Source organism: Schistocerca nitens, chromosome 7 (genome assembly GCF_023898315.1).
Source record: "Schistocerca nitens isolate TAMUIC-IGC-003100 chromosome 7, iqSchNite1.1, whole genome shotgun sequence".
Taxonomy (NCBI): Eukaryota; Metazoa; Arthropoda; class Insecta; order Orthoptera; family Acrididae; genus Schistocerca; species Schistocerca nitens.
Genome location: NC_064620.1, coordinates 43,164,747 through 43,236,835, shown reverse-complemented (window position 1 = coordinate 43,236,835; position 72,089 = coordinate 43,164,747).

The following is a 72,089-nucleotide window of genomic DNA, read 5'->3' as shown; positions in this document are numbered from 1 at the left end:
GACTTTTTGAATGAATACAAAGCAATCTTAAACTTTCACGATGCTGAAATAAGTTTAGAGAAAGAAGGTAAGTCAATTGGTTTGAAATTTGAAGATTGGCTCTCAAACCATGACGAGGAAATTAATCGGCTTTACCTTCTGCTAGACAACAGTTCGGAATTTTCGACGAAACTTGACACTAACAATCACTCTGCAAGTACTGACAGGGATGATATCGACGGCGTATTTGATACTGATGAGTTAATTCAGAATAAAATTCAAACAATTGAGAACTGTAATGAAATTGATAGGCAGGACCTTTTTGAGATTTTACAAGCACATTCCACAGTTTTTACTCACAAAACAGGAACAATCAAGGGATTTCAATACCAATTTCGTGTTCGTGAGCATACTAAATTTTGTGTTAGACCATATGTAATTCCAGCACATTATAGGGACCATGTTAGAACAAAAATGGTTCAAATGGCTCTGAGCACTATGGGACTTAACATCTGTGGTCATCAGTCCCCTAGAACTTAGAACTACTTAAACTTAACTAACCTAAGGACATACACACAACCATGCCCGAGGCAGGATTCGAACCTGCGATCGTAGCGGCCACGCGGTTCCAGACTGAAGCGCCTAGAACCGCACGGCCACATCGGCCGGCCATGTTAGAACAGAAATAGAATCTATGCTTGACGAAGGCATTATTGAGCCTGCTGTAAGCTCATACAACAATCCATTACATGTTGTTGAGAAGAAAAATGGATCGATCAGACTTGCCTTAGATTCGAGACAACTCAATACTATCATCATTCCTGAAACAGACAGGCCGCAAACTTCTTCAAAATTTTAATGGCGTAAAAGTGTTGTCTTCTATTGATCTCAGATCCAGCTTTTATCAGATTGAACTTCATCCAGAATGTAGAAAATACACAGCTTTCCTTTGTTTTGGCGTTTGTTATCAGTTTCGGAAACTTCCTTTTGGTTTGAACATTTCTTCGGCAGCGTTCATTCGCGGGCTGAATTCCAAATTACCTGAGTTCTTAAAACGTCACATCACCTTATATGTGGACGATATTCTGATAGCAGAAGCCTCATGGGAACAACATAATCGCATCCTCAACAGCGTGTTACATATTTTTGCAGAATCTGGAATTACAGTTAACTTGGAAAAATCTTAGTTCGGTAGGACAAAGGTGAAGTTTTTGGGACATATTATTTCTTCTGAAGGCATTCAGCCGGATCCTGAAAAGTTAGAAGCAATCAGAGCCATTCCAGTTCCATCCACAAAAAAACAAGTCCGCAGTTTTCTGGGTCTCGTAATTTTTTACCATCGTTTTCTGAATATGCAAATTCTTGTTACACCAAAACTTTGTTCTCTCACTGGAAAAAATACTATTTGGAACTGGGACGAACAAGCACAGTTGGAATTCAATTCTTTGAAAGAATCGCTACTTAACGCGCCAATACTAGCTCATCCAGATCTGTCACAAGATTTCTGCCTTAGTACGGATTCTTCTAAAGTCGGTCTTGGTGCCCATTTATTTCAAGAAGCCATAGAAAATGACACTACTGTTCAGAAAACCATTGCTTTTGCTAGCCGAGTGCTAACAAAATCTGAAAAAAATTATTCCGTTACTGAATTAGTAGCTTTAGCTATCGTTTGGGCATTTAACAAATTCCGTTCCTTTCTTGCTGGTAAGCACGTAAAAGTATACAGTAATCATCGTGCATTACAATTTCTTATGTCTTCAAAATTAAATCATGACAGGTTAAAACGTTGGGCATTGTTTCTGCAAGAATACCGCTTCACAATAGTCTACATTCCCGGCAAGGAGAACATTGTTGCGGACGCACTGTCACGCGCACCAGCTGGGCGTGAGAAAAGTAACACAGAAGGCAACCTCGAGAAAAATTTCAGTATTATTTACATTCAGAAAGTCGCCTTTGAAAACTTCATCACCACATCTTTAAAGGACATTGCTCATGAACAAGATAAAGATCCGATTTGGAAAGACATCAAAATTAAATGGCATGAAAAGCCGCACACTCAGATTCGGCATTATTATCTGGTTACGAACAACATACTCTTCAAACGCTGCACTGTTGATAACAAGCTATGGGTACTTTGCATTCCAGACGATTTTGTTAATAAGCTCATTTGGTACATTCATTTCAGCTCCGCACATTTTGGTCCACGAAAATGTTATCATATCCTTCGAACGACTTGTTATTTTAACAATATTGAAAAGAGAATTCGAAGAGTCTTGTCTACTTATAAACTTTGTCAAAAGGCGAAACCATCTACTATCTCACATCGTGCTCCGTTGTTTCCTATTATTCCTTCTAAATTAAAAGAATTTGCTGCTGTTGATCTCTTGGGACCGCTTGTCAGAACATCTAATGGATTTTCGTACGTTCTAGTCGCTGTTGAACTTACTTCAAAATTTGTTTCTTTCACACCGTTACGTAAAGCCACTGGACGGTCTGTATCCAACGCCTTTGTTAAAAATTTCTTACGTCAAGTTGGACACGTTAGTAGTCATTTCAGATAACGGACCGCAATTCAGATCTGCTGTTTGGTCACGCATGCTTCGGAATCATAAAATCAAACCTGTTTTTATTTCATTGTACTCACCACTTGTAACCCGTCTGAACAGATTATGAGAGAAATCAATAAGCTTTGCAGACTTTATTGTCACAGAAAGCATCAGCATTGGGACAGATATTTACACTTATTTCAAAATGTGCTGAATGAAATGCCTCATGATTCCACTGCTTTACCACCTACTCTTGTACTGAAGAATGAAGAACCACCTAACAGAATCAGAGAGCTTGTACCTTTCCCGAATACACGTAAACTTCGACACAAAGACAGAATTGATTTGGCTCTTAAAAATATAAAATATGCAGCAGACAAAAGGAGAAAACTACACGGTAAAGCAAATGCAAAGAAATTATATATTGGTCAGAAAGTTCTCATTAAAGCTCATTCATTGTCACATAAGAAGAAACACTTGAGTCACAAATTCTTTCTAGTTTACAATGGACCTTACAGAATCCGACGTATACCACATCATAATTGCGTTGAAGTTGAAACTCTGCGTACTAGGAAGAGTACACCACATTTCACATGTAAAACCGTTTATTGAAAGATAATCTACTTTTTAACTTTGTCTTTGCCATAGAACTTTTCACTTCACATTTCTACTATGCATTGTCAGACTTAGAAACTGTTACCATGCAACAATGTTTGAAGTTAAATATCCAATCAAGAACCAAGAGAACTTATTTAAACAGAAATTAAGAATGCATTGTTATAGTGAACAGACGTCACAGTGTTATTGTGTGTGTACATTCTTGCTTGTTAGTTGCACGATTACGTAACGACTATAAGGCTTACATACTTAGAACATATACTGGTACTGCTAATGAGATTTTAATGCAACATTTTGGTTTACTTGAAAATACTTTCTGGATTTGAAGTACTTTCTGTCAGATACCAGATGACACAGTGGTTAGTTTATGTGACAGCTACACGATTTTATCACGACGCTTCTAATGAGTGACAATTTACAGTGCTGAGTGCTGCCTTTGCGGTGTTTCTGTTTTATATATGCACAGTTTTTCTGTATTATTCTGGAAAGTAAAACATGTTTTAGTAGTAACTTTTGTGGTATAGCTACAATGAGACAGCCTTTTTCGTAGCACAACAATACGTTACATTATAGTACTTTCTTGATCACGGTAAGGTACGTAATAACTACGATATCTATACGCAAAGCATTTCACTTTAGTTTATGATGAGGTAAGTACATTGAGTTCAGCAGAACTTTGCTTACAGAGGACGATAACTATGACAGTTACACAGAATTATCTTACAGCAAGACGCACATTTAGTGCTACAGGACACGCATTTGAGTGATTAATTTTGTACTTAAACCATTTATTTTTCAAGATTTTTGAATTACAAAGAAAGTTTTCCGAGATACATTTCATTCCATTGCTGTAATCTGTAACACCTGAGGGTATAATTATATCCTCAGGGGGGTACACGCTTACTTTGTGTACCATGTGTTTGAAAAGCACAAGGAGCCCTAGCTAATATGGTATTTGCTTATACAACTTTACACATCGGTACCATATTCCTCTAACACAGAGTTACACAGCTATCTGATTATTTAACAGAGAAACAAACATTTTTTTTTTTTTTTACTATGGCAGTGACAGATAGCTACGTAATTACACAGTTGGATAACTTCACACTTATGAAATTGTATTTTGTCTGTACTTTGTGAACTGTTCATATTTTTTCGGAACCATTGTGATGCTATGAGAGCTTTGAATGATGTATTTGGTATGGGATCATGATTTTTAAAGTACGTTTGAGGTAAATGACACTATTGAAATGAGCAGAGAATTTTTTTTTGGGTTTGAAATTGTTGCAGAAAGCTACGACGTCTTTGAGATTTGACTGAGGTGTTATGAGGTTATTTTTACGACGACGATGTGTATTATGCTGTTGAGGTATGTTTATGTTCAATAAACTGATGCTATATGAGAAATTTGATTATGCTACGTATTTATTATGATGAAACATTGAAGAAGTGTCGACGAATATGTATATGTGTAATAAGGTAAGGAATAATGGGTAGTGGTTAGGGACTCTGACTTGTGAAAAAGGATGTTGGAAACCAAGAATCGTACTTTAAGAGTTATGAAATGTGTGTAAATGCGTGAATGTATCACAATGCCGGCGAAAATTTTTTGGACACTGTCATATTTATAAGATTTTGTTTCCACACATTCGTAACGCAAATTCACGACCTCTGAAATTTTTTTTTATATGAGACTGTCACTATAGTGCAAACTGCTGTCGTAAATATTTTGGTAAGAAAGTTGAGTGACCTGCACGTAATGTGTCGTGGCCGCCCAGCTGTGCCACCTGCCTGGAGAAAAAGCCATTAGTGTGTGCCTTTCAGAGGCACAGGTGGAGAAAAAAAGGAGGCCATTATCCTCGGTATTGACATTCCTTTGTAGAAAGCATCGCAAATACGACCCGCTCATTACTTGGAAAGATACTTACATCTGCACACCTGATTATGACAAGCGTCCTTCTACAAGAGTTGAGAGAATTTCTAATAACTTATGAAATGTCACATGACTATTGAATGATATTTTTATGCTTTGGTTTACATAATTGCTTATTTCATTTGATATCTGGTTTCCAGCTATGTTGCAGCATTGGTTTTATAAAATAAAATTAAATGCATTTGCTAATGTGAACACTTTCTGTCAACAGATCTATTAAATAATTATTTTATGACCCACATTCTTCGAAAAAGGAGCTCTTGGAATGGAAAGAACAATAAGAAGGGACTAATTACAGTAACTGCATATATAATTTTCTTTTCACATACTTGGTAATTTCTTTTGTAGAAATAGTTGTGGTGCACCACTTTAATTACATAGACATTAAGATGTGATTATACATTTCCTTTATCTGCATTGTTGTCTTTAGTGTACTATTTTTTCTGCTTGAGCTTTGTCATGCTTAGGTATAAGTTATAGCATTTACTGCTGCTTTTTGCCAGGCATAGTGCTACTAAATTTCACTTTGTATTACTCTGTTAAGCCAGTTTTACTACGGATTTATTTTTCTTGTTTGCTGCGCATTGCCTTATATTAGTTGTAATATTGCATTTGCTTTGCTAATTTATGCTGCTTGCTTTGCCTTTTGTATTTTTTATCATTGCTGTTTGTGTTAATTGTTTTGTGCTGCTGCATTGCCTCGTTCCTTAGTATATATATCTGAGCTCAGTCGATTTAAGTTAGCTTAAAATGGGGTAGGCTATGTAAGAGAACGAGTTGTGATGAATTGGAAGAAATGCATTGAGAAGCTATAACAATATGGTGTGGCCAAAAAAAGTATTTTGAAAGAGGATATGAACAAAAAAGTAGGATTTAGAGACAACAAGTTTAGGTAGGATTTTCTTGGAAATGAATGATGTAAGATAATGGAAAATAAATAATGAGGTAAGAAATATGTGAACATATAAATACAGAAAGCATGCTTGGATAGGATGTTTTGGTGAAAACAAATGTTGAAATAAGACGAAAGATCTATGGAATGAAGTTTTGGGTTGGACTGCAGTACCAAATGTTACACTGAAAACGAACCCTGTCCTTTCCATTGTGTTATCCCCTATGTGTTTGTGTACTCTTGTATATTTGCGTTTTTCCTGTCTTTATGTGTTTAGCTAATAAGAGTTATGTTGTAGAATTTCTCTAATAATATGTTATTTACCTTGTAAAGATGTTTAGACATTATTTATTCTGTTTTGTTTTAATGCTCATGTGTGAAGTTGATGTTTCAAAAGTTATTCTGATCTTTTATGTATGTACTCATGTCATAATTCCTGTATCACTGATGTATATGTTATTTCGATTCTTTTGTAAAGCCTGTACTACAAATGTTATCTGTATTGTTATGTTCTTTAATGATGTATTTTGTACCTTTGTAATTGTATACTTTTGTTATAAAATTGTAATTGACACCAGTTCATCATATTATTAACTTGTAAGTTCCATTTCACTGCACACGTTTCTGTTGGTCATAGTATATGGACAATATGTGAGAAGTGGGGACTGTTAGTGTTTGCACGTGTGTTAATAATTCAGCAAGGGACTGGATAACAGCATTGCTGGTTCTGAGGACAATTCCAAAAACTTTGTGAGTGCACAAGTGGTGGTTATGGACTTGCTATATTGTCCACAAGACTCTTCGTTGGTGATTGTGCACCTACACAGTCGCAGCAGATGGCTGCTGGCCATCACTACAAGGACTACAGTGGGTCTACACCTTTGGTGATCCACCAATACCATTATTTCTACAAGGACTGCAGTGGTTCTGCACCTCTGGTGGCCCACCAATACCGTAATTTCTACCAGGACTACAGTGGGTCTACTCTGTGATGACCTACCTACCAATATTCTTCAAAACTTCGACTGACTCTGTGGTGGGTTTGCTTTGTTGTGGCCCATTACCTGTCTGCATGTCAAGAGTCAGCACTGTCTTTCCGTTGGAAGGACAACACTACTTCTTCAAGACTGCATGGAAATCCACTACTTCCGTGTGCATTGTCTTTTACTGCTCAGCCTTTGAGAAAAGAAACGGCAGTTTTACTGTGATGAATGATCAGGACTGTCTTTATGGACTGTGAGAAAATTTTAGCTTTTGACCAACATTGTATCAACAAGTGTGTGCATTTGATTTCTTTGTTATTGGAATTATGAAAAATTTTTTCAAATCTGTATTGGCCAGTGCCCAAAACAATTTGTAAAATTTTTTGTGGGGAGCATGGGGGCTATATAAGTAGGTTTTCTTATTGGTAACGTTACGTAGCGCTCTGTATGAAAATCACTGGCTGTGCTGTGTGCAGTCTGTGGCTAGTTTGCGTTGTTGTCTGCCATTGTAGTGTTGGGCAGCCGGATGCGAACAGCGCGTAGCGTTGCGCAGTTGGAGGTGAGCCGCCAGCAGTGGTGGATGTGGGGAGAGAGATGGCGGAGTTTTGAAATTTGTAAGACTGGATGTCATGAACTGCTATATATATTATGACTATTAAGGTAAATACATTGTTTGTTCTCTATTAAAATCTTTCATTTGCTAACTATGCCTATCAGTAGTTAGTGCCTTCCGTAGTTTGAATCTTTTATTTAGCTGACAGCAGTAGCGCTGGCTGTATTGCAGTAGTTCGAGTAACGAAGATTTTTGTGAGGTAAGTGATTTGTGAAACGTATAGGTTAATGTTAGTCAGGGCCATTCTTTTGTAGGGATTTTTGAAAGTCAGATTGCGTTGCGCTAAAAAATATTGTGTGTCAGTTTAAGCACAGTCATGTATAATTTTTCAAAGGGGATGTTTCATAGTAACAGCGGTTCCCGTCAGATCACCGAAGTTAAGCGCTGTCGGGTTGGGCTAAGACTTGGATGGGTGACCATCCGGTTGCCGAGCGCTGTTGGCAAGCGGGGTCCACTCAGCGCTTGTAAGGCAAACCGAGGAGCTACTTGACTGAGAAGTAGCGGCTCACGTCTCGTTAACTGACATACGGCCTCGAGAAAGGCGGGGCGGAACACATGCAGCTCCATATCCGTATCCAGCGACGGCTGTGGGCTGAGGATGACACGGCTGCCGGACGGTACCGTTGGGCCTTCGAAGGCCTGTTCGGACGAAGTTTAGTTTTAAAAACTTACATCTTGTGTAACTCATTTTGAAATTCGTTTTGATCGTCTGATAACTTTACGAGACAGTAAATGACAGCATCATCTGCAAACAGTCTAAGAGGGCTGCTTAGTTTGTCTTCCCAATCTCTTATCTAGATGAGGAACAGCAGAAGGTCTATAACACTTCCTTGGGGAACGCCAGATATTACTTCTGTTTTAGTCGATGACTTTGCGTCAGTTACTACGAACTATGGCCTTTCTGACAGGAAATCACGATCCAGTCCCCACAACTGAGACGATACTTTGTAGGGACGCAATGTGGAAGTCGCTTGTGAGGTGCGTGTCAAAAACCTTCTGGATATCTAGAAATATGGAATAAATTTGAGATCCACTGTCGATAGCCCTCATTACTTCTTAAGACAAAAGAGCTACTTGTGTTTTACAAGAACAATATTTTCTGTATCCATGTTGGCTATTTGTCAATAAATAGTTTTTTTAGAGGTAATTCATAATCTCTGAACACAGAACATCTTCCGCAAGCCTATTGGAAATTGCCGTTAGTGATTTGGGTCTGTAATTCAGCGGATTACACCTATTTCCTCTCTTGGGTATTGGTGTGACCTGTACAGCTTTTCAGTCTTTAGGTATGGATCTTTAGATGAGAGAGCTGCTGTATAAGATTGCTATGTACGGAGCTCTTGTTTCAGCATTCTCTGAACGGAAGACAAATGGTATAGAATATGGAGCGGAGGCTTTGCCTTTGTTGATTTAAGCTGCTTCGCTACAGCGTGGATACCAACTTCTAAGTTAGTCACGTGTCTAGTTGTTCTTGATTCGTGTTTTGTAACATTTAATTCGTATTCTTCGTTGAGGAATACTGGCGTGGAAGAAGTTTTCGCAGCCGGTATTTGGCCGCCAAGAAGGACAGGTGGTGGTCTAAAGTTCGTAAACACCAAGGTCGGTGACATTCACCTGGATTAAACCCCAGACCACTTCACAGTGTCTCGTGCAGTGAGGGAATGTGGCGCTGCTGACGTCACATAGGGCACTGTGCAGGCGCAGGGTTTCACCGTCTTCCCTATCTCAAAATCGTACTAGACTTACGCGACACCACACTATACTCACATGTATTTCAGCCACGTACACTCAACAGACACAGACGTATGACGCAACCTTCATACATCACCAAGAAAGAGGCCACTACGCGTGGTATGGGGAACAGTCCGATTAGAGAACCAAACAAAACCCTCATGACCGAGCACTAAACACTGCCGTAAGACTGCTATTCTTTAAACTGGTGAAAGATGTTGTTGTTGTTGCGGTCTTCAGTCCCGAGACTGGTTTGATGGAGCTCTCCATGCTACTCTATCCTGTGCAAGCTTCTTTATCTCCCAGTACCTACTGCAACCTACATCCTTCTGAATCTGTTTAGTGTATTCATCTCTTGGTCTCCCTCTACGATTTTTACCCTCCACGCTGCCCTCCAATACTAAATTTGTGATCCCTTGATGCCTCAGAACATATCCTACCAACCGGTCCCTTCTTCTAGTCAAGTTGTGCCACAAATTTCTCTTCTCCCCAATTCTCTTCAATACCTCCTCATTAGTTATGTGATCTACCCATCTAGTCATCAGCATAATTCTGTAGCATCACATTTCGAAAGCTTCTATTCTCTTTTTGTCTAAACTTCCATACATGGCTACACTCCATACAAATACCTTCAGAAAATACTTCCTGACACCTAAATCAATACTCGATGTTAACAAATTTCTCTTCTTCAGAAACGCCTTCCTTGCCATTGCCAGTCTGCATTTTATATCCTCTCTACTTCGACCATCATCAGTTATTTTGCTCCCCAAATAGCAAAACTCATTTACCACTTTAAGGGTCTCATTTCCTAATCTATTACCCTCAGCATCACCCAATTTAATTCGACTACATTTCATTATCCTCGTTTCGCTTTTGTTGATGTTCATCTTATATCCTCCTTTGAAGACACTGCGGTGAAAGATAAGGAATTTTAAAACTCATGTCAACACCTGCATACATCTGCATCTTCATCACACTCCGAAAGCCACCTAACAGAGTGTGGCGGGAGTGGTTCCACTAACTGGTCCTCCCTTTCCCGTTCCAAACGCGGATGGTGCGCGGGAAGGATAATTGTCCATAAGCCTCTGTATTGCCTCTAATTTCTCGAATTTTCTCGTAGTGGTCATTTCACGATATGTATGTGGGAGGATGTAATATGTTGCCTGACTCTACCCCGAAAGTGCCCTCTTCAAATTTCAAGAGTAAGGCTATCCACGACGCATAACACCTCTCTTGTAACGTCTGCGACTGGAATTCGTTGAGCATCTCTGCAACGCCGTCACCGAGCGAGGTGGCACAGTTGATACCACACTAGACTCGCATTCGGGAGGATGGCAGTTCAAACTCGCGTCCGGCCGTCCAGGTTTAGGTTTTCCTTGATTTCCCTAAATCGTTCCAGGCAAATGCTGGAATGATTTCTTTGAAAGAGCAGGCCGATTTCCTTCCCCATGCTTCACACAATCCGAGCACTTTTTTTTTAACGCTCTCTCACCGACTGAACGATTCTGTGACGTAATCCGCCGCTCTTCTTTGGACCTTCTCTGTCGCTTCTATTAGAGCTACCCGGTAAGGTGGTTCGACCTATACTTAAGTATTGCTCATCAGTGTGGGATCCGTACCAGGTCGGGTTGACAGAGGAAATAGAGAAGATCCAAAGAAGAGCGGCGCGTTTCGTCACAGGGTTATTTGGTAAGCGTGATAGCGTTACGGAGATGTTTAGCAAACTCAAGTGGCAGACTCTGCAAGAGAGGCGCTCTGCATCACGGTGTAGCTTGCTGTCCAGGTTTCGGGAATGTGCGTTTGTGGATGAGGTATCGAATATATTGCTTCCCCTACTTATATCTCCAGATGAGATCATGAATGTAAAATTAGAGAGATTCGAGCGCGCACGGAGACTTTCCGGCAGTCGTTCTTCCCGCGAATCATACGCGACTGGAACAGGAGAGGGAGTTAATGACAGTGGCACGTAAAGTGCCCTCCGACACACACCGTTGGGTGGCTTGCGGAGTATAAATGTAGATGTAGATGTAGATGAAGGATCTCTGATTGAACAATGCCCAATTGTCGGGCGAATTTCTAGCAGTTTGCTGTCAACAGTGTACCTGTACAGTATTCATATGTCTACGCAATATTTTACCCTCATTTACGCTGAATGTCAACTGTCACAAACTCCAACATTTATGACTGCTCTGTAGGTTATACTGCAAATAGATACTGTCTTAATGGCGTTGCTACGTTCTTACCGACAACCGCATTACCTGAGAACAGTCTTTGGGAGCCTCCAGCGCTTTCTATTATATCATTTACATACGTTGGAAACAATAACGGTCTTGTCAAACTTTCTCGGAGTACTCCCGAAATTACCTCTACATTGTGGATATTGTTCCTTTTAGAGGGACGTATTGAGTTCCATCTGCAAAACACTCGTCAGGCGGCAATCTCTTATTTTTTTCACTAAACGGCAGTGCGAGACGGGGTCAAATGTCTTCCTGGAGTGAAGGAACACGGTATCAATCTGGACGCCGTTCTCTACAGAGCTATGATTACCGTGCACCGTTAAAGGACAATTTAATGCTAATTGAGATATATAGTCACTAATATGGATTGAATTGCGAATATCTCAAATGTGTACCAACGGCGATTTATCATTTCTTATTGTGTTACCAGTATGGTTTTTATAGCTTAGCTCTGTATCCTTTGTTATATTTTCGTCTTGTTTACTCGTTTCGGTGTACTGCGGATATAAAATTTGTTTCATGTTGGAATCTGTCCTTTGTTAAGGTTATGTAACTTCGTACAACAGTACGACGTAAAGTAGAGTAACCTGATTTGTCAAAACAAACTGCAGTGTGACGTTTCCAGCGTTGAGATGTCTGCATGGGGACGTCCCGAAACAAAGGAATTAAAAACAAAATCTCTTGGAGAAACAGAGAGAGATGAGTTTCGCAAGATCTCTATTTGCTGAATTCATGTTGATTTTTATAAGGAGAATTTCGTTCTCCGTAAACGTCATAATGAGTGAGCACAAAACATATTCCATAATTCTACAACAGATTGGCGATATAGGCCTATCACTATACATCTGTTCTACGACTCTTCTTGAAAACGAGGATGACCTGTGCTTTTTCTAGTCGCTAGGTACCCTTCGTTGCTCCAGCGATCTACGTAAACTGCTGCTAGAACGGGAGCAAGCTCTCTCGCATAATCTTTGTAGAATCTTTTATGTATCTCGTGTAGTCCTGATGCCTTTCCAACACTTAGCGATTGTAGTTACTTTTCTGTTCCGCGATCGGTTACCTCAGTATCTGTCAATTAGACGATCGTACGATCCTTCGCGGTGAAACAACTTCGGAAGACTGAATTCTGTATTTCGGCCTTCTGTCTGTTACGTACATACTCCGCAAGCAGCCACTGGTTGCATGGTGGAGGAGTCCACCACCACTGGTCACTCCCTCTCCTGTTCCACTGGCCAACACAGCGAGGGAAACCGACTCTCTATACGTGGTCCAGTAGTTTTCAACGAAAAGAATATTGTCTTCCGTTGAAAGAATTGCATTTGGGTTCATGAAGTATTTCTGTGATATTCGCTAGTTGAACGAATCTCTCAGTGACAAAGCTAGCAGCACGCTTCTGAATTACTCCGATGTCTTCCTTTAAGCGCGTGGGTCTCCCGGACACTCGAGCAGTACTCAAGAGCTGGTCATATCAGTATCCTATACGGGATCTCCTTTATAGATGAGCTACATTTCCTATAATTCTCCCAATAAACGGAAGTCGACCGTGGGCCTTCCCCACTACCGTCCGTCCTAAGTTGCGTTTCGGGTAGCTTTGCGACGTTACGCCTAGACATTTAACGGATTGCGTCAAGCTGCGTCACTAATAATGTATTCGAACATCACATGACTGTTTTTCATACTCATCTGAATGTTTTTAGGTCTTTTACACTACTGGCCATTAAAATTACTACACCAAGAAGAAATGCAGATGATAAACGGGTATTCATTGGACAAATATATTATACTAGAACTGAGATGTGATTACATTTTCACGCAATTTGGGTGCTTAGATCCTGAGAAATCAGTACCCAGAACGCATCTCGTGGTCGTGCGGTAGCGTTCTCGCTTCCCACGCCCGGGTTCGATTCCCGGCGGGCTCAGGGATTTTCTCTGCCTCGTGATGACTGGGTGTTGTGTGATGTCCTTAGGTTAGTTAGGTTTAAGTAGTTCTAAGTTCTACGGGACTGATGACCATAGCTGTTAAGTCCCATAGTGCTCAGAGCCATTTGAACCATTTTTTGAGTACCCAGAACGACCACCTCTCGCCGTAATAACTGCCTTGATACGCCTGGACATTGAGTCAAACAGAGTTTGGATGGCGTCTACAGGTACAGCTGCCCATACAGCTTCAACACGATACCACAGTCCATCAAGAGTAGTGACTGGCGTATTGTGACGAGCCAGTTGCTCGGCCACCATTGACCAGACGTTTTCAATTGGTGAGAGATCTGGAGAATGTGCTGGCCAGGGCAACAGTCGAACATTATCTGTATCCAGAAAGGCCCGTACAGGACCTGCAACATGCGGTTGTGCATTATCCTGTTGAAATGCTGGGTTTCGCAGGGGTCGAATGAAGGGTAGAGCCACGGGTCTTAACACATCTGAAATGTAACGTCCGCTGTTCAAAGTGGCGTCAATGGGAACAAGATGTGACCGAGACGTGTAACCAATGGCACCCCATACCATCAGGCCGGGTGATACGCCAGTATGGCGATGACGAATACACGCTTCCAATGTGCGTTCACCGCGATGTCGCCAAACACGGATGCGACCATCATGATGCTGTAAACAGAACCTGGATCCATCCGAAAAAATGACGTTTTGCTATTCGTGCACCCAGGTTCGTCGTTGAGTATACCATCGCAGGCGCTCCTGTCTGTGATGCAGCGTCAAGGGTAACCGCAGCCGTTGTCTCCGAGCTGATAGTCTACACTGCTGCAAACGTCGTCGAACTGTTCGTGGAGATGGTTGTTGTCTTGGAAACGTCCCCATCTGTTGACTCAGAAATCGAGACGTGGCTGCACGATCCGTTACAGCCATGCGGATAAGATGCCTGTCATCTCGACTGCTAGTGATACGAGGCCGTTGAGATCAAGCACGGAGTTAAGTATTACCCTCCTGAACCCACCGATTCCATATTCTGCTAACAGTCATTGGATCTCGACCAACGCGGGCAGCAATGTCGCGATACGATAAACCGCAATCGCGATAGGCTACAATCCGACCCTTATCAAAGTCGGAAACTTGATGGTACGCATTTCTCCTCCTTACACGAGGCATCACAACAACGTTTCACAAGGCAACGCCGGTCAGTTGCTGTTTGTGTATGAGAAATGGGTTGGAAACTTTCCTCATGTCAGCACGTTGTAGGTGTCGCCACCGGCGCCAACCTTGTGTGAATACTCTGAAAAGCTAATCATTTGCCTATCACAGCATCTTCTTCCTGTCGGTTAAATTTAGCTTCTGTTGCACGTCATCTTCGTGGTGTAGCAATTTTAATGGCCAATAGTGTATTAAATCGAGAAACAGTGTGCCAGTGAGATAGTAGTGTTTATTTCTGTTAGTCTTTCTTGGTTTCTGTTTGACATCGGTCAACGAAGATCGTAGGTAATGCTACAGTTTCATTAAATTCCTCCTTTTGTTTCAGTTAGGGATACAGTCACATAACTACTTTCACAAATACAAGTTGTGAAATTATCTTTCCATTTTATGAAAATCTCTTTTATGATTATTGTGATCGAAGAGTCGAAGAAATTATGCTTAGACTCGGCTTGCACTAAACGAAAATATTGCTTCGTTCACTAACAATGGTGCTATGACTAGATATTCTAATTTTTCGAGTCATGAAAATAGTTAGTACTTGAAAGTCTGCCAATGACAAGTTCTGACTGTATGCACACCAAAATAAAGAAATATGAGACGAAAAACGATCCACGTGTATTTGGTAAGCAAAGTAAAGTTTTTAAAACTGAGGTGTTTGAAAACGAAAGCTTCCAGCAATGTGTATTACCAGTTTTTACTTGCTGTAGTGGAACGTCTGCTTTAAATATTAAAACCATTAAAAAAATTGGCGATCGCTCAGCGAGGGATTGAGAGATGCATGTTGGGGATTACTAGGAGAGAGAGGAAAAGAAAACAAATGGATAAGGAAACAGAATGGAATAAAAGGTGAAATGAAATTGAAATGAAGGAGGGCGAGACACACAGCTAGTCGAATGGTCGGTATGTAGAGGAAGGATCCCCTTTCTCTATTCAGAAAGATGAAGAAAGATCGACAAATTCGTAAGAAAATGAGGATGGAAAGCGTTAGAAAATATTCATGGGATGGCTGACACGTAAATCACTGGGAAATTAATGCATGGAAAAGGCTAAGGCTGTCAGTGTCACATTAGTGACAATGATAAATGAAGGGCTTATTTCAATAGTGGTACAAGTCCACTTTTGTTCATTCTGAGATACAGAGTCCTAAAGCTAAATGACCGCTGAAAAATCTGCAGTTGAGATACTAGAAATATTCAAGCATATGGCTTCTTGCTCGAGATGAACCTTTCTTTCTCAAAATATCCACGGGTGTACTGCCGGTCTACAGTGTCCAACGGGCACAATATTTCGGCGATCATACATGTCGCCATCATCAGGTGAACTGACGGACTGAACTCCTGTGAACGTGCCGGCACGGAGATCCGTACACTATGGCTGCTCAGGGGGAACTGGGTTCGGTCGCGGCGGCGGCTGATTTAAATACCCTCCGCCCGCGGCGCGCTCACTCCGCCGTCCGCGCCCCGCACCACGGTCGCGCGGTGGAACAGATTGCGACGGCGTCTGAGATGACGTCGGTGTGATGGCTCTGTCCGCCGTGGTCGTCACAACTATACATTTGCTCGATTTATTCTTGATTAACCCAATCGCTGGTTCCCAAGCCTTGCTAAGATTATAGCCACAGTCACGGTTTATGAGGTCGTCATTGGTGCGAATTTCGATGGCCTCTCTAACAACGCTGTCCCAGTATCTCGACGTCTGTACCAGAATCCTCGTGCGTTCATACTCCATAGCGTGATTTTCCGACAAACAATGTTCAGCGATCGCCGACTTGCTCGGATACATCAGTCGAGTGTGCCTCTGGTGTTCACGGCATCGATCCTCGACGGTACGCATCGTCTGACCAATATACGACTTGCCACATTGACACGGAATCTGGTACACGCCGGCCTTCCTCAAACCGAGATCATCTTTGGCGCTCCCCACCAGTGCACGAGTTTTATTCGGAGGACAAAACACAGTTCCGACCCGGTGTTTCTTCAAAATGCGGGCGATTTTCCCCGAGAGTGCGCCTGTATATGGGATAAACGCAGTGCCTACCTCCTCCCTCGTGATTTCATCCATCTCCACAGGTTGTGCTGTAGTGGGTGGGCGGAGAGCACGTTGAATCTGCCACTCTGAGTACCCATTTTTTCCGGAATACAGTTCTCAGATGTTCCAATTCCTGGGGTAGACTCTCTGCATCAGAGATAGTGCGCGCCCTATGTACTAGAGTTTTAAGTACCCCTTTCCTCTGTGAAGGGTGGTGGCAGCTGTCTGCGTGCAAATACAGATCAGTGTGCGTTGTCTTCCGATACACCCCATGACCTAGGGTGCCGTCAGGCCTTCTCTTGACCAAGACGTCAAGGAAAGGTAGTTTACCCTCCGTTTCAGTCTCCATAGTGAATTTGATGTTTGGGTGTATGGAGTTTAGATGTGTAAGGAAGTCAAGGAGTTTATCCATACCATGTGGCCAGATGACGAACGTGTCGTCCACGTAACGGAAAAAACAAGTAGGTTTCCATTCGGATGACGACAGGGCTTCCTCCTCGAAGTTCTCCATGTACAAATTCGCTACCACCGGTGTTTGGACCATTAATGTCAGAAGCATTATAGACAGAAAAGTGGAGGTAATGGACTTGTACCACTACTGAAATAAGCCCTTCAAATGATGCAGCAAATGTTAGAGTGTAATGAAACACTGATAACAGAGATTACTTTAGAAAAATTAGACTCGTTTCTAATCTATAATCAACCTTTCTTTGTGTTTATTTCTAAGAAAATTTCGTTTAACTCTCTCAGGAATTATTAGAATCGGATTGGGAACCACTGTTTCAGACGTACTAGCTGCGGCTTCGCACAGGTAGTACTCTTCGTCACACATAAAAATGGTTTCTTTTTATCTCCCCTTAACACTCTAAAATTTTACATAAGTTTTTATTTATTTATTTATTTATTTTTTGTACCTCGTATGCTGTAAGACGTTTCCCTGTTGATTTCTCCCGAGCATCCTGCTCAGGTCAAGTCAACAAACAATAATGGAAGTCGCTGCGTGCGCATCAGGTGGGCCGCTGGTGAATGACGGCAGGGAGTGCGCCGTCAAACAGGTCACTCGTTAGCGGGTCGGCACGGCGCCACCGTTATGCAGCAGCCCTCGGCGGGCGCTCGGCGAGGTATATAACGAGCGGGGCCCGGGGCTGCGCGCAATTAAGACCGCAGCGCGACGACAGCAGGCGACTGACAGCATGGCGTTAGCAGGTGAGTTGCTGCCGCAGGCGTCTCCACAGGTTGCTCGCTGTGCTACCTGCGTGAGGAGAACGCTGCTCTCTGCGCAGGCAACTTCTGCGTCAGTGCAGATTTCTGTCGTCAGGCGCCGCTCTGTGGTTCCGTTCTGGAGGGGCGTGACAGTTCGTTACTGCCCGCCTCCCTCCCCCCATCCCCCCGACCTTGAAAATGTGGCTTGACATCACCCTCACTTTTACCGACTCACTGGTGTTTCAGAATGAAATTCAGTCATCGTTGCACATATATTGTTATTTCGCTTTGTCATCTTCGGAAGCCTACAAAATTTGGGATGTATAAATCGTTAGACTATGGCCAAATATTTACGTAAAGTATAAGAAGTGTATTACAGAAACTTACTTACTATTGGTTCAGCAGATGCGAATATCTTCGTCACAGAGGCATAATGCTACGAAATGTCCAAAACTGTACATATTTTATGTCATTGTCGTAAACACACATTGACTGAATGATCGTTATCGGTAAATGAATCAAATCAGCGTATATCTCAACTTATTGTGTCAGCTTCAAGTAAATATAGCCGGCCGGGGTGGCCGAGCGGTTCTAGCCGCTACAGTCTGGAACCGCGCGACCGCTACGGTCGCAGGTTCGAATCCTGCCTCGGTCATCGATGTGTGTGATGTCCTTAGGTTAGTTAGGTTTAAGTAGTTCTAAGTTCTAGGGGACTGATAACCTCAGAAGTTAAGTCCTGTAGTGCTCAGAGCCAAGCAAATACATAAAAGCATATAATTCTAAAATCTGAAAGGGAATGAGCTGACTTTCATATAAGGGATGACATACAATCTTACTAGTGTCTGTGTTTTAAAGCAAAGTGACCATTCAACAAATCTTTTGAATTTAGGTATGAATGTTTATTTACTTCAAATTTTTCTAAAATGTTCATTTTGTAGTCCTTTTCAACTATATGCAAAATTTCCTTGTTGAACAGGGACCGAGGACGAAGAGTCTGTTTCTTAATTTCAAGATGTTCTTCAAAAGTTGAGTTACGTGAATTCTCACCGTTTTTGCTGAGCAAGCGCTCTTGAAGACGGATTTTAAGTGCCCTCCCTGTCAGTCCTGTGTGAACATAATATTTTATATACTCCAGCTTCGAGAACTAGCTGGAGATTTCTCACTGCGTATAAAGAGCAACTTCGTTATATTAATGCTGGGAAGCAATAGAGCGATGTCATATTTTTTAAACAAATTAGCTGTATACAATATGTAATGTCACCTAAAAAAGGAACTGTATTGTATTTCTTAATGGTGACGCCGTTTTCATTGAGTGGACAGGACTTTACACCTTTGTTGGTTTTATATTGACAAGTTGCTGTACAAGGCTGGTTTGATATCACTTTTTCGATCGCTGTATACTTTAAGTTATTAAATTCACATGTACATAGATGATTCACTTACTGAAAATAATCAGTTTACCAATCTGTGTTTAAAATAATCACATGCAATATATACAGTTTTGGACATTTCATGGATTTGCGCGTCTGAGAAGGAGATACGACATCTACTAAATCAATGATGCTAAGTAAATTTCTGTAAAGCATTTCTTATACTTTACATAAATGCTTGGCTAAGGTCTAATGATTTATAAAATCCCTCAATTTGTAGGCTTCTGAAGACAAATAAATTTTTTCGAATCGGTAAATCGAAATAAAAATATCCGTGCACCTGACGACTGAATTTTAAGCTGAGATATATACTACAGTTGCTTAAAATGAATAAAATAATGACTCAAAGATATCTAGCATTTTAAAAATAAGAGCAATATATTATTACCTGAATTTTCCGTCGGTGCTCGGCAAAGCATGATAGCAATATTAAACAGGAAGAGCTTCCCAGTGTTCTGGAAAATTACAGATATTTGGTTACAAACCGGCTTTCAGCTTCGTAGGGTCCGCAGCTCGTGGTCGTGCGGTAGCGTTCTCGCTTCCCGCGCTCGGGTCCCCGGGTTCGATTCCCGGCGGGGTCAGGGATTTTCTCTGCCTCGTGATGACTGGGTGTTGTGTTGTGTGGTGTCCTTAGGTTAGTTAGGTTTAAGTAGTTCTAAGTTCTAGGGGACTAATGACCATAGATGTTAAGTCCCATAGTGCTCAGAGCCATTTTTTTCAGCTTCGTAGGCCATTACCAAGTGACAGTAGAATGTCACAAACAAAGGTAAAGTGATGTGCGACTACATAGATATTATTTATACAGAAGATGCAAAAGACACCAAAATGATGACGTGTCCAGTCTCTGTATAGCAAAGTATTATATTTTTTACGTCACGCAGAAAGAGTTACGTTAACTGAAAAAGAAAACTGAGTTTTTTGTGGAGATACATTTAACAACTAATGACAAAGATGAATTTACAATTTTAATCTGGTAGTTGTAACTAAAACTTAATGTAAGTAAAGGGGAAAAAGGAAACTGACATTGGTCATTTGAAACTAACTGGCAGTCTGTGTCATAATTACGTTCGTCGATTTGCATTATTTCCAGTAATATCATCTTTCTGCTTTCTTTTACAGAATGTAAAACTTCTCATTTTACATCATACGAGTGGTTTTCTGTTAAAAGATGATGAGCAACGGCTGAATCTTTCTTTCTTAATCTTCAGCTTTCCTCGTGTTTAGATAAGCTCCTTATTGCCACAATATATATAAATGACCTAGTAGATAGTGTCGGAAGTTCCATGCGGCTTTTGAGTTTTAGAACACGTTTTTTGCTCGAGTATCATGTCGTTTTTGGAAACCCAGAATCTACTCTGTAGGAATCAACATGGATTCCGGAAACAGCGATCGTCTGACACCCAACTCGCTTTATTTGTTCATGAGACCCAGGAAATATTAGATACAGGCTCCCAGGTAGATGCTATTTTCCTTGACTTCCGGAAGGCGTTCGATACAGTTCCACACTGTCGCCTGATAAACAAAGTAAGAGCCTACGGAATATCAGACCATCTGTGTGGCTGGATTGAAGAGTTTTTAGCAAACAGAACACAGCATGTTGTTATCAATGGAGAGACGTCTACAGACGTTAAAGTAACCTCTGGCGTGCCACAGGGGAGTGTTATGGGACCATTGCTTTTCACAATATATATAAATGACCTAGTAGATAGTGTCAGAAGTTCCATGCGGCTTTTCGCGGATGATGCTGTAGTATACAGAGAAGTTGCAGCGTTAGAAAATTGTAGCGAAATGCAGGAAGATCTGCAGCGGATAGGCACTTGGTGCAGGGAGTGGCAACTGTCCCTTAATATAGACAAATGTAATGTATTGCGAATACATAGAAGGAAGGATCCTTTATTGTACGATTATATGATAGCGGAACAAACACTGGTAGCAGTTACTTCTGTAAAATATCTGGGAGTATGCGTGCGGAACGATTTGAAGTGGAATGATCATATAAAATTAATTGTTGGTACGGCGGGTACCAGGTTGAGATTCATTGGGAGAGTCCTTAGAAAATGTAGTCCATCAACAAAGGAGGTGGCTTACAAAACACTCGTTCGACCTATACTTGAGTATTGCTCATCAGTGTGGGATCCGTACCAGATCGGATTGACGGAGGAGATAGAGAAGATCCAAAGAAGAGTGGCGCGTTTCGTCACAGGGTTATTTGGTAGCCGTGATAGCGTTACGGAGATGTTTAGCAAACTCAAGTGGCAGACTCTGCAAGAGAGGTGCTCTGCATCGCGGTGTAGCTTGCTCGCCAGGTTTCAAGAGGGTGCGTTTCTGGATGAGTTATCGAATATATTGCTTCCCCCTACTTATACCTCCCGAGGAGATCACGAATGTAAAATTAGAGAGATTCGAGCGCGCACGGAGGCTTCAAGACAGTCGTTCTTCCCGCGAACCATACGCGACTGGAACAGAAAAGGGAGGTAATGACAGTGGCACGTAAAGTGCATTCCGACACACACCGTTGGGTGGCTTGCAGAGTATAAATGTAGATGTAGATGTAGATCTGTCTAACTGACCGGCACGTAGACTTACTTTTCCACAGTGCTTTCAGGTGTTTTTCTACGCGTCACTCTGTACCAAGGCTTGCAGTTTGTCTTCACTACTGAACGAAAATTTTGATATGCTGTTTGTGTTATAAGGTGTATGATTGTAGTTACGAGAATTTAACTTCTTGCGTGGTTATCCGAAATGTTGCCACCATATGGGATAATGCATCAGTTTTTGTAGCTTATGTCTTGCTCTATAGCGAATTGCACGTACTTTAAAGTTTGGTTAATACAGTATCTAATTTCGACTTCCACTGCACGTCATGGCATTGTTTTGCACGACAGTCGAATTAATGAGTAGAATGTAAGTGAGCGTTGAGCAGAATGAATGTTCTAATCCGACTTTCAGTGCCTGGATCACGCGAGTATTGAAATAAGATAGCAGAATTCTCGTCACTTTTTTGCATGAATTCTGAAACAGTTAATTTCGTTCCCACGAATCTGGAACATTCGATGTAATAGATTAGGATGGACGTAGACTCTGAAAGAACTTTCCTTTATATTACGGTGAGACTTCGCGGCCGTCATGTTGTAGTTTGGCGTAAATATCTTTGGCAGCAAGCTTAGACAGCTTCAGTTCGACTCCAGTTAGGTAGAGAAAAAAAAGTCGCATCACGCCGTGAGGAAGTGGACGGCCTCACACACAGCAGCTGTTCTCAGACTCCTTTGGTAGAGAAGACAAAGATGTTACGCTAATGGTACGTATTTTGGTATTTTGAAGACATAGTCCGCTATTAGAAAATCTATATTACTGTATTGTTAAATCGACATCATCGTTAATTTTCCGATGTATAGTTTTGCATAATTAAGTATTTTACATGACTATACTGGCATTGACTGTAAGTAATCACTATTTTTCACATATTCTGGCAAATATTGTTGTTGTTGTTGTTGTTGTTGTGGTGTGCAGTAAGATGATTCGTTAGATGCAGCTCTCGTTGCTAGTGCATACTGTGCAAGTTTCTTCGTCTCTGCATATTATAACGTTTTACATTCATTTGAACCCGCTTCTGCCTCTTCAAGATTTCTACCCACTCTTACCACCGTTATCAAAATTTCATTCACATCTCAGGATGCGTCGTATCAATTAATTCCTTCTTTTAGTCGCGTTGTGCCAATTATACTCACGTCCTCCCAAGTTGTTACAGAACTTCATTATTTACTCGACCTATGCATACAATTTTCAGTAGTCTTCTGTAATACCTTGCAGAAAGGTTGCTCTAAGCTTCTGTCATCTTGCTGTCCGTCCTACATATCACCCACATTTCACTTTCGTATAAGACTACATTCCAGACAAATGCTTTCATAAAGGACTTTCTAACAAGAGAATCTATATTCGATGTTAATATACCTCTCTTTTTCTGAAAATCTTTTCTTGTTATCGCTGACCTGCACTGTATATACTCTTTACTTTCACTGCCAGCAGACATTTTGTTGCCCAGAAAGAAAACCCTGTCGATTAATTTTAGCACCACATTGCTGGATCTAATTATCTCAGCATCGTGAGATTTTATTCGATTACACTCGTGTTTTTGTTTTTTCTATATTATCCGTTCCGTTCAGGTCATCTTCTCTGTCATTTGCTGCAACTAACAAAATTACGATTGCATCGGCATACCTGAAAGTTCTGCCTGAACACAGACATCTTTTACAAATTTTCCCTGTATGTCCTTTATTGCTTGCGAAAGTGTATAGTGAATAACGACGCTACATCGTGTCTCACTTCATCTTCAGACATTGCCACCCTTTTCTGCCCTTCGAGCCACAACTGCAGTGTTTGGATTCTCAAAACGTGAAGATAATCTTTCACTCCTTGCATTTTATCCCTAGCAAATTCGGAGTTTAAAAGAATGTATTCGAGTCAAAACTGTAGAAATGATTCTCTAAATCTACAAATATTATGAATATCCTTTTACCTGTACTGAATCTACTTAACAAGTATTATGACCAGCATTACCGCACTACAACGCGTGTTTTGTGAATAATGTAAACCGTCGTTAATCTGAGCGTTGATTGGAAAATCGCAGAGCGTTTCTAGGCGAAGTGCTGTTAACGTGTGCTCTTCCCTCCTCCGATCTATGAACTGACTTACCCATCCACTTCTAGGGGGACTTACAGTTTCACTCGCACTCAGAACCACGATGGAACTTGGTATTTTTCGCTAAACTAAAACTAAACACCGTCTGAATAAGCCTCGGAAAGCTCAACGGTGCCGACCGATCACCGCGTCATCCTCAGTCCATAGGCATCACTGGATGCGGATATGGAGGGGCGTGTGATTAGCACACCGCTCTCCCGGCCGTATGTCAGTTTGCGAGACCGGAGCCGCTACTACTCAGTCAAGTAGCTTTTCAACTGGCCTCACAAGTGCTGAATTAATCCTGCTTGCCGAGAGCAGTTGGCAGACCGGACAGGCTCCCATCCAAGTGGTAGCTAATCCCATACAGCGCTTAACTTTGGTGATCCGACGGGAACCGATGTTACTACTGCGGCGAGGCCTTCGCATATACTTCGTTTCTACATGTGAAATAACTGATAACTGCGTAAGAATATATCAAGACGGCTGAGGATGGAGTTCCGGACATTTAAACTTTGACAATTAGCCACTGAGACACCGACATACAGGGTATCTCAGGAGGAATCGTTGATATTCAGGAATATGACAGGCACGATCATTCGAAGCAAAAAAGTCTAGTAACCATCGAGCACTGTAGATTGCGGTTTTTTGGTAGAATCCTGAAGCGATGCAGTCCTTCAACAAAGGAAATAGCTTACAATACGTTAGTTCGTCCAGTCTTAGAGCATTGTTCGTCTGTATGGGACACTTACCAGTTGGGTCTGATTCATGAGACTGAGAAGGTCCGAAGAAGAGCGGCAAGATTCGTGACTGGTACATTTAGCCATCGCGAGAGCGTTCCAAATCTCATAGAAAGTTTGAAGTGCTACACACTTGCAGATAGACGGCGCGCTAAACGGAAGGGGTTGCTCACTGAATTCCGAAGTCCGATCTTCACCGAGGATGTAGAGCATATATTATTACCACCAACTTTCAAATCGCGCAATGATCACCAAAGACAAGGGAAATCAGAGCTGGTACTGAGGCGTTCAGACAGTTGTTTTTCCATCGCGCGATCCGCGAGTGGAACAGAGGACGGGAAATATGACTTTGGCGCGAATTGTGCCCTCCGTCACACACCGCTTGGTGACTAGCGGAGTATGGATGTAGATGTAGAGCTCTAAAATGCACACCTTAATGGCCATGAGCACTTCTTCATCTCTGGTACTGTGAAAGATATCACTTCTGCTGCAACTTCCTTGGTTTCCACATTTTGAGAGGTGGTAGTACGGAGCGAAACAAAAAACGTCCAGGAATACGTACAGGGTGTGCCAGGAGGAAGGGTCAGTATTCAGGGAAAAGGGCAAAAGGTCTAGTAAACATGGGCTCTAAAATGCTTATCTTAAGAGCGATGAGCACTTTTTCACTAGAATGGACAGAGAGTCGAGGGGAGTAGCGAATGAACACAGAGAGAGAGAGAGAACGAGACAGACAGAGAGTGGGTGGTGTAGGAGATGCACAGAGACAGCGGAAGAAGGAGATGGACAGGGAGGACAGCAGAAGATATGGACAAAGAGAAGGCGAAGCAGGGGGTAGGCTAATCGAATAAACACATACCCAGGCGACGCTGTGTACTTAGCTAGTTTACGAGTAATTTGGTAGTAGTATACTGTCGGGTTCCTTATCTTGTTTGTAGCATTTATATGCTTCTATGAACATTTGAGCAGAACCTCATTTCGACACACCAAGTGTAAATTCCATGTCCTGCATTTACATACAATCATCTATCGTCAGGACCATTGTTGGCGACCAGTCTGAGAATAATGCTGGGCTCTTAGGATAAATAGTTTATACATGTTGAGAACAACACTGTATTAGGCTTCTTTTGTTACCGTTTCCACTGACTATTCACAATCAGGTGTATTCTTTGCGATACTCATATTCGCCGCCCTTCCAAAAAGTTCGGTGACTGTTTTATTCCTGGCGCACAAGAGAGGTCAGCACTGCAATTACGGTGGCAGTTTGAACCAACACTGTGAGTAACAGACGAGCAGGAGACCAGTTAATTGGGAGCAGGCAATGTTAAGTAGTGGACGTGTACACATACGAGTCACAAATCCCAATGGAGCAACAACGTTTATAAATGAAGTGTTCAACGTCAAGAGTTCAAGACATTGTCCACAATGTTTTTCAGAAGAAAAAATTGCGTGCGAAATTTTGTCCAGGACACCTTGACTCCCGATCGAAAACAACGACTCTTGGATACCTGCCACTACTTTGTTGAACTTCAAGACAAGGACAGTTCTTTTCAGGAAAAAAGAATGACGTGTGACGAGATTTGGTGTTATCGATACGAACTACCACAAAATGACAAATGGCAGAAATCCGCATAAAGGTTGATACTTGGACAACATAACCGACATTCGAGCCAATGTGGCGCGCGAGTTGAATAACATCTCAAAGGAGGACTTCGCTGAAGTTTCACACAGTTGTGTGAACGTTCTGTGAGTCGTACTGAAGTGGAGGGAAACTATATAGAACACCTGAAGCCATAAAAAAACCATCGTAATTTTTATTACCTTTTTATTAATACAGTATCGGTTCTATTTAGGCTGACTGGGTATTTACCTAGACTACTATTTATGATGTGCTTGAGCTACAACCCGTGTTAGATTTTAATTGAAAGTTCTGAAGTCATCATTAAAGTAAGATGTATTCACTGAGAAGGATTTATTCACGGATGGAACATGAGAAGATGAATTGATTACTTACTTCTTTGCAAGCCGTTAGTATCGCAATTTATCTTCACTGACTATTTAGGAGCGATCCGTGGGAGGCTGCATGATATTCATGTATTCCACCTCTAAGTTAAGGAATTCACGGAGTAGCTTTTCGCATTTCTGCATCATACAACCGTGAGACAAACGAGACTGACACCTCTGATGCTTTCCTTACCTATGGCCCATGTCGGCTGATAGATCTGGTGTGGACCTCACATACTTGATCAGTGTTATAGTATCATACTAGCGAAAAGAGAGAAGCTATTTGCCTTACCTGCAACTAATCAAGTGCGAACTTCACATTTCGCATCCTGACACAATGGGATTAACAAATATTTGTACGATTTTATCTGACTGAAGTTATGATTCATTAACTGCGGAGTCAAAGCTACTACATTTTTACGTCTTTGAACCAGGCTGATATTTTGTCCCTATCTTAATGTGTATTGCTACCATTTTATCGGAAAATACGCTATTTTGTGCCATTCCATGTCGGGCATTATACAGGGTGTTACAAAAAGGTACGGCCAAACTTTCAGGAAACATTCCTCAGACACAAATAAAGAAAAGATGTTATGTGGACATGTGTCCGGAAACGCTTAATTTCCGTGTTAGAGCTCATTTTAGTTTCGTCAGTATGTACTGTACTTCCTCGATTCACCGCCTGTTGGCCCAATTGAAGGAAGGTAATGTTGACTTCGGTGCTTGTGTTGACATGCGACTCACTGCTCTACAGTACTAGCGTCAAGAACATCAGTACGTAGCATCAACAGGTTAGTGTTCATGACGAACGTGGTTTTGCAGTCAGTGCAATGTTTACAAATGCGGAGTTGGCAGATGCCCATTTGATGTATGGATTAGCACGGGGCAATAGCCGTGGCGCGGTACGTTTGTATCGAGACAGATTTCCAGAACGGTGTCCCGACAGGAAGACGTTCGAAGCAATTGATCGGCGTCTTAGGGAGCACGGAACATTCCAGCGTATGACTCGCGACTGGGGAAGACCTAGTACGACGAGGACACCTGCAATGGACGAGGCAATTCTTCGTGCAGTTGACGATAACCCTAATGTCAGCGTCAGAGAAATTGCTGCTGTACAAGGTAACGTTGACCACGTCAACGGGAGGACCAGTTGCTTCCGTACCATGTACAGCGTGTGCAGGCACTATCAGCAGCGGATTGGCCTCCACGGGTACACTTCTGCGAATGGTTCATCCAACAATGTGTCAATCCTCATTTCAGTGCAAATGTTCTCTTTACGGATGAGGCTTCATTCCAAAGTGATCAAATTGTAAATTTTCACAATCAACATGTGTGGGCTGACGAGAATCCGCACGCAATTGTGCAATCACGTCATCAACACAGATTTTCTGTGAACGTTTGGGCAGGCATTGTTGGTGATGTCTTGATTGGGCCCATGTTCTTCCACCTAGGCTCAATGGAGCACGTTATCATGATTTCACACGGGATACTCTACCTGTGCTGCTAGAACATGTGCCTTTACAAGTACGACACAACATGTGGTACATGCACGATGGAGCTCCTGCACATTTCAGTCGAAGTGTTCGTACGATTCGGTGACCGATGGATTGGTAGAGGCGGACCAATTCCATGGCCTCCACGCTCTCCTGACCTCAACCCTCTTGACTTTCATTTATGGGGGCATTTGAATGCTCTTGTCTACGCAACCTCGGTACCAAATGTAGAGACTCTTCGTGCTCGTACTGTGGACGGCTGTGATACAATACGCCATTGTCCAGGGCTGCATCAACGCATCAGGGATTCCATGCGACGGAGGGTGGATGCATGTATCCTCACTAACGGAGGACATTTTGAACATTTCCTGTAACAAAATGTTTGAAGTCACGCTGGTACGTTCTGTTACTGTGTGTTTCCATCCCATGATTAATGTGATTTGAAGAGAAGTAATAAAATGAGCTCTAACATGGAAAGTAAGCGTTTCCGGACACATGTCCGCATAACATATTTTCTTTCTTTGTGTGTGAGGAATGTTTCCTGAAAGTTTGGCCGTACCTTTTTGTAACACTCTGTATATGTTAGATACCCGGAGGTACATATACATATGGCGGCAGTATAGCGTGGACATTTCGGAAATGGTTAGGGATTTCAATATTTCGAGATCCACAGTGTCAAGAGTGTGCCGACGATACCAAATTTCAAGCATTACGTATCACCACGGTGGCCGACGGCCTTCACTTAATGACCGAGAGGAGCGGCGTTTGCGCAGAGTTGTCTATGCTAACAGACAACCAACACTGCGTGGGATAGTGGTAGAAAGCAATATGGGACGTACGATGGACGTGTCCGTTAGGACAATGCTGCGAAATCTGGCGTTAATGGGCTGTGGCAGCAGATGAGCGGCACGAGTGCCTTGGCTAACAACACGACATCGCCTGCAACATCTCGTGATAATGTCGGTTGGACACTAGAACACTGGGAAACCTTGAAACCTTGGTCTGGTCAGAGGAGCCCTTGTTTGAGGTGGCAAGAGATGATGGTAGGCGTCAAGTGTGGCGTAGGCCCAACTAACCGATGGACCCAAGTCAACAAGGCATTGTGCAAGCTGGTGATGGCTCCATAATGGTGTGGGCTGTGCTTTCATGGAATTGACTTCTTCCTCTGGTCCAACTGAACCGATTATTGGCTGGAAATGGTTATGTTCGTCTACTTGGAGATCATTTGCAGTCATTAATTTACTTTATGTCACCAAGCAACGACGTACCATGTCACCAGGCCACAACTGTTCGCGACTGGTTTGAAGAACATTCTGGACAATTCGAGCGAATGATTTTGCCACCCAGTTCGCCTGACATAAATCCCATCGTTCATTTATGGGAAATAATCGAGAGGTCAGTTCGTGCACAAAATCCTGCATGGGAAACAGTTTCGCAATTATGGACGGCTATTGAGGCAGTATGGTTCAATATTTCTCCAGGGGACTTCCAGCGACTTGTTGAGTCCATATCACATCGACCTGCTGCACTATGCCGGACAAAAGAAGGTCCGACACGATATTAGAAGATATCCTGTGACTTCCGTCACCTCAGTCTGTTACAAAACAGTGTTTAGCCTTTCTTCTTCCAGCTCGATCAGGAACGACAGATTGCTCAGAAATTTATAAACTGATAATTCTGTACGACTTATTCATCTTGTAATTTACTATAACAGTAATTGTTAATTCAATCATATTACTCATCAAATACAGTGGAATGTCAGGTCTTAAATGGCTACACAGGATAATTGAAATGGCCTGGGAGTCGGGAGAGGTTCCATCAGACTGGACAAAAGCAGTAATCACACCAATCTTTAAACATGGAAACAGAAAAGATTGTAACAACTACAGAGGTATCTCTTTAATCAGCGTTGTGGGTAAAATCTTCTCAGGTATTGTTGAAAGGAAAGTGCGAGTATTAGTTGAGGACCAATTGGATGAAAATCAGTGTGGGTTTAGGCCTCTTAGAGGTTGTCAGGACCAGATCTTTAGCTTACGGCAAATAATGGAGAAGTGTTATGAGTGGAACAGGGAATTGTATCTATGCTTTATAGATCTAGAAAAGGCATATGACCGGGTTCCTAGGAGGAAGTTATTGTCTGTTCTACAAGATTATGGAATAGGAGGCAAACTTTTGCAAGCAATTAAAGATCTTTACATGGATAGTCAGGCAGCAGCTAGAGTTGACGGTAAATTGAGTTCATGGTTCAGAGTAGTTTCAGGGGTAAGACAAGGTTGCAACCTGTCTCCACTGTTGTTCATATTATTTATGGATCATATGTTGAAAACAATAGACTGGCTGGGTGAGATTAAGATATGTGAACACAAAATAAGCAGTCTTGCATATGCGGATGACTTAGTTGTGATGGCAGATTCGATTGAAAGTTTGCAAAGTAATATTTCAGAGCTAGATCAGAAATGTAAGGACTATGGTATGAAGATTAGCATCTCCAAAACGAAAGTAATGTCAGTGGGAAAGAAATATAAACGGATTGAGTGCCAAACAGGAGGAACAAAGTTAGAACAGGTGGACGGTTTCAAGTACTTAGGATGCTTATTCTCACAGGATGGCAACATAGTGAAAGAACTGGAAGCGAGGTGTAGCAAAGCTAATGCAGTGAGCGCTCAGTTACGATCTACTCTCTTCTGCAAGAAGGAAGTCAGTACCAAGACTAAGTTATCTGTGCACCGTTCAATCTTTCGACCAACTTTGTTGTATGGGAGCGAAAGCTGGGTGGATTCAGGTTACCTTATCAACAAGGTTGAGGTTACGGATATGAAAGTAGCTAGGATGATTGCAGGTACTAGTAGATGGGAACAGTGGCAGGAGGGTGTCCACAATGAGGAAATCAAAGAAAAACTGGGAATGAACTCTATAGATGTAGCAGTCAGGGCGAACAGGCTTAGATGGTGGGGTCATGTTACACGCATGGGAGAAGCAAGGTTACCCAAGAGACTCATGGATTCAGCATTAGAGGGTAGGAGGAGTCGGGGCAGACCGAGGAGAAGGTACCTGGATTCGGTTAAGAATGATTTTGAAGTAATAGGTTTAACATCAGAAGAGGCACCAACGTTAGCACTGAATAGGGGATCATGGAGGAACTGTATAAGGGGGGCTATGCTCCAGACTGAACGCTGAAAGGCATAATTCAGTCTTAAATGATGATGATGATGATGAGAATCATATTACAGAATGACAACAACTTTGAACACCAACTTATCGCTAAATCATTAATTTATGATGTAGGGTGTATTGCCCTGTGATAAGCCTCATTAAAGCAAGCAAGGCAAAGCTCCGCGTTTGGCCTAGACGCGATAATCGGGAACGACTCAGTTATGTACCATTCTATGGCAGCGCCGTTATTGGTGTTCGGTATGGACGGGCGTGGGATCAACACACCGCTCTCCCGTCCGTTGTCGGCGTTCAGACCTTTGAGTCGCTACTTCTCGCTCGAGTAGCGCCTTATATGGCCTGGCATCACGAGCGTGAACGCACCACGTTCCAGAACTCCCACCAAGGAAATATCTCAGGCAGTACTAAGAATCGAACTCGCGTCATCCGCATAACAGTCAGAGACGCTGACCTCCACGCTGCACCACAAATTACCGCTAAAGTGGTTAGATATCCCGCAACAACCTATTTTTTCAGCAGGTGTGCTATTTAACCGAAAATTTTTGAGGAGTTTACAGCAAAGTAGTCAATCTGTCTACCTGTATCTACGGTTGTTGGTCTTAGATTTTAGCAATTTCGGCTGATTCCCAACACCAGTAGTTTTAGTATCAATGTTAATCAACTTTGCAGTACAGCAGTTGTGTGGTAACAGTGTTATCTGATATCTCACCTGTGAAGAAGCATTAGTAACAGAAATCGTGGCCCAGTTACACGCCAGTAACGTTTGAGAAGGTTAGCAAGCAGCCATTTGTATTTATTGGTTTTCACTGGAAGATACACGGATTGAACAAAAATATGAGAACGCCGCGAAAAATGCACGCTTGTACATAAATGCAAACGCTAGCGAAACCTTCTGGTGGCGCTGTTGTATCTGACCACGAACGGCACCTGTGCAATATCCCCAATATGGGTTGGGGTGAGTCGTCGTCAGGAAAATGGTCTGCGTAGTTGTGACTGCATTACGACGCAGATAAATGAATTCGAACATGGGCATATAGTTAGGCTCTTCCATAACCAAGATAGCCGAAGTATTGGTGTTTCAAGAGGCACCATATCGAAGTATACAAGGTGAACGTTAATACGAGGGTTGTCCAGGAAGTAAGTTCCGATCGGTCGCGATATGGGCACCACAGTGAAAACCCGATGAAGCTTTGCGCAGATGTGTTGGGTAGTGTCTCTAGTATGACGATCGCATCAAGACGCTCTTTTCAGTTGTGAGTGCACTTTGAGCGAGTAAAGGTGCCTAGAACAACGATGTCTCCCACCTGCTGAGAGACTTCGCCTTAATGAATGCAGCCAACCTAACACAACTGCCACGCTCTTCCTTCTTCATGGCAATACTCAGCCGCACTCTGCAGGGGCAGTGAAGACGCTCCTGCAGCCTTTTCGATGGGAAGTGTTCGATCACCCACAACACAGCCCTAATGGGCTCATCCTGAATATCATGTCTGTTCACATGAAACGCTGGATACGAAGACAACACTTGGGCGCAGGCGACACGCTGTGGACCAGCGTAGAGAATTATCGGGAACCACAGGCGGCTGCCTTCTATGACGATGGTGTTGGAAATTTGGTATAACGCTCCGACAAATGTCTTAAGTCGGAGCGGCGACTATGTAGAGAAGCATCTGAGAAGTGTAGCTAACTCTTGCAAATAAAATGTTTCTGATTTGCTCTGTGGTTTCCATTTAGCGACCGATCGGAACTTACTTTCTGGACAACCCTCGTAAAACCGACAAACTGCAGGATCGATTGCTGGCTGTAAGTGCAGGAACAGAAACCGATGAACAAGTGTCCGGAATGGACGGTGTGCTTGCAGTGACAGCAGATCCTCCCGGAACACATAACCGAACTGCATCGCATCCATGTCACAACAGATGTTCAAAGTGACCTCCGTGGAATGCAATGCACGTGTTCACATGTCGCATCATGAATTGCCGTACTCTCGCACGTTCTCTCTCCGAACAGCGGCGCTGTTGAAGAGTCTGCACATCGGGAACTGTTCAACCTACACAAAGCTTTCAGATACCCGCAGACGTAAAAATCCAGGGGGTTTAAGTCCGCCCTCCGTGCCATATCCGACGTCCGCGGAAGATATAACAATATCGACGAACTGTAATGCCGAAGTGTGTAATGTTGTTACTTTAATTTGCTATGAAAGCGGTACTGATAGCCAATAAAAGCGGGTTAAAAGCTGTGAGCTGTCTGGGGAAGTTAACCTTGCATTACTGAGCAACTGTTTCATTTCACCAGGTATCCAGTCTAGCTTACCAAATTCCCAACCAGACTAACATTAATTATAATCTTTTAATAGTCATACGACAACCGGTGATATGTATATAAAAAAGAGAATTTAAATAAAAAGAAATAAATCAGTTTATATTTGGAAATTTATTTTAACATTGATCATTGAAATTTCAGCATATTAAACTCGATTCATAACTAAGCTGGTGCCGTATTTAGGACGGTGAAAATGTGAGTTTGTAATCTTAAGGAACGCATCAAATATGGAGGCAAGATTGGGAGACTGCATACAACACTGCATTCATAAAATAACACACGAAGAACGTTGAAACATATGCAAGAGGAAATTAACCACAACCAACCGATTCAATTTTCACCCAAAGAAGTTACGTTCGTAGCACAATCCTGCCCGTCATGTAATTACCACACACTGGTATACTAAATTCATACTAACCTTCTGTGAAATCTTCCCGAAAAGAATAGCTGAGGGCTACTTTGATGATTACACCACATGCTTCACGTGGTCAACTTTGTTTACACAAAGAGTGTAACTCCACAATAATTTTGATAATTAAAATAAATTAGATCGAAAAGCAATTTACAAAAGAAAAACCTCGAACTGGTTACTATCGTCTTACTATTAATCTGATGGGTCAAACAACTGTATAAGCGCGTGGTACTGGTCTCACAAAGTGCACCCCACGTGGGTTGAACATAAAGGCGTTATAATCTCACGCACATTCGCATTGAAGATTGATGATGCTAGTTAGAGTTACTGATCAACACGTGGTTCCACTTTACTCATAAAGTAGTGACAAAGCAACTACCGGAATATATTCTGAACTTCACACTCGAATTACACTGCGTTGCAGTTTAAGATAACATTAGATATTTTAGAGCTAAACCTGAAATACAGGTGATTAAATTTTCAGTTAGGCTGGACTTAAGAAATCCATTGTCCTACGGACTTAGCAGACACGCGCTTAGCCGGAGATCTTACCACTTCAGACGCTCGCCGCGGACAGACTGACCTGCGCTCCTACCAAGCGTGCTTCCCAGATACAAACGGAAGTGACCAGAGAGACAGCTTCCTATGCCAACATGACAAGGGACGGACAGAAACATGCTAAGAATGGAAACCTCTTTGCTTTTAGAAAGCGTAGCTACCTGTTCCGACGTTGGTCCTACTGTTCTCTAGCAGACAGGCTTGTCTGCTACCCTCAAGCATGCAGCTAGAAACACATTTGCTCATTCATCCTCTCACACAGAAGGGAAGGGGGATGACAGTATCTTATCATATACCGTATTTAAAAGAAAGCGGATGTAGGTTCCGTATGAGACTGTGTGACATGAATTACATATAAGAATTACATATAAACTGTGCTTTAAAGTGTAGTAGTGTGACAGATCGTTCTTGTTTATGTGTAAAAGTAACACGGTCCACTGCTCAGTCTCCTCCGAGACAGCCAGAAACGCCACAGTAAATTTAGAAGAGGAATTTATGCCGTAAATGACAACAGATTTAAGAAATTAACATGAAAGGAATCCAACAGAGACCTTTCAAGTGGAGTGCTGTTCCGTAATGCAGAAACCACATAATCTGTTGTATCGCAAATTCTCAAGCAGCCCAGGCAAAGAACTCCGCAAGAAGTCCAGCTAAGTTCCTTCGTCGAGGCACTGTGGATTAATAACGTGTCTAAGAATGTGTTCGCCAAGAATCCCTGCTCACACACTGATGCTAATGAGACACGCCTCAACCATTCCTCGTGGATTGTCTGTAGCGCACAGATGACAATTATGCCGATTGACGATGCCAGTTTTGGTAAAGGTTGCTACGTCGGTAAAGAGGACTGATGACATAAACCCCATAATTTTGAATATCTGGCCGCGCGGGATTTGCCGAGCGGTCTAGGCGCTGCAGTCATGGACTGTTCGGCTGGTCCCGGCGGAGGTTCGAGTCCTCCCTCGGGCATTGGTCTGTGTGTTTGCCCTTAGGATAATTTAGGTTAAGTAGTGTGTAAGCTTAGGGACTGATGACCTTAGCAGTTAAGTCCCATAAGATTTCACACACATTTGAACATTTTTTGTGAATACCTGGTGCAAAAACCATCCACAAAATCAAAATCCTTCCCGTAGAGGGAAATCTGCTGCTGATAATTTTTGGACTCGTTGCGGCTGATAGGGGTAGTAGTGGTTGTCACGTATGATACACATAATCGTACTCTGGCTTACACTATTTTGGCGGGCCACTTGCCTGGAGCTTGTACTAGAGTTCGTCTCAGCCTCCTGCAGAAATCGGTCCTCCAGATCTGGTGTTCGCACAGTCCGCCGCCTCCTTGCACGTTAGTCTGTCTGAAAGGACCCGTGATCGCACAAACGCCCAAAAACTGCTTGAAATGTTGTGTGAAGTGGTTGTGTCTGTGAGAGCACTTCGTCAGGCATATCCGTGCTACCTCTCGGCCGTTTCCATCTGCTTGGCCGTACACAAACACTACCTCGGTTTGTTCCCGACGTGAATACAGAACCATTCTGTTGCTTAAAGTACGCTGCGTCAATCACACAGCCTGCAACGCACAAGGAATACGCGGCAGGTGGTCATATTAACTTTGAAACCTTCCCGTCTCCTCTATACCTCTTTTGTTAATGATAACCTTCCCTTTACATAAACTATGTAACCTTCCCTTAGGATTTCTATCTCTTGCTTAATAATAACAAATGAAATCTTCCGTTTGAAATTTATTCTCTTTCTCAATCTTCGCATACAAATTTAATTGCTGCTTATTAAAAGTGATTTTCTGATTATTTCGACGAAACATAGAATGTGTCGTCGTCGTGGCCCTCAGTCGTTATCTGCAATAACCCAAAACTGTTTCTTACCTTTTTTACTGTTACTGGATCGCCATCTGACTGCTACATCGAACTGCGACATGAATATACTTACTCTGGTTTACTATACTCCATTAGCTGCTGGTGGGCTGTCATAATAAGTGGCTGTATTTATTACCAAAGCTGACGTTATACTTTAATAGCAAAGCTGACGTTATTCTTTAATTAATTTGACTGAAGTTACGTAATTCATAGTTACACTTTTTCTTGACAACAATAAAATTTTTGCAAAGTTTTACGTTGATGGTTTTTGGAATGGATTATAATCAGTAATGCAACATTGCTGGCAAAAACTAATTATATTCTGAAAACGCTTCAAATATTTACTGTTGGTAATCAAACGATTTTACAAAAGTTCAAATGGGACTTACTTTTTACAATAATCTTACAACTAGCGTTGCGCAAACATACCTTCAGTAGTCTTGAGTTTCGCAAAGAAAATAATTCAATAATATTAGTTCCTCTTATGACAATAGTTACCTGATGTCTCTGTGCATCCGTTTACAATGTCTTGTAAATCATAGCTGGTGGCTGGCAGGCACACTGCTCCTCTCAACCTCTCGCTTCAGACCTCCTACCGACTCGCTTCACTTCTCGCTAACTACTGACTTCCTACGAACGCTAAAGTGCGGTCTCTCCTACCAACAATGCTTTGGTGCAGACATTTCTTGCTACCACAATTATTTCCAACATGACAAATATTAATTATTCCTACATAATCCTATTAATAAAAATATAAACATCTTTCATAAATTGTGATTTGACAATAGACAATAGAAATATACACGTCTTACAACTTTCATTCCTCAGCGCCATCTACCGTGGGAACGACGCATTTCCGAACACAAGTTCATAGAACCTTTTGCCTCCATTTCTAGTCAGAAATCATTCCCTGCCGTTTGTCGGTTTTATTAATTTTCATACTGTATACCACTAGAGTTGCGCTCTACCAAAAATTACGGTTCGGTAGTTTTGGTACACTACATAAATGACGTAATAAATGGTGGGATTACAGTTAGTATTGGTAGAATTGGCAAGGAAAGAAACACAAACGAATGTGTACGAGAGAATATGAGAGCCGACAACTTCTCTTTAATTTTTTTGTTTTTGTGGTTTTTGGTTTTGCGCATAATTAAAACCGTACCTCAATCAGTGTTAGTCCATTGTGTATTTTATATCCTTACAGAATATAAATTGCATTTTATAAGTAATAAAAATTAGTTGATCGCATGAATTTTCCTTTTTTATGTAATCGAAGCAGTTACTTTTGATTAAAGTACAGTTTACACACACACACACATAAAATTGTTATTATTTTGTACTCAATAGAATTGATTAAAGTACAGTTTACACACACACACACATAAAATTGTTATTATTTTGTACTCAATAGAATGGTCTTCATCATGACCAAAGGCATGAGTTTCCTGTTACTACTGATAAATGCGAAAGTTATTTATGACTTAGAGAAACATGTTTTATATTGGTTCGACAGAATATTGAAGCGACTTTTGATATGTTTCCGTTTTACGCATTTTTATTTAATGTACCTTTGTGCTGAGGAAATTGCGTTCTCTAGTGCTACAAGATAGAGCTGTACTGTTTTCTATATTTTTACTGCAACATCCGTCTGCTTCACGTTGCAAATCAATAATCTTCGAACAAAACATGAATTAAACATTGATAATTTCAGTTTTGCTATACATGCTGTTTATTGTTAAGTAACAGACAGTAAGATAACCATAGAACAAAAAGTTCTTTAGGTTACCTGGCCGTTTATATATTCTCATTCAGTTTGTAGAGTGCTCAACGCATCCGGTTTTTACGAGAATGTAGTAAGCCACACGTCGCATATAAAGGAAGCGATCGTTGTGAGGTAACGCCCGACAGATATGCAACACATCCAATTCCCAGGTAAAGTGGGTATGACCTTAATTGACGAATGCTACTAGGAAAGCTACGGTAGCCGGCGGTAGTTTTACAACTCTATATACCACATACACGGAAGGAGGAAAAACGCCATCCGCTAAGTCACCCCATGAACGAAAGTGTGTGTTGGGTGACCGCAACAGATGGTCATTAAAGAGGATTGTGATGAGAAATAAGAGAACGACAGCTGAAAAAGTCACTGCACAACTGAATGTCACACTCGCGAACACTGTCAGCATCAAAACAATACAAAGGGAGCTCTGTAACCTGGAAATGGCACGGCGAGCTGGAATTCCAAAACCATTCGCCATCTACATCTACATCTACATCTACATCTACATCCATGCTCCGCAAGCCACCTGACGGTGTGTGGTGGAGGGTACCTTCGTGGAACGAAAGATTGTCGGTATGACTCTGTGTGGGCTCTAATCTCTCTGGTTTTATCCTCACGGTCTCTTCGCGAGATATATGTAGGAGGCAGCAATATACTGCTTGACTCCTCGGTGAAGGTATATTCTCTAAACTTCAACCAAAGCCCGTACCGAGCTACTGAGCGTCTCTCCTGCAGAGTCTTCCACTGGAGTTTATCTATCATCTCCGTAACGCTTTCGCGATTACTAAACGATCCTGTAACGAAGCGCGCTGCTCTCCGTTGGATCTTCCCTATCTCTTCTGTCAACCCTATCTGGTACGGATGCCACACTGGTGAGCAGTATTCAAGCAGTGGGCGAACAAGCGTACTGTAACCTACTTCCCTTGTTTTCGGACTGCATTTCCTTAGGATTCTTCCAATGAATCTCAGTCTGGCATCTGCTTTACCGACGATCAACTTTATACGATCATTTCATTTTAAATCACTCCTAATGCCTACTCCCAGATAATTTATGGAATTAACTGCTTCCAGTTGCTGACCTACCATTTTGTAGCTAAATGATAAGGGATCATTCTTTCTGTGTATTCGCAGCACATTACACTTGTCTACATTGAGATTCAATTGCCATTCCCTGCACCATGTGTCAATTCGTTGCAGATCCTCCTGCATTTCAGTACAACTTTCCTTTGTTACAACCTCTCGATATACTACAGCGTCATCCGCAAAAAGCCTCAATGAACTTCCGATGTTATCCACAAGGTCATTTATGTATATTGTGAGTAGCAACGGTCCTACGACACTCCCTTGCAGCACACCTGAAATCACTATTACTTCGGGGGACTTCTCTCCATTGAGATTGACATGCTGCGTTTTGTTATCTAGGAACTCTTCAATCCAATCACACAATTGGTCTGATAGTCCATATGCTCTTACTTCGTTCATTAAACGACTGTGGGGAACTGTATCGAACGTCTTGCGGAAGTCAAGAAACACGGCATCTACCTGGGAACCCGTGTGTATGGCCCTCTGACACACCTGGACGAATAGCGCGAGCTGGGTTTCACATGATCGTCGTTTTCGAAACCCATGCTGATTCCTACAGAGCAGATTTCTAGTCTCCAGAAAAGTCATTATACTCGAACATAATACGTGTTCCAAAATTCTACAACTCACCAGTGATGCAAATGCCCATGACATGAAAATGTGGTGCCGAAGCCATAAGACCTGGACTGTGGAGCAATAGAAGAATGTGATTGGGTAGGATGGGTATTCTTTCACACTGTTTCCGATTTCTTGCCGAGTTTACGTCCTAACAGTGAAACATAATGGGGGTTCGGTGATGGTTTTGGCAGCCGTATCGTGGTATTCTATGGGCCGCATGGTTACTCTGCAAGTCGCATTACTGCCAATGAGTATGTGAAAGGATCATTTGGAGAGGATGGACCCTTCAAGACTAGGTAAAGTTTGCAAACATGGACGACTGCAAGGGAAACGTCTACCTAGACGACCGCCCAAGAGATGGGAGAGCAATTGGTCCAGTACATCCACGAATGAGGTAGGCAACCCTGGTCAGAAGAAGAAGAAGATTATGTGACCATTTTGGCTGATCGGATCCATTCCATGAGGTGATGTTGTGTCCCAAAACGACAGGGCCACTGTTCACGCGACTAGCATCATACAGGACTGGTTTTTGGGGACGAGGACGAATTATCGTATTTCCTCTGGCCACCACAATTACCAGATCTCAGTATTATTGAACCTTCTTGGTCTACTTTTGGGAAAAGGGTACGTGATCGCTATCTACCTCCATTATCGTTACCTGAATTTGCAGTAACAGTGATATAAGGTGCTCTTGAAAACCATAAAGTCCCGCATTTATCCATGCCGCGACGACTGGAAACAGTTTAGAATGCCAGCGGTTTTCCTACACCATATTAGGCGTGGTAATGTTTTATGTTTTTCGTATTACCAAACATTTGTTCACCCCTTATATGGTCGTGATCTATAATTTCCATCACTCTGCTGCTACCAGTGAATAATTCACACTTTTAAGAACGAGTCCACTTCTCTAGGCAGGGTCAGAAACGCATGGATCGGCATTTTCAGCACAACGGGTCGAAGTCTTCCATCCAGTCACTCACTGATCAGTCTGGCCTGGCAACGGAAGACAGCAAAACGAAAGCTGAAATTTTGAATTTAACATTTCAGAAATCTTTCATGCAGGAGGATCGTACAAACATACCGCCGTTTGAGTCTCGTACAGATTTCCGTATGGAGGACATAGTGATAGACATCCCTGGGGTTGTGAAGCAGCTGAATGGGTTGAAAATAAATAAATCGCCAGGTCCTGATGGGATTCCAATTCGGTTTTACAGAGCGTACTCTACTGCATTGGCTCCTTACTTAGCTTGCATTTATCGCGAATCTCTTGCCCAATGTAAAGTCCCGAGCGACTGGAAAAAAGCGCAGGTGACGCCTGTATATAAGAAGGGTAGAAGGACGGATCCTCAAAATTACAGACCAATATCCTTAACATCGGTTTGTTGCAGGATTCTCGAACATATTCTCAGTTCGAATATAATGAATTTCCTTGAGACAGAGAAGTTGCTGTCCATGCATCAGCACGGCTTTAGAAAGCATCGCTCCTGCGAAACGCAACTCGCCCTTTTTTCACATGATATCTTGCGAACCATGGATGAAGTGTATCAGACGGATGCCATATTCCTTGACTTCCGGAAAGCGTTTGACTCGGTGCCCCACTGCAGACTCCTAACTAAGGTACGAGCATATGGGATTGGTTCCCAAGTATGTGAGTGGCTCGAAGACTTCTTAAGCAATAGAACCCAGTACGTTGTCCCCGATGGTGAGTGTTCATCGGAGGTGAGGGTATCATCTGGAGTGCCCCAGGGAAGTGTGGTAGGTCTACTGTTGTTTTCTATCTACATAAATGATCTTTTGGATAGGGTGCATAGCAATGTGCGGCTGTTTGCTGATGATGCTGTGGTGTACGGGAAGGTGTCTTCGTTGAGTGACTGTAGGAGGATACAAGATGACTTGGACAGGATTTGTGATTGGTGTAAAGAATGGCAGCTAACTCTAAATGTAGATAAATGTAAATTAATGCAGGTGAATAGGAAAAAGAATCCTGTAATGTTTGAATATTCCATTAGTAGTGTAGCACTTGACACAGTCACGTCGATTAAATATTTGGGCGTAACATTGCAGAGCGATATGAAGTGGGACGGGCATGTAATGGCAGTTGTGGGGAAGGCGGATAGTCGTCTTCGGTTCATTGATAGAATTTTGGGAAGATGTGGTTCATCTGTAAAGGAGACCGCTTATAAAACACTAATACGACCTATTCTTGAGTACTGCTCGAGCGTTTGGGATCCCTATCAGGTCGGATTGAGGGAGGACATAGAAGCAATTCAGAGGCGGGCAGCTTGATTTGTTGCTGGTAGGTTTGATCATCACGCGAGTGTCACGGAAATGCTTCAGGAACTCGGTTCAAAAAATGGCCCTGAGCACTTCAGTCCCCTAGAACTTAGAACTACTTAAGCCTAACTAACCTAAGGACATCACACACATCCATGCCCGAGGCAGGATTCGAACCTGCGACCGTAGCAGTCCCGCGGTTCCGGACTGCAGCGCCTAGAACCGCACGGCCACTGCGGCCGGCCAGGAATTCGGGTGGGAGTCTCTAGAGGAAAGGAGGCGTTCTTCTCGTGAATCGCTACTGAGGAAATTTAGAGAACCAGCATTTGAGGCTGATTGCAGTACTATTTTACTGCCGCCGACTTACATTTCGCGGAAAGACCACAAAGATAAGATAAGAGAGATTAGGGCTCGTACAGAGACATATAGGCAGTCATTTTTCCCTCGTTCTGTTTGGGAGAGGAACAGGGAGAGAAGATGCTAGTTGTGGTACGAGGTACCCTCCGCCACGCACCGTATGGTGGATTGCGGAGCATGTACAGGGTGTTTCAAAAATGACCGGTATATTTGAAACGGCAATAAAAACTAAACGAGCAGCGATACAAATACACCGTTTGTTGCAATATGCTTGGGACAACAGTACATTTTCAGGGAGACAAACTTTCGAAATTACAGTAGTTACAATTTTCAACAACAGATGGCTCTGCGGTCTGGGAAACTCTATAGTACGATATTTTCCACATATCCACCATGCGTAGCAATAATATGGCGTAGTCTCTGAATGAAATTACCCGAAACCTTTGACAATGTGTCTGGTGGAATGGCTTCACATGCAGATGAGATGTACTGCTTCAGCTGTTCAATTGTTTCTGGATTCTGGCGGTACACCTGGTCTTTCAAGTGTCCACACAGAAAGAAGTCACAGGGGTTCATGTCTGGCGAATAGGGAGGCCAATCCACGCCGCCTCCTGTATGTGACGGATAGCCCAAAGCAATCACACGATCATCGAAATATTCATTCAGGAAATTAAAGACGTCGGCCGTGCGATGTGGCCGGGCACCATCTTGCATAAACTACGAGGTGTTCGCAGTGTCGTCTAAGGCAGTTTGTACCGCCACAAATTCACGAAGAATGTCCAGATAGCGTGATGCAGTAATCGTTTCGGATCTGAAAAATGGGACAATGATTCCTTTGGAAGACATGGCGGCCCAGACCAGTGCTTTTTGAGGATGCAGGGACGATGGGACTGCAACATGGGGCTTTTCGGTTCCCCATATGCGCCAGTTCTGTTTATTGACGAAGCCGTCCAGGTAAAAATAAGCTTCGTCAGTAAACCAAATGCTGCCCACATGCATATCGCCCTCATCAATCCTGTGCACTATATCGTTAGCGAATGTCTCTCGTGCAGCAATGGTAGCGGCGCTGAGGGGTTGCCGCGTTTGAATTTTGTATGGATAGAGGTGTAAACTCTGGCGCATGAGACGATACGTGGACGTTGGCGTCATTTGGACCGCAGCTGCAACACGGCGAACGGAAACCCGAGGCCGCTGTCGGATCACCTGCTGCACTAGCTGCGCGTTGCCCTCTGTGGTTGCCGTACGCGGTCGCCCTACCTTTCCAGCACGTTCATCCGTCACGTTCCCAGTCCGTTGAAATTTTTCAAACAGATCCTGTATTGTATCGCTTTTCGGTCCTTTGGTTACATTAAACCTCCGTTGAAAACTTCGTCTTGTTGCAACAACACTGTGTTCTAGGCGGTGGAATTCCAACACCAGAAAAATCCTCTGTTCTAAGGAATAAACCATGTTGTCTACAGCACACGTGCACGTTGTGAACAGCACACGCTTACAGCAGAAAGACGACGTACAGAATGGCGCACCCACAGACTGCGTTGTCTTCTATATCTTTCACATCACTTGCAGCGCCATCTGTTGTTGAAAATTGTAACTACTGTAATTTCGAAAGTTTGTCCGCCTGAAAATGTACTGTTGTCCCAAGCATATTGCAACAAACGGTGTATTTCTATCGCTGCTCGTTTAGTTTTTATTGCCGTTTCAAATATACCGGTCATTTTTGAAACACCCTGTATGTAGATGTAGATGTATGTAGGGGGATAATCTATACCAATAGTGGTTCTGATACAGGGTGTTAGGGGTACAAGTGCAGACATTCCTATTCATGACTGAGGAGAGTGTCCTGAACAACATTACGTCAGTATTTACTTCATTTACAGACGAACCATTATAGCTGTTACGAGTGGTCTCTGTTAGGTTCGTTAGAGTCTCCATGTAAGCGTAGCTCAAGCAAGCTGTTAATGTTTACTTTCCACTGAGCAGCAGGTCAGGTATTGAAAGCCTGCTGGTTTGGCCGAGCGGTTCTAGGCGCTTCAGTCTGGAACCGCGCGACCGCTACGGTCGCAGGTTCGAATCCTGCCTCGGGCATGGATGTGTGTGATGTCCTTAGGTTAGTTAAGTTTAAGTAGTTCTAGGGGACTGATGGCCTCAGATGTTAAGTCTCATAGTGCTCAGAGCCATTTGAACCATTTAGGTACTGAAATGTGGACGCATGGACTCAAATCAGATAGTCTCTACTGACACGTGTACTCCACTTCGTGACGCAGTTCCGACTGTGCAGAAAATATCAAACAGTAAATTATGTGTAGTGTTCGTGGGAAACTGTTGGAAACAGAAAAAAAATAACACACTGAAGTTAGTAGACATTAAGGTATCAATGATCACAATGTCTGTACCTATACATCTAACACCCTGTATTTACTACGTAACACGTCTGCCGCTCCCGATATTCAGGTGGAAGGAGAGGCCGAGCTAGCGACGCTTATTTCTGTTACTTTCCGACTCATTTGTATGCTGCGGCAGTATCTTTCCTTTCCGTGCTGTTGCTTCCGACTTGTTAGGTCAGTACGTGATTTGCGTCTCCACGATCTACGCCAGCAGCAAATCAAAACGCGGAGGAACTCAGCGCTATGGTAGTCGGTTCGATTCCTGGCTGCGGAGGAAATTCTCATTGGCTTAATGCAACCAGCACACGATGGAGACCCAGCTGCATACTATTCAGGAGCACAATATCCTTCCACGAACCTTTCGACGGTATTTAATGAGTGATGGCACGTAACACAATTGAGTGTCTTCCGCCTTTGTATCGACACTAGGTTTCACACTCTTCCCTCTCCGACGACAACAATACGTGTATAGAATTACATTGTACAAGCATTCTTTAGACTGAGACAGACAGTGTAACTATACATTTTACAGATCGGTTACTAGCTATCGAAGTGATATCAGAATGTACTGCCCTTTTTTGAATTTTCTCGGTGTACTCCGTTAATCCTATCTGGTAATTATCCTACACCGCGCAGCAGAACTCCGAAAGAGGACGGACAAACTTAGTGTAGGCACATCTTTAGTAAATCTGTTGCACCCCTTGTAAGTGTTCTGCCAATAAAACGCAATCTTTGATTCGCCTTCCCAACAACATGTTCTATGTATTCTTTCCACTTTAAGTCGATCGTAATTGTGATTCCTAGGTATGGGCTTTAGATTTGATTGATTTATCGTGTAACCGAAGTTTAACGGATTCGTTTTAGCACTCATTTAGGGTCAACTGCCAGTTTTCGCACCATACTGTTATCTTTTATAAATCGTTTGGTAATTTATTTTGATCTTATGATGACTTAACTAGAAGATAAAAACGACAACATCGACCTAAGACGTCTAGTCAGATTGTCTCTTAAATCGTTCATATTGATAAAGAACTGCAGAGGCGTATAACACTACCTTGAGGGATGCCAGAAACCAGTTCTGTTCTACGCGATGTCTTTCCGTCCATTACTACGTACTGTGACCTCTCTCACAGGAAATCACGAATTCAGTCGCGTAACTGAGATGATATTCCAAAAGCACGCAATTTGATTACAAGCCACTTGCAAGGTACAGTGGCAAAAGCCTTTTGAAAATCTGGAAATACGAAATCAATTGAAATCCCTTGTCGATAACGGTCAGCATTTCATGTGAGTAGAGAGCTAGTTGTGTTTCACAAGAACGATGTATTCTAAATCCGTGTTGTCTGTGTGTCAATAGACCGGACTCTTCAAGGTAATTCGTTATGTTAGAACACACTATAAGCTCCAAAATCCTACGGTAGCCGTAGAATTCTGTGTGCTCCACGCCGCTGCAGCTTGTGACGCTGGAACTTGAAAAAGGGTTCAGAGGAGCACTTCAGACGGAATGGTGACTACCACGCAAGGTAGCGCTCTTCATGAAGTAACGATCAGTGGTCTACATAAGGACAAAATTTATATTTAATGAAACGACTTGAACGGAGAAAATTATTCCTCATACAAAGCCAGACCGCAAGCAGGCTAGAACCCACTATCAGTCCTCACGGATTCCAACTGCCTGAATACAGTCTATCTGCAGCGGTAATTATGACAGTAGGTTCTGACGAAAAAAAGTATTTTGATTTCTTAATTATCCGGGATTTATTCACAGACAACCGTTTGCTAGCTAAGTTAGCATATTTACACCCATTGAACGCCGTAGTCCAATCCAAAACAAAAGTAAAATCATAAGTCATTCCTTTCTTTAGGAACAATGAATCAGTGATAACCTAGCATACCCGAATAATGCAGCGCTTGTACGAGTTTATGTAGTGTTATCGCTGTTTGCGACAAACTCGCAGTTGGGAAAAAAATTCAATTACAATGTACACTTAAGATGCCGTAAATTACATTGAAACAAACTTCATGTCAGTACCTTTTAACTTCGACAAGTTAATATACGCACGTCGCCTAATTATATTTGATACATTATAGTTGGAACCACACTGCTCCTGAATATAAGTCCAGTGTCCTACCACTTTCTTATGGTTGGTGAAAGAGTGAAAAGCGGTAGACAGATAACTAGGACTGCACTGGAATCGAATAGGAGACCTTTGGATTCGCGGCCTGGCACTTCCTCACTTTTCTCGTTTTTTTTCTAAATTTTATTTTTCTTTGTCTCCGTTCTGTCCTCATAGCTTCGCCTTTTGATTGCCATTTTGTGTCATCTCGATCTGCCTTAAGTTAAATTAAAATGTTGTGATTGGAAAATCGAAATCAGGATACTGAAAGAAAGCTGTCTTCGCTTCATTGAAATAGGGTATAAGTCGCTTCTTCACAGCATTCAGTAAAAAAGTATGAAATACACTAGAATAAGTTCCTCCTCCTTATTACCTAAGTCATCTTAAGCGGCCTGATGTTCTTTCCTCATTATAGAGAACAGGTCAGAGAAAAATACTTCTTATATCTCTTTAAGATATCTATTGCTCAAATCAATACTTGTTTTCCTTTAAAACTACTACTTCTCACTGTAATATCTTAAATTGTTTTTTTGCATTTATCTTATTTATATCTCGTTGAATTAGTATGGTCATGTTAATACTAAAAACCGTTAAAATTATGTCTTGAAGTATTTTGGGGTGCGCCTAAAGGCTGATTTCGGCTCGTTTACTGTTTATGCAGCGCATATAATTCTCTACGATGCAGTAGTATGCATTTGTTTTTGGTTTTGGAGTAAAAAGACTTGACCGGGAATGAAACGTCTTCTGGGATTTGTGCGTTTCACGCTGTTCTAATTATGTTAGCCAGTGTCTGTCTAGCCCAGGATTGGTCGAGCAGGTGCCTGCTTTCATGTTGGGTGGTAGGCGGTAGGGTTGAGAGATATTTAAATTAGGTTTTTATTACATTTTGAGATAGAGCATTTGGTAAGTGATAATTTTTATATACTGAAACTTACTGCTACTCTGCTTTATGAATCTCCCTACTTTAAAAATCACCATTGCCGTGGGAAAGGTAGGAAATTATAAAAAATTTGCTAGTAAAAGTGACGCAGAAGTGGGCGCTGGGTAAAAAAGGTTGACTACACTTGTTGTAATACACTGCCAGATTTCTGCCTTCTCGCGATACTAGATTACATCTACTAGATCACATCGTGTACATAACGGTGAGGGCACAGTCCTAGTTTGCTGTTTGTCACGATCCTCTTGGATTACTCTGCATCATATGTACAGCTCTTTTATGCTGATTAGCGGCGTCTGGAAATTTGACAACATTTTTATTAACTGTTGGTGGGGTATTCAGTCCCAACTTTACGGTTACACTGTCTCTGGATGAGACTGCACTTCTTCCCATATGTTTTGAATCAAATTGTCTTGAATGTAGCTGTAGTCTTCAAAGAAAAGTTCGAAAGTGACGAACGAGGGAGTTAATGCCACTTTATTGGCGCTTCTTTGCTCTGCCTCTCCATCTCTTTCAAGATGTATTTTCTCAGTAATTTCAGTGAGTCACTGCGATGAAGTAACATTTTTCTCGCCAAGATGTTACACTGTATTTCCCCCGATGTTTTACAATTTTGAGACCTATGGTCTCATTCGCCACCTATAGTGTTATATGTGGGATTAGCTGAGAAACCGGGCGTTTCCCGGGTATTTATTTGTAACAGTGCCCGAGGCTGAGTACACGTGGAACTGATTTTGCTCTTATAACGTTCTTTATATACAACGTTTGAAGTAGTATGATTGGGGACATGAATGGAGAGCTTCTTTGCTTCACTAACGTCGAAGAGAGCCGCATAGAGCTGGAGGTGCAAAAAGCGACTGACAGCAAGGTCCACGCACGCAATACGTAGCGTCTGCCCGTGTGCTCTGCTTTTCGTCACAGCAAACTGAACACGTTTAAAGCTAAATAGTGAACTGTTAGGAGTAAGTGTGATTTGGTGCTTAAAAACACGGTCGCCTGCGCCGCTTACCGTCAAAATTTCTGCATCTGTGGTGTTGCTTTGGAGAGAAGTAAGCTTAAGCCCCTGTGAATGAAGGATTCTGAGAAGTGACATAATGCATGACACTCTCCATCAGAATTACGCCGCATATCGCTTTCGGATGGAGTTTCCCAGCAGCGAGTAAAGCCTAATGTTCTCGAGCCGCAGAAAGTCTCGTCTCAGGATCTTTACTGGAATTCTTGATACCACATAATCCTCACTCTTTTAGGCGTTTTGGTGAATTCAGAAAGACTCGATCGTTTTCTAGCTATTTTTATTCGTAAACGAAACGAAAGCAAAATGTACTGAGTAAGCGCCCTAACCACAAAGCAAACTCAATAAATTCGTAATAAAATTATAACCAGGCGACCAGTTGCAATGGATAAAGAAATTCTTTACCTAGGTTTCGACAAATATAAATTTGTCTTCTTCAGAAGGTAGTAATTTTACATTAGTAAGGACGGTTGTGAGCTCCGCAAGATCCATGAACTATTTTGTATTTACGTGACAAACCCTAATTCTAGGGCTATCTTTCATTTTTGACAAATGGATCTATGCCGACAATTGTAAAAACGGCGATGGTACATTAGTCCTTACTAATGTAAAATTGCTACCTTCTGAAGAAGAGAAATTTATATTTGTCGAAACCTAGGTAAAAAATTTCTTTATCCATTGCAACTGGTCGGCTGGTTATAATTTTATTACGTGGAAAGGTTTCTGTTGTGCAGCTATGTTCAAAATATTCAATAAATTCGGTTTTTATCTCTATTGTCGTTGGCAGCAGTGAATTAGCTGCTCTTCAGCCTACATTTTTGAACGTAACAGTCGTATTAACAGCATAGGAAGGTGAAAAAATATTTATTGAAATTTCTGGGTGATGCTGATGCGGTGGCGTTAGCGTCTTCTGGCGAATTAAACTGAAGAGACTAGTTGCAGGAGGTGACGCTGACACGGCTTCTGCTTGATGATCAGCTACAAGTAATGGGTGGACCTTCACGGATGGCGGTACCACGGTGGAGTGTGAAACGAAGGATGAGGACAGAGAGCTGGCACTGAAGTTGTGGGGAAGAGGGATTGTTGCTGGTGTGGTTGTGAGAGGGGTATGGCGAAGGAAGGAATCTACGGTCCTGTGGAGATATGGATGAAGCCTGACCAACAGGCATTACATGTATTGATCAAAAATGATAGTGCATTGAAAATGGCTAGTTTCTAGCTGAAGTCTAGATCTGCCAATAAAATTTGAAAAGGACGACTGATGGCTGAAATCTATTATTTACAAGTCAATATAACAATCGCTGCGTGCAACAGCCTTCTGAATGGAAGGTAACCTGATGAAATATACTTAAATTTTCCACAAAAATATCACTGCTATCAATTCCGCGTTCTAACCAGTTTTATGTAGCTAGTATCACGTGAACTCTACTACTTTCAGGAGCGCCTCAAACTCTGATAGTTTCTTTCGAGTTCTGTGGCAGTTAATCACTACGATTTAGACGGCGTTTATTTGGATATTCTACTGACACTTCTGGGTCTGCCATCTACCATCTCGTACAGTTATCATCAAGTGGACTGGTTGGAGAGTCACTCAACCTAAAAAACACCCTTGTGTGTAGAAAACACACAAATCAGCTACCTGGTTAGCAGCCTCTGACATACAGTGAGATGAGCAAAGTCATGGGAGCCTTTTAATATCGTTTCGGACCTCGTTTTCCCCGGTGTAGTGCAGCAGCTCACCGTGGAATGGACTCAACAAGTCGTTGGAAGTCTCCTGCAGAAATACTGAGCCATTCTGCCTCAATAGCCGTCCACAATTGCGAAAGTATTGCCGGTGCAGGATTTTGCGCATGAAGTGACTTCTCTATTATGTACCATAAATGTTCGACAGGTGGCCAAACCACTCGCTCGAATTATCCAGAACACTCCTCAAACCAATCGCGATCAATTGTGGCCCAGAGACATGATCACTGGCATCCATAAAAATTGCATCGTTACTTGGGAACATTAGGCTGCCATTCGTCTCCAAGTAGCCAAACAGCCATTTCCAGTCATGATTGGTTCAGGCGGATCAGAAGACCAAGTCCATTCCACCAACTTGCACAGTGCCTTGTTGAAAACTTGGGTCCATGGCTTCGCGGGGTCTGCGCTACGCACTATACCTACCATCAGCCCTTGCCAACTGAAACAGGGACTAATCTGACCAGCCCACGGCTTTCCAGTCGTCTAGGGTCCAACCGATATGGTTACGAGCCCAGGAGAAGCGCTGCAGATGATGTACCATTACCAGAGGCACTCGCTTCGGCCGTCTGCTCCCATGGCCAATTAACGCCACATTTCGCCTCACTGACCTAACGGATATGTTCGTCGTATGTCCCACATTAAGTTCTGTGGTTACCCCCCCGTCGGAGGCTCGAGTCCTCCCTTGGGCATGGGTGTGTGTGTTGTCGTTGGTGTAAGTTAGTTTAAGTTAGATTAAGTAGTGTGTAAGCCTAGGGACCGATGACCTTAGCAGTTTGGTCCCATAGAACTTACCACAAATTTCCAATTTCTGTGGTTATTTTACGCAATGTTGCTTGTCTGTTAGCACTGACACCTCTACGTAAACGCCACTGTCCTCGGTCGTTAAGTGAAGGTTGTCCATGGTGGGAGGTAATGCCTGAAATTTGCTATTCTGGCACACTCTTGATACAGCGTATTTCGGAATATTGAATTTCCTAACGATTTTCGAAATGGAACGTCCCATGCATCTAGCTCCAACTACCACATCACGTTCAAAGTCTGTTAGTTCCCGCTGTGCGGGCATAATCAATTCGGAAACCTTTTCTCATGAATCACCTGATTAGAAATGACAGTCTCGTTTCTTTGTGTGTGTGTTTTTTTTTCAAGTAGGTGTGATAACTCCAGCGTTATCGACTTTGCTGATTTTGTTGCTTGTGTGGGATTTAGGGTAAACGAGTACACTTCTTGATTTATTACTCTTATAAGACAGGACTTGGGCTCGTATTTGGGTCCTCGCACCTGCGTTGTTGGTGGGCGTACTTCACTGAAGGTGGTATGCAGCTGCGTACTGTGGTGATGGGATGTCGGTTGTCTTAGACGTGAAGTATAGACCGTGACACCCGATACTTGGGCCACCTGTGCGGTTCGACTGTTTCTAGCGTCTCCAACTGCCGAGTTGCGCCCCGTAAGTTGTCGATTGTGTCGGACATTTTCTGTGCTTTGTCTCTGACGTTTTGCTGCACTGCGTCGAGAAGTTCCATTGTGCGTGGCCACCAGCGGGCTCTCCGTGGCATCTGTACACTTTTTACAGCTCTAAAAACACTCCAATTCTCATCTTGCATTTATTAAAGTTCTCATGTACGCCTTTAGTAATGGTGAGGACTTGGTGTTCTGGTGAAAAGCGGCTCTGAAAACAAATTTTTCAGGGCAGATAACCTCTTGTTTAGTCAGGTCGGATTAATTGTCTTGAGTAGAATTCTTTCAAATCTTTCCCCCAAAGTCAGTAGAAGAAGAATGGGACGATAATTATTGGGCTGTGGCAGGTCTTTGGCCGGCTTTGCGATCGGTGTAATTGGTGTCACTTTCCAGGCTCCTGGGAAGTATTCTTGCTGAAGGCAGCCAGTGATGATCCTCCTAATCAGGGCTAATGGTTTTTGAGGAAGATGTTGGAGATCCTAGTTGGTGATATAATCGGTTCCCAGGGAGTTGCTGATCGTCCTAATGATCTACTTCACTTCTGTTGGCGTCGTGAGCAGAGGCTGCGTTTAAGTGAGACTGGCTTGGCGTGCTACCAGAGGTCCAAGGACGCGGCCTTCAAAGCAGACAAACTGTTCGTTGTTGACTGATGGTAGTGGGGGCATCTTCATAGGATCTTGATATATTTCTACATAAACGATGTTCATGTTAAATACAAATTCCTGGTGCGTCTTCAGAACTTCTGCACCTGGTATCAGCTCTGGAAGTCTTTTGATAACAACCTTCAGTTCTCGATTTTCGGTTGACTGATGCATAAAGAAAGGAATTTTAATGAGCGCGGAAAACTTGAGAACTTGATGTTGATCAGAGCACGTCTTAAAGTAATATTTGATGCGATCTTTTTGGTAAACCGCCTTGAGTCCACCCTCCAGATGTGCCTTCAGGGCTTTGTTAAGTTCTATGTAATTCGGTGTTTGCAGCAGCTGCAGTTGTGTTACGGGCATTATCCACGGTGGCATCGTTATGAGTCTGTCCTTGATGGGGTTGTACCTCATGGTGGGTTGTGTGCCTGGATGGCGTCTTTCCCCTTGGAGCACTAGGAGAGTATCGTTTGAAAAGTTGCATGTCTGCTTCCACTCTTCGGTTTCATGAGTTCTGGCCTCCGAAGCTTGTGCTTTCCTCCGACGTTTGTACTGCACAGTCGTCAATTCGTCATCATCAGGTGATGGGTGGTAATCTTCTTCAGTCGCAGCTACCGCTTCTGGCTGACGTAGCTCCATGTTGTGAGTACCGACATTCGTGTGTTGGTGGGATTCATATTGCAGTTCCTGCTGTGCTACAGTGGAAAGCGTGGCGTACAATATTGCAGAACACCGATTTATATTCTTCGATCGGCGGATGGCAACAGTTCCTGCCCTTTACGTGGTTTCCTTCTCAGTCCCAGTTGATAATGTTGTCCTGTGTGAAACCATGTCCATAATCTGGATTGTCGTCAGCTATGACCCTCTGTCGAGTGACGTAGTCGTCACAGGTGGAGCGGCTAACGGGGCCACCAACGGGGCAGGCGTCAGGCACTGCCGGCCAGCAGTCTTCCGCGTCCTGCGGGGTCGGGGCAACTGCCTCAGCCGCGCGCGCTACGAGCTACGTGCATCGCCGCATCGTGCATTGCTCACTGGGGACGACTGCTCCTCCAATGTAATGCCCTGTTGTACCTTGTGTACACAATATTACTGGATATCGCTGTCCCATGAGTTTTGCCAACTCACTGTCTGTAACTTTTTCCGTACAGCGTAAAGTGATTTGAAGACCGTAGATGTAGATGTAACGATGTTAATAAAAAAAATCACCTTTTTGTGGAAGCACTCTGTCATAAAACTGTGTTGGTGTTTGTACATTGTCACCAAACGGTGATCAGCTGACGTGCCTGAGCCGCCGCCGGTGCTGCCACCTGCCTGATCAGCGCTCCACATTTCGTCTGCAGGAACCTTGGTGGCGCTGGCAGCGTATGTAGCGCTGGCCCACGCGTCCACCGTAGCGGGCGGCACGACGACGCCACCTGCGTCGAGACCACTGCCGCTGCCCCAGCCACAACCACACCAGGAGGAGCAGCACGTGGACTTCCTGGCACAGCCGCTGCCGCTGCCTCTGCCTTCGGCGGCCCCTCAGCCTCCAATGCCTGACAACACTGCCCTTCAACTAATCTCCGATCTGGTGAGTTACCACAACGGTTTACCATTTCCACCATTTCTCATGAGTACGAAAGGTCACACTTATGTTTAACCCACATGTTACAATTTTTATGTTAATTTTGATTTCGATCTTACCATTGCAGTTCACATATTATATGATTACCATTGTTACTTACATCATATATTCACTATGTTGTCATTCCATGATCAACCTATTGCCCTCATACATACATCACCACCCCTCCCACACACACACACACATACATACACACAGACAAACACACACACATACATACAGAACTGCTTATGTATAGCGCAGAGGTTTAATTTATTGACTCAGTCACCCACTGCCATACATCCATACCCTGTCCTGTAAAGAAGTTCAGTAGCAGTTTCAGCACCTTGTCATTGGTGGTAAACAGAAGAGGAGGTCCCTGAGTCGACCAAGCAGAGGTACCGTTAAGTTCAACTCTGGTATTTCAGATAAAATGGAAGAAACACCATAGTTCCCAAAGTTCGAATCTCATATTTCAACAGAATTCTACGGAAGCTAAAGTTCGGAACTCGTACTTCATTTAAGTTTTAGGAAAGTCTAAACCATCTTGATATAACAAGAATAGTCCTAACAGAGCCATAATGAAAGTGTGAATTAACAGCGAGGTCAGAAAAAAAAGTTATGAAGTGAAACAGGTAGTTACAAATACTACAGCAAACCGAATTGGCTGGTGATGAGGGCCACACTTAAGTATTAAATGTCTCTACCCATTGCACAAGTGACACAAATGTACAGTGTACGTGCTATAAACTGGATGCACGAATGACCATGTACCACAACAGTCTACACTGGACAGTAGGTTTATTTCTTCTCCATTGTGACCAGTTAGCAGGGAAGGAAACGCCTTTTCCATATAAACAGGATTTAGGTATGATAACGCCCAGAACGTGGCCTGGAGCAGCACTGGAAGGGAAGGAGAGGCGCTGGAAAGCCTGCCATAAAATCAAATGTGGCTGGCAGCATGATGGGGCTGAGGGTATCCATTGTGATATTCCTACCTTCAGCCCTTGATGATGGTATCACCATGCCTGCCTCCACTGGCTTGAGCTGGTGATTTGCTGAGGTTGGGGCTCATGGTTCACCTCTTTGGATGTTTGTTTTGTGACGGCCTTCGTAGCGACAACACTTCGCTGTAGAAACGGCCTACGAAGTCACCGCCACACTTTTAATAGCGGGCCGACCGGTCCGCTGGAACAGTGAACAGAAAGATGAAAACCCAAACACTCGGATTAAATGAAAGTCGGTACTTATCTTTATTAACGACGATACAGAACACAGTGGTGAACATGGTCTACAGAAATCTGTCTAGTCCGAGTCGGTGCGGCTAGGTCAGCGTCGGCTGACGACAAACAACAACTCTGCTGCGATGAACACACAACTGACTAGCAGGTACACAATTCGGTGGCGAGTATACAACTGAGCGGCGAATCCAGAACTGTCCTAGCGCTCGCGACTCCAGCGCTTAAGAAGCCAGAAGCCAGCGGTGGCGCGCGCAGACTTGCGGCGATTTCCTGTATCGCTGGCGCTGCTTATGCGGACGGCGTCCGGACTTTGATGCTGCCAACCTTTTTGGCAGCGGGCTCGGTTGGCATTACTGGCTAGGATATAACACTCCTCCCCCCCAAATCGCCGCACCGTCGTTGAATAATGACGTGGCGAGCGCCGACGGCGGGGGAGGGGTCTGGCCGCAGACGTAGCAGAAGAGACCGGGGCGGAGACTGTTGTCGGTGGCAGTCCCTGGTCCGCACCCCAGCATTGGCTGCGCGGGGCCTCGGGAAACACCGACTGAAAACCGAGGTCAGGGTGCACGCCTGTGACCATGGGCGCAGCTTCTGGTACTGGACGCGACGGGGCGTCGGGACCCACGAAGAGAGGCAGCGTCTCCTGACGCTGCGTCGACGGCTGCTGAGTGGGCGCCGGACAAGGCGCTGCGGTGTCAGACTCCTTGGGGGTGCCCAAGGAAAGCGGCTGCAGTACAGGCTGCACAGCCACCGCTTGGGAAGGCGGCCCGGCTGAGGGGTCGACGTTCGTCAGCTCCGAAGGCGGTGGCGACTGAAGAGGGACCGCAGGCGCCGGAGCGACCACCCGGGGCGCTCCCGTATGAAGCTGCGCGGGAGGCATCAACGGGACGGGCTGTCGGCGTGGTAGCGGCGACGGCTGCTGCTGCTGCCCTGGGGGCGGCAGCGAAGTCGGAAGGCGCGGCTGGAACCCGCCGCGGACCAAATCTGTGGACAAAGAACGAGCGGCAGAATCCGGGCGGCCAGCGCGGCGCAACTGGTTCTGATGCCTCCTGTGCACCCCAGTAGCACCTTGAACAGTATAAAAACCGCGACCCTGGACACTTATCACGGTACCACGTTCCCAACGACGGCGACCGTGATAAACTCGGAAAAAAACGGCGTCGTTGCGCTGAAAACGCGTGCGATGCTCAGAAGCGGCGGGTCGATCCGGGGGGTGCAACAACCGTAGTAGGGTGCGATGATGACGGCCGTGGAGAAGCTCCGCAGGCGAAGGACCGTCGCGTGGCGTGGTCCGGTACGACGACAGGAACGTGATGAGGGCCTGCTGACGAGAGTGCGTAGCACGAAGGCGGTCCATATGATCCTTGAATGTGCGTACAAAACGTTCCGCTGCACCATTCGATTGAGGGTGGAACGGCGGAGTAAGAACATGGCGAATGCCATTGGCAGAACAAAAACTTTCAAATTCAGCAGAGGTAAATTGTGGACCATTGTCAGACACTAAAACTTCTGGAAGACCCTCAATACAAAAAATTGAAGTCAACGCCTGTATAGTTTGTGCAGACGTTGTAGACTGCATGGGCACAACAAATGGAAAATTACTAAATGCATCTATCACGATGAGCCAACGAGAATGCCAATATGGGCCAGCGAAATCAATATGTACTCGCTGCCAGGGACCGGCAGGGCGTGCCCACTCAAAATAGCGTTGAGGCGGAGCAGCTTGGTGTTCGGCACACGTCGAACAATCTGTAGACATCTGCGTAATCTGCTTATCAATGCCGATCCATGTACAATGACGGCGGGCTAGCTGCTTGGTGCGGACCACTCCCCAACGACCTTGATGCAACAAGTCGAGGACCTTGGATTGGAGCACTTGGGGAACCACTACACGAAGCTGGTCATTCTCGGTGCGTAACAGCAAAACTCCGTGCGAAACAGACAACAGATGACGTTGCGGATAATAGCGACGAACCACAGGATCCGATATGTCCTTTGCCTTGGACGGCCAACCACGTTGAACAAAACGTAATAGTAAACTCAGATGCGGATCCGTAGCTGTCTCACGTGCCACCTGACGATAATCAATCGGAAAATCCCGGAGGGATTGATGCTCATCGGCGTCAATCTGATGGCAAGAGTCGTCAGAGGAATCGAAGATATCATCCGCAGCAATCGGCAATCTAGAAAGCGCGTCAGCGTTTGCATGCTGAGCTGTAGGGCGATACAGTATCTCATACTGGTATTGTGATAACAAAAGAGCCCAACGTTGTAGTCTCTGAGCTGGCCGCTGAGGAACTGGTTTAGACGGATGAAACAGTGACGTCAGGGGCTTGTGATCTGTTACTAAATAGAATGGTCTACCATAGAGGTAGTGATGGAATTTTGTGACACCGAACACAATAGCCAACGCTTCCTTGTCCAATTGGCTATAATTACACTGAGCTTTGTTTAACAATTTAGATGCGAACGCAATAGGACGTTCGGTGTTACCGACTCGGTGAGACAACACAGCACCGAGGCCGAAAGAAGAAGCATCACAAGCTAACACCAGAGGCTTGTTAGGGTCGTAATGGACCAGACAACGCTCATTCAATAAAGCCTCTTTAAGCTGCTGAAAGGCTGATTGGCAATCAGCTGACCACACAAACGGAACATTCTTACGGCGGAGACGATGCAACGGTGCAGCAATCTGTGATGCATTAGGTATAAACCTAATATAATATGTCAATTTGCCAAGAACTGCTTGCAATTCATGCAGATTGCGAGGGGCGGGCAAATCACGAATAGCTGCTAAATGTGACTGGGAGGGATGAATGCCTTGAGCATTAATAACATGTCCCAGATACTCCATCTCCGTAAGGAAAAATGAACATTTATCGATGTTGCAACGTAGGCCTGACTGAGACAACACTGTAAACAAACACTCCAAATTACGGAAATGTTCAGCAGGCGTCCGACCGGACACAACAATATCGTCTAAATAGTTGCAACACGATGGCACATTAGCCAAAAGTTGGGACAAAAAACGCTGAAAAACAGCTGGAGCTGACGCACAACCAAAAGGCAAACGCAGAAAACGGAACAACCCCAACGACGTGTTTATGACAAAATACTGTTGTGATTGCTCGTCGAGGGGCAATTGCAAATATGCTTCACGGAGATCAATTTTGGAAAAGAAACGAGCTTCCCCTAACTTATCCATCAGCTCGTCCGGTCTAGGTAAAGGAAAAGAATCAATGACAGTCTGAGGATTAACTGTCGACTTAAAATCAGCACACAAACGTAACTTGCCAGACGGTTTCTTTATAATAACTAAGGGAGAAGCCCACTGGCTCGCTGAAACGGGTTGAATAACACCGTCGTTTTGCCAACGACGAAGTTCATCTTCTACAGGTGCCCGGCGGGCGTGAGGCACTGGACGAGCACGAAAAAATCGAGGCTGAGCATTATCTTTTAACGTAATATGAGCGGCAAAGTTCGCAGCACAACCGAGTTCGTCTTTAAATATGTCACTGTATCGTTTACACAAATCGGTTATGCTGTCTTGAGGAACAACAACAGAATTAAGTTGCAACACATTGTCTTGGATAGACAGGCCAAACAAGTCAAAACAGTCTAATCCGAAAATGTTTACACTGTCTGTAGCGCGGAGCGCTGTGAAGGAAACAGTTTTTGTATTGCCACGGAATGTGGCTGGCACGCTACATACACCTAACACAGGAATTTGTTCTCCACTATAAGTAGCCAAAGAATGGTTTGCCGCTGACAGTTTAGGGCGGCCGATAGCCGCATACGTAGCACTATTTATGAGAGTCACCGACGCACCAGTGTCTAATTGAAAATTGAAGGTCTTATCCTGGATGCGTAGCTTCACAAATAGTTTATTACACTGTCTCTGGATCGGTGCAGCGGAGGCGGAAGACACAAAATCAGCGCGTTTAGCGCGTGTTCGCTGCTTACGACAACTCGTGGGTTGGGCGGGTGGAACAACAACTCCCGCTTCACTTGCAGTCTGTACATTACTTTTTACAGCGTTTGAATTACGCTTGGGTCGCATAGCAGAGGGCTGGGTGGGTGGCTTATTGCGAACAAGTTTATTACCCACACGAACCGTGGAAGAGTCTTTAAACGCGACCTTCTGGGCGGGCTGGCTTTGAAGAACATGAATATCCATGGGCTGGGCAGCACTAGAATTGTTCTTGCGTTTACGCAAACAAACAGTCTGGATGTGTCCTTTCCTTTGAAAAAGTGACAAACCGCGTTTCGTAACGGGCAACGTTCACGAGGATGAGCAAGAACACACTTAGGGCAAGACTTAAGTCTATCATTTTGCACACGCGGCTGACGAATGTGTTTAACATGACGCGGCCGGCTAGTGTTTACAGTCTGACTCTGCCGGTGGGGCCGCGGGCGTGACATAACTTGCTTAGCACAGGCAATTTGAGAAATACATGGCTGATCTAACTCACACTCAGCATAGTCAAAAGTATCTTGGGCTTCAATAATGTTCATCACAGTCTCTAATGACGGGTCAGGCAACTATAAGATAGCAGCACGAATACGAGAATCTGCAATGTTTTGAGTAATAGCGTCTCGTAACATGACATCACTGTAGGAAGCTCCACACACACAATTAAATCGGCACAGACGGGTGAGGCCCCGTAAATCTGTTAACCACTGTTTATTAGATTGATGTGGCAGTTTCTTTAATCTGAAGAACTTGAATCTGGCCGCTGCCACATGAACTCGCGACTCGAAATACTCAGCAAGCTTGGTAACAACAACGTCATAGTCTAAAGCTTCTGGCTTGGATTCCGGGAACAACTTACAAAGTAGTCTATAGACTTCCACGCCTGCAGTGGAAATTAAATAAAGCTGCCGCTCATTACCTGTGATTTTGTAGACTGACATGTGCGCCTGCAACTGCGCGAAATATTCTTGCCATTCTTCTCGTGATGCCTCAAAAGCACGAAAAGGCGGTGCTGCCTGTGCTTGTTCCTTGTGTGGTGGTGGATTAGCCGCTTATTTGGCGATTGCTTCCACCAGACTTTGTATTTGCTGACTCTGTAACAAGATCAACTGTTGTAAATCGGCAGACATAGTGAACACAAACCAGCCCCCAAAACTCTATCTCAAGAAACAAGTTGAACCAGCCCTGCACACGAGTTCGGAAGTCCTCGTCGCCAGTTTTGTGACGGCCTTCGTAGCGACAACACTTCGCTGTAGAAACGGCCTACGAAGTCACCACCACACTTTTAATAGCGGGCCGACCGGTCCGCTGGAACAGTGAACAGAAAGATGAAAACCCAAACACTCGGATTAAATGAAAGTCGGTACTTATCTTTATTAACGACGATACAGAACACAGTGGTGAACATGGTCTACAGAAATCTGTCTAGTTCGAGTCGGTGCGGCTAGGTCAGCGTCGGCTGACGACAAACAACAACTCTGCTGCGATGAACACACAACTGACTAGCAGGTACACAATTCGGTGGCGAGTATACAACTGAGCGGCGAATCCAGAACTGTCCTAGCGCTCGCGACTCCAGCGCTTAAGAAGCCAGAAGCCAGCGGTGGCGCGCGCAGACTTGCGGCGATTTCCTGTATCGCTGGCGCTGCTTATGCGGACGGCGTCCGGACTTTGATGCTGCCAACCTTTTTGGCAGCGGGCTCGGTTGGCATTACTGGCTAGGATATAACAGTTTGTATCCTGTCATCACAGGTTTCTGCATCTCACAGTGTGAGAGTAGAGGCCGAGATGCTATTGAGATGAGACAGGACGCAAAGTGGATGGGATGACCTGTGCAAGCTGGCATACTGAATACTGAGGAATGCAATAGTGGGTGGTGGCTATATAGGTGCTGAGGTATTGGGATTGGGCTGTCTGTGAGGCGATGCAGGCAGTTCTAATTCCAGTAGCAAATCAAGTGACACTGAGTGATTGTGATCTGAAGTATATAGCATCACCATAATATAATGACGATACCTTGTGTACGCCTGTGTGCAAGTGAATCATCTAAAGCTTTCCCCGCAAATAATGCGGAAATGGAAAGCGTTCTTTATGTTCACGTTTCACAGAAGGGGTTTGGCAGTCAGGGGCTCGTATTTTTAGCCAATCAACAGAGTGTGATAATACTCAGAAAGCGCATCTTTTGCGCAAACACACACTTTTTAAGAGAACAATGACTGTTGACATTAAAAAACTAAAAGTAGGGCAAATTAGAATGTCAGTGGTGATCGTTGTAGTATTCTAGTGTGAGTCGTTCACAACATATCTTATTTTGAAAAATTCCCACGCCGATACTTGTACAACAGCTTTCGTAGCACACACTTAAGAACCACACAAGTGCATACATTAGATGTAGATCCTGATCAGTAACGGAAGAGTTCCTCATCACACATTATGTTCAAAATGACAACAAGCAGCGGCAATGTACGCTTACAATCTGGTATCAAATAACTGCTGCACACGTGCTAGCATTTCAGCAGAGATGTGCGAGCAGGCTGCAGTAATACTTCATCGAATATCATTGGGTGTAGTTTGTATGTCCTTATGGGCAACATCTTTCAGCTTTCCCCACAGAAAAAAAGTCTACAGGCGTCAAATCTGGAGGACGGGCTCAAAATGGTTCAAATGAGTTGGAGCACTATGGGACTTAACTTCTAAGGTCATCAGTCTCCTAGAACTTAGAACTACCTAAATCTAACTAACCTAAAGAGATCACATACATCCATGCCCGAGGCAGGATTCGAACCTGCGACCGTAGCGGTCGCGCGGTTCCAGACTGAAGCGCCTAGAACCGCTCGGCCACCCCGGCCGGCTTGAGGACGGGCTTGCCAAGATATGGGTCTTCTGAGTCCAGTCCAGTGATTTGGAAACAATCCGTGAAGACATGCCATAGTACTTTGTGTACTAGGGGCTGTTGGTACCCCATATGCACCAAAAATAGACTTTCTGTTACTACGATCTGTTTATTGGCTAACAATAAATGCCCCTGACTACCAATCCATTATGTGAAAATCGCACATCAATAGCACTTTCCATTTCCGCAGTATTTGGGGTGTAAGATTGAGGTGATTCACCCTGTAGATGGCCAAATGAGTAAGCCTAGACACGGGAGCCTGTGCGATAGCAGTGGCGCAGCTTAGACTCCGGGCTTACTGGGACAGGTGCAGAAGATCTATCAGTGTGTGGTGCCTGTGCTGGGCTGTGACCATTGACACCTGTAGTCTGGTATGCAGCGAGGAAGCCTCTCAGTACTTCCGCCACTGTCATCAGCCGCAAACCTCGACCAACCACAGTACCTCTGAACTGACAAATCTAAATGCACTTTTAGAAATTCTGTTATCCTCTTTACTTGGCCCACTTCCCTTTCAGGTTCGGCAACATGCAGTACAGTGGGTGTCACAAAACCCGCACCCACTGAAAGTGTTCGCCAGCGTCGGAGGGTTGGTGGCGCTGGCGCTAGGGGCGCTGAAGGCGCTGGTGGGCTGGCTGCTGCAGCACTGGGGTATCTCCTGGCTGGCGGGCAACCCCGCAGAGCACCGCGAGGACGACGGCGCCCTGCACGTGGCGGCGGCGCTGGCGGACGCTGTGGCGGGAGGGGACTGCCTGCAGAAGGCCGCCTGCCACCTGGGCAACGTGGCCGCCACCTGGCTGCACGTGGCTCCCGCACACAGGTCAGCACATCGCGTGTTCTCCAGGCTTTACTATACTCGGATCAGAACAACGATACGACTGCTGCTGAGAATTTTTCCGGGTTGTACGGCGGTGATCCGTGGAACTCTTCAATCCCTGACGTTTCGTCCAAAGATACGTTGGACATCTTCGGAGGTGCTCCTGGTTGTGCTGAGTCTTGCCAACAAACGGGTCGGACTTTTTCTTTCCTTTATTGTAATTTTCATACCTATACAGATACATAGGTAGGCTGGCAGCAGCATCGTACGCTGCTCTTCAGCCTTCGATTTTCCAATGAGAAAAAACATTAAGAAGATACATAATAGATAGAGTGACGGGTAAAAAACAGTAGACACACAAAAATACAAAACACGGAGCCGTTCACACTCGATTAAAATTACACTGAAACACATTGGCACGGCGCACAAACACTGATGATTCGACGGCACAGGTGAACGTAGGAGTGTGACGGTGAACACTAACACAAACGCGACGGCACACACACGAGAAACTGATGGCTATGATCTCCAGCGAATGTCCACGTAACGTGTGCGAGTCCGGGGACCTGCCAAGAGGGGAAGAAGGGTGAGGGGGATGGGAGAGCAAAGATGCCAATGGCAGAGGAGATGGGAGGAGGAGTAGAGGGACGGGGGTAGGGGAAGCCCGGGGGAGGAGTGGGGAGAAATGGAGGAGGGAGGGAAGAGGGAGAGAAGGGAGGGAGAGTGCCCAAAGGAACAAACACAGGAAGAGGGAGGGGATGATGAAAGTTGGTAGGAGGGGTAGATGGAGGGGAGGAGGGCATCATCAGGGAGGGGGAGCTGGCGGAAGCCACCTTGGGAGAGGGTTTGGAGAGTGGAGAGATGGAGACCAGGTGGGACGTGAAAGTACAGGCTGGCAGCGCACGAGGGCGGGAGAGGATGGGAGAGACCAGCAGGTGAGGAGGATCGATTTTACGGGAGGTGTAGAGGATCTGTATCCGTTCGAGGAAGAGGAGGAGGTGGGGGAAGGAAATTAGGTCGTACAGGATCCGCGTGGGGGAGGGGAGACGGATGCGATAGGTGAGGCAAAGAGCATGGCGTTCCAGGATCTGAAGGGATTTGTAAAAGGTAGGGGGAGCGGAGATCCAGGCAGGGTGGGCATAGCAAAGGATAGGGCGAATGAGGGATTTATAGGTATGGAGGATGGTGGAGGGGTCCAGACCCCAAGTACGGCCAGAAAGGAGCTTGAGGAGACAGAGTCGGGAGCGTGCTTTGGCTTGGATCGTCCGGAGGTGGGGGGTCCAGGAGGGGCGGCGGTCGAGGGTGACACCAAGGTACTTAAGGGTGGAGCTGAGGGCGATAGGACGGCCATAGATAGTGATGTAGAAATCGAGGAGACGGAAGGAAGGGGTGGTTTTGCCTACAATGATCGCCTGGGATTTGGAAGGATACGAGTCGGACGTCGAAGAGCGGCCTAAATACCGTGGAAAGTGGGCGTGGTCTGGATTTCACGTGATAAACCTTTCACGTGAACAAGATAAACCTTGTCAAAGATAAAAAAATTTTTAACCATCGATTGCAGTACGTCAAAGATTAAAACTTCTCATCGATTCTGTAGCGCCACAGTCCATATATCACTGAGTTTCATGGCCTCTTCTTTTCTGTTAAAATTATCCCCATGTTTATATATTTCGATGGCTTCTCTATACAGCCGTGGATAATAGTTCGTCATAGTACATAGAACTCCAGTTTCCGAAAATTTCACTACGTGATCACCTGATTGAAGAGCATGTTCCGCTACGGCTGATTTGTCTTTTTTCCCTAGTCGGCAAAGACTTTTTATGTTCCTTCAACCGTGTATTCACACTTCTCTTTGTAGTTCCAATGTACACCTTGCCACACGTACACGGAATCTTATATACACCACTTGCAGAGGGGGACGTTTATCCTTAACGGAACGAAGTGCTTGGCCTATTTTCTTAGTTGGTCTGAAGTTCGGTCGAACGTCATGTTTCCTTAGAATCTTGCCGATTTGATCCGTTACTTTTTTGATGAAGGGTAGAGAAACCGTGTTCTTCCATCGTTGTGTCCTATCGTTGTCCTTAGGCCTCCTGTTATTCGGTCGCAAAACTCTATTTATTTCATTACTAGAGCACCCATTCTTCTCAAAAGCCTGCTTTAGATGTTTTAACTCGGCATCCAGGTGTTCCGGCGTACAAATCCTTTTAACTCTGTCCACTAGACTTTTAATTACACCTCTTTTCTGTTGTGGATGATGATTGGAATCCTTATGCAAGTATCTTTCGGTATGTGTAACCTTCCAAAAGACTTTATGTTTCAAGCTGCCATCAGTCTGTCTCATGACGAAGACATCCAAGAAGGATATTGCATTGTCCTTCTCCATTTCCATGGTAAACTTGATTTTTTGATTTATACTATTTAAATAACAAACGAATTCCTCTAAAGCTTTTTTGGCATGTGACCAAAACAACAAATGTATCATCCACGTATCGATACCATCGACATGGTTTCTTACTCGCTTTTTCCAGAGCTAATTGTTCGAACTTTTCCATGTAAGAGTTAGAAATCGTAGGACTCAATGGATTACCCATGACCACACCATTAACCTGCTCATAAAACTCATCTTCCCACTGGAACTGACTAGAGGTCTCGCAACAGAATTTCTGAAGAAAGCAGAAGAAAGTGGACAGAAAAGTGATAAGACTAATACACAGTCTTGCAAGGTGAACTCAGTTAAATCTGTTATAGGGGAGTATGAGAAGCTGCAGACAGCCATATTTTACACTTGGGTAATATGGGATAGGCAGCACCCCTTCCACGCCTGTCAGTTACTTTATTATTTTGTTCGATGCACAGTCTATCACATTTTATCTTTGTAAGTTTCCCTTCCTGGTGTCTGAAGGGAAGCTGAATCTGCTCAATTTCTCTGTCATCTCACTGAGTTACATTCATGTGAAGATCTTCAGATGCCAAGTCATTGTTTCTCCGCTTTTACCCTCAGCGCACTACCATTCCCCTCACTTCGTTTTGCAGTGACAGAGAGAGATGACAATTGTAAAACACTGGACTCGTATTCGGAAGATTGGCGGTTCAGATCCCTGATTGACCATACAGATTTAGGCTTTCCGTAATTTCCATAAATCAGCTTTGACGAACGCCAAGATGGTTCCTTTGAAAGTACATGGTCAATGTTTTCACAGTCCTTGTGCAATCCTAACTTGTCCTTCGTCCGTAAAATGCAGAAAAATCAGCAATGGGTTACGACATGAGGACGCAGAAGGGAACGGAAACCACTGGATTAAGGGTACATGATGTGCATCCATAGGACATGTGGCCTGTGATTGAAAAAAATGTCATGATGATTTTTTCATTGGAAAACGATTCTGGAATAGTCCCCAGGGAGTGGGCGACCAAGGAGGGGGAAAGGGATGACCACGAGAAAAAACACAGTGTCTAACAATAACATTCTACGAGTCTGATTGTGGTATGTCGGAAGTCTGAATGTGGCAGGTCGGCTGGAACATCTGAAAAACGGATGTAGTAGGCATCAGTGAAGTGAAAAGGAAAGGCGATAAGGACTTCTGGTCAGATAAATATGCGGTAATGTAAACGACAGTAGAAAATGATATAATGGAAGTAGGATTCGTCATGAATAAAAAAAGTAGGGAAGCGAGTGTTGTACAGTGAATAGTTCAGTGACAGGATTCTTCTCACCGATTCAACGAAACACCAATACCAGCAAAACTAGTTCATCTATGCACACGGACTCTACAATCAGAAGAAGAAGCAATAGAGAACGTATAAGGGGCGATCAAAAGGTTTCCTTTCGGAGGACATACAGTCCAGAATCGGTATGCCAATCAGGCAAAGTCACCGTGAACACTGAGGCAACCATCCCACCGAAACACAAGGTTGAAGATACCCGTTTGGTGAAACACCGTGTCCTGCTGCTTGAAGATGTCCGTAACTGCCTGCTGCACGTCCTCGTCTCACAGAAATCGCCGGCCCTTCGAGGCTTTTTTTAAGGGACTGAGGGGGAGATAATTGCATAGAGAGAGATCAGGACTATAGGGCGCGCGCTCGAGAGTCTCGCTCTTGAGTTGGCGTAACTTCTGCGTTACGACATTTGCGATATGGGAGCGTTTTGTGTCAAATCGCTAGCATCACGGACCTTAGTGCTCCATTCCAAAATAGCGGTTTTCGGTAGACAAGCTCCGTTGGATGACTAACGGTGTTTGTTCTCCCGCAGCCAAAGAAAGTATAACAACACGTTGGTCCTGTTTGGGCACAATTGGTAATAATGTCACCATACTTCACGTTTTGTCATTTACCACACGCAGGTCGGAAAGACACGAATGCCACACTAATCCCTCGCCTAGATGTCGGTGCATATATACGCTAATAGGAGCAGCGCTACACTGCATATACACCGCGGCAACTTCCTGAAGCGGGAACTTTTTGATCGCCCCATACATATTAGGACACTGAACGTGTAATTCAGTATCTACAGTTTGAGGAAAATTTGATAATAATTGGTGAAGTGAACGTTATAGTAAGGAAAGTAATGGCAGACATAGTTACTGGAGAATATGGCCTCAGTGCAGGCATAAGAGAGGGTAAAGACTGAGTTCTGTGATACATTTCAGCTAGTAATAGTGAAGATACTATTTGAACAGCACAGAAGTGTGAGGTTCCCTTGGAAAAGGCGAGTAGACACGAAACGATTCCAGCTGGGATAGATCGTGGTCAGACAGAGATCCGGAAATGCGGTATTAGATTTTAAGTCTTAGCTAGGAGCAGATGTAGACAACAGTCAAGTAACAATCAAGTAATGAAGGAGAAGAGACTGAAGTGTAAGAGAATCGCCTGGAAGAATCAATGTGGAAAGAGGTTGGGTACTGAACTACTCAGAAATGATGAGTTACGTTTAAAGTTATGTAAGACTGCAGGTACAATGGTAGTGAATACCATAATAGGCAATGTAGTTGAAAAGGAATGTACATCTGTAAAACTGAGGGCCACAAAAGATGGACGACGAATATAAGTACGCAGAAGGTAACCCCAATGAAACGTTGTGTAATTTAAACTCATTGAAGTAATAAGGATTGAATTTAATGGAAAATGCAGGGAGCGAAGGCGATATGACTGCAGGAAAAATCTATGCAAGAGGAATGTCACGGTTAAATGTAGAGTGGAGAGAAGATAGGTGGAACGAGTGCATTGGGAGGGTGGGGGGGAGCAACTATCTGATTAAGTGATAGAAGAAATGGGGGTAAAAATGAGGAAAACATAGGGGATCAAGAATTAGAGCCAGAGTTTAACATAATTTTGAAAGTGTTGCTATCAAATAAGACAGAAAGCATACATAACATTGCTTCGAAATTTTCAAAATCGGGGGAAAAGGCATACAGACGACTATTCACATTGGTGTATAGAATCTATGAGACCAGAGAAATACTGTAAGATTTTCTGAAAAATTTCATCCACATAACAATCCCATAAGTAACAAAGGAAGATATATGTGAGAACTACCGCGTAACCAGCTTAACAAATCATGCATCCAAGTCACCCACACGAATAATATACAAGAAAAGCCTTTCACATAGCTACAGGACCTGGAGAGGCCGTTCTGGCGTTTCGCTTGATGGTGGAAGCAAGAATTAAGAAAATCAGGACATATTTGTATGATATATCAGCCTAGGAAAAGCTTCCGACAGTGTAAAATGATGCAAATTGCTCTTAATTCTCGTGAAAATAATGATAAGTTGTAGGCAATTATGGGTAATGTAGAGTATGTACAAGACCAAGAGGGAAAAATAAGAATGGTAAACCAAAAAAGTGAATGTAACATGGGTTTCTCTTTTGTTATCATTGTTTACTTACTATTTTCTTGTTTTATTTTTTATTTATTAGCGCCTATATCTTCTCACATGTCTCAACGGCATTATCTAATATGTTAGCGTATTCATGTTATTTTGTCATGTCTCAAAAATACGAGTCGCTTCGAAATCCACATGTCGTACAAACTTGTAACTAGTTCAAGTGAAGAAAAGGAAAATAGCGAGAAATTAAATACACTTTAAATTCCAGAATAAACATGCACGTTATTCTGAAACATTTGATTGCATATAGCTCATTCTTACACTCCACATCATCACTATCTTCATCATCTTCAGTAGCAGCAGCAGCATCTTGAACAGTTTCCAGCCCCAGGCTGGTCTGTCTCGAACATAAGCCTCGCCATCTAGCTCTGTTTTTCTACCATGTATCTGTGTTCATTCTGGTTCCGCCCTCACCTCTTTTTTTCAGCACACTCTTCTACACCTTTCAGTCATCTATCCCTTGCTCTTGGTGGTTTCCTTCCTATCGTCATTGAATTGATGTGTCTTCTTGGAAATCATCTTGTTTTCCATTCTCTTTAAGTGCCAATACCATTTTTACCTTGATGTTTCTACCCTGCTCTCCAAGGGTATCTCTTTCATTTTCCCTTACTCTTTGATTCCTCATCCTATCTCTCGTTTTCACTCGTAACTTCAGTTCACATGACTGTAATATGCTTACATCACTTTCCTTCAATACCCTTGTTTCAAATGCATAGATCAGCATTGAGATATAATAACTTATATACATTACTTCTTCGTATTTTTGTGGGACATCTTTGTACCAGAACAGGCTCCTCACACTGACCTCTTTCTCATTTCTTAAATTTCTCTCTATCACACTTCCCAAGTTCTTGACACTTTCCACCTTCTTCAATTGTTCTCCCAATCGTTATTCCGCTTCTTGGCTTACCTTTCTTTCTAGATGTAATCAGGACCTCACATTTGTTTACATTAAATTTCAATCCATATTGTGCCACAGTTTCTTCCCAAGAATCCAGCTGTTCCTGAATCTCCTCCTTCCTGTTTCCTCAGCCCATCAAACCATCCGCTAGCACCATTGCTTTCATCTTGTCTTCTTCAGTTTTTTTTGCGACCATACTTGCTGCCCTGTGTCGTACCATTCGTTTGCTAGAACCAATCCGTTCTTGCATTTCCCGCTTACACACGACTCAGGCTTTCAGAGTACGTCTCCTCCACGTTGATTGTTGTCTCTTTTTCCACTCCATTCTTTTCTAGTGCTTGCCAGACATTTCTTTTACAGACACTATCGAATACCTTTTCTATATCGAGAAAGGCCATCAAAAGGTCTTACCCTAATTAATAATGGTTCTCGTGGAGCTGCCTCACTGAAAATATGAGGCCGACAGTCAGCCTCCCAGATCTTAAGCCATGCTATTCCTTTTTCAATTTCTTCTCGACCCTCGATCGGATTCTGCTCTCCAAGATAGTTTCATACACATTTGCACAGTATGACTCTCTTGTAATTTCTATGATACTCTCCATTCCCTTCTTTAGTATGGGGACAATTAGTGCCTTCTTCCAATCTTCTGGAGTCTTCTTTTCATTCCACACCATCCTCATCATACGATACACCTCTGTTTCCCAACATTATGTGCTGCCTTCACCATTTCGACACTTACTTCGTCTGTACCTGGTGCCTTTCCTCTTTTCATCTTGCCCAGTGCCATTTCCATTTCTTTTCATGTGAGGCCTTTTCCCTTCCAGAGTTTACTTCTAACTCTTTTACCTATTATATTCAAGTTCGTTTGGATTTAGCAGGTGCTCAAAGTATTCCTTCCACACTATCTTATTAATCTCTTTCCCAATTCTGTCCATCACTGCTGCATCCTTTGTCAGACCTATCCTCTTACCCATATCATATAATAGTTCTTATACACTACAGGCCATTAAAATTGCTACACCAGGAAGATGACGTGCTACAGTCGCGAAATTTAACCGACAGTAAGAAGATGCTGTGATATGCAAATGGTTAGCTTTTCAGAGCATTCACAGAAGGCTGGCGCCGCTGGCGACACCTACAACTTGCTGACATGAGGAAAGTTTCCAACCGATTTCTCGTACACAAACAGCAGTTGACGGCGTTGCCTGGTGAAACGTTGTTGTGATGCCTCGTGTAAGGAGGAGAAATGCGTACCATCACGTTTCCGACTTTGATAAAGGTCGGATTGTAGCCTATCGCGATTGCGGTTTATCGTATCGCGACATTGCTGCTCGCGTTGGTCGAGATCCAGTGACTGTTAGCAAAATATGGAATAGGTGGGTTCAGGAGGGTAATACGGAACGCCGTGCTGTATCCCAACGGCCTCGTATCGCTAGCAGTCGAGATGACAGGCATCATATCCGCATGGCTGTAACGTATCGTGCAGCCACGTCTCGATCCCTGAGTCAACAGATGGGGACGTTTGCAAGACAACAACCATCTGCACGAACAGTTCGACGACGTTTGCTGCAGCACGGACTATCAGCTCGGAGACCATGGCTGCGGTTATCCTTGACGCTGCATCACAGACAGGAGCGCCTGCGATGGTGTACTCAACGACGAACCTGGGTGCACGAACGGCAAAACGTCATTTTTTCGGATGAATCCAGGTTCTGTTTAAAGCATCATGATGGTCGCATCCGTGTTTGGCGACATCGCGGTGAACGCACATTGGAAGCGTGTATTCGTCATCGCCACACTGGGGTATCACCCGG